Source organism: Lathyrus oleraceus, chromosome 5 (assembly GCF_024323335.1).
Source record: "Lathyrus oleraceus cultivar Zhongwan6 chromosome 5, CAAS_Psat_ZW6_1.0, whole genome shotgun sequence".
NCBI classification, from domain to species: Eukaryota; Viridiplantae; Streptophyta; class Magnoliopsida; order Fabales; family Fabaceae; genus Lathyrus; species Lathyrus oleraceus.
Window position 1 is genome coordinate 74,646,169 of NC_066583.1, and position 72,089 is coordinate 74,718,257.

Below are 72,089 nucleotides of genomic sequence, written 5' to 3' on the forward strand. Positions count from 1 at the left end.
TTGCCAGGGTATGCACCCCACAAGGAAGAATAAGATATAGCTAGAGTCTGAACTCCACATAGCAAGATAGATGGATGCCACAGTCTGAACTAAATACAAAGGCAAGGAACAGATTCCCAGAGTCTAAACTCAATTAGGACAAAGGAACATGATGTCAAAGTCTAAACTTCAAAATAATGTCAAAGGTTGCCAGAGTCCGAACTCCATGGGTAAGATGTATGAACATGCCATAGTTTGAACTATATAAGATAAAGGAAATGATTTGAATGCCAGAGTCTGAACTTAGTGGGGGGAAAAAGAGTGTGATGCCAAAGTCTGAACTGTAAGGCAATGAAAGAGGTAGCCAGAGTCTGAACTCCATGGTCTGGATGAATGAATGCCTAAGTCTGAACTGTAAGCAGGATGCCAAGGTTTGTACCTTCTAAGAAAAATCAAGGTGGCCAAAGTCTAAACACAATAGGACAGGGATACCAAGATCTGTATCTTATAAGCAAGGAACAAAGCTAGAGCCTGTACTCCATAGGCTAAAAGAGGTTGCCAAGGTCTGAACCTCGTGGGCAGGAAACAAAGCCAGAGTCTATACTCCATGGGCTGAATGACAAGGTCTGCACCTTATGGGCAAGGAACAAAGTCATAGTTTGTACTCCATGGGCTGAATGCTAAGGCCTATACCTTATAAGCAGAGGATAAAGATGCCACAGTCTGAACTGTATGGGCATAATCAAGGGTTGCCAAAGTCTGAAATCAACGTGGCAAGAATGCCAGGGTTTGAACCTTATGGGAAAAGAGTAAAGGATACCATAGTCTGAACTGCGTGGTAGAGATGCCAAGGTATATACCTTATAGGCAAAGAATAAATCCAAAGTCTGAACTCCATGTGCTGAAGGAAGTTGCCAAGGTCTTCACCTTATAAGCAAGCAACAAAGTATGCCATAGTTTGAACTGATAGGCAACACATGAAGCAAATGATTGAGAAATGGGTATGAGACCCCAATGTAATGTTTCTAAGAGATGTATGAACATTAAGGATAAGATTATGATACTGAATCCAATATGAGAGTAATGGTGCTTCACTGTTGAAGGATGATTGATGTGCAATGATGCTTCACTATTGAAGTACGATTGATGTGCAATGATGCTTCACTGTTGAAGTGTTAAATGATTGATGCTTTCTTTAATAATACTTGTAAATTGCATGATTCAAATTGCACTAAAGTCTATGAATAAGGACATGTGCTTTGAATAGCCGGGCCTACGCCCCGTACGCAAAGTCACTCTAGACAAGGGTAGGATAAACTCCGTCTCATCATTCCTCATTACTTAAGGTTCATAACGTGTAACCCTCATTATGATTGACAAGTGTTGTTAGAGGCTTCTGATTATTGATCTTGATGATGCCGTGTTATTTGTTATATTGAGAAGACTTGACAATTGTTTGATACGATTTATGCTAAAGCCCATGAATGAGGGTGAATACTTTGAATAGCTAGGGGCTACACGCTGTATGAAAATTCATTCTAGACAAGGGTAGGAGAAACTCCGTCTCATCATTCCTCATTACTTAAGGCCTATGACTTACAATTTGAATCACACTTGTCAAGTTTTGATACCTTTGTTGTGCTTGAGAAGTAGTCCACTTTACTAGCTATGCTTGACTGATGTTGACTTGATGTCTTGATCTTTCATTTGAACCTTGAGGTTTTGAGCTCCTGATATTCAGCATACCCACAACAAATTGAGCACAATGGACTTGCCCTATCAAGTGATTGAGGGTCTTTTGATCAGTTGAATAAACTTGGGGCTTACAACACAATTACAAAGGATTTGGTTGACCAAAGTGACCTTTGCTCAACACTAATCAGAAGATTGAAATGAATAGTTGAACTATGTATAATAATCTATTGAATTAATCAACTAAATCTAATTAAGGCCTTAAACTAAAGGAACATGCAATAATATCAAGATTCTAAACCCTAAGGGCAAAATAGTCATTTCCCAAAATATTGAATGAAATTCTAACAATTAAAATTCTAATCAACCATGGCTAACCTAATTGATTCTATTTACATCTATTAATGTTGAAGCTAGCGAAAATATACCCGAACACATCGCACACTCGAACATACAACAGAGTCGCCATCAAAATTTATTTATTGCCGAAGGAAAGGGAAAGCATCGATAAAACCCGGGGGAAATATATATGTTGGGTAAGGAAGTCGGTTATGTAAGTGGAATGTATTAGTACCCTAAACATCCTTGGAACTCCATGGGAACCGTTTTGATTGTTCTTGCTCGAATGGGTGTGATATCGAAAGATTACTCGCAAAAGAATGAGGGAAAATAAAAAGAATAGATAAAGTGCTCGGTGAAGATTGGGCCCCTCATGCCTATGTATCCTTATAGTGAAATAAGGAATTCAGAGCTCCATAGTTCATAGAACTAATTATGGAAGGTGAAAATAAGTTGTGATCAAAGTATGGTCTAAATCAAATAATAATTTTATTTGAACTCCAACAAGGGGTGAAATATGAACCCAAGAGTAAAACTAGTATGAACCAACAAGTGAGGGGCCTACGACATGGTGTCAATGTATTGGAATAAACGAAAAGAAAGGAATTAAGTGTTTGGTTTTATAACACAAATAACTCTTGGTTCAAAAAGAGATACAAGACGAAGCTCAAAGGGATAATGTATTTGGCTCGAGAATAACTGGTATACCACATGAAATGAATGAAAGTAGAATATGAATGCATCATGGAGATGAACGAAGTGAATGACCAAAGTCACAGAATTGAGTATTTGATAACAAGTGACTGAAGAGGTATAGTTTGGAACCAAAAGCCAGGGTATACATTGGAATCCATAGGAGGAATGAAATTTGTACCATAGAGGGAAACAATCTTATTGGCCGAAAAAGAAGGAATAAAATGTTTGGGTACGAGCCAAACAACTCTAGGTACAAATGCAGATTACCACTATATGGTCTTAAAATGGTGCATATGGAATTCCAAAGAAAATGTATTTAGGTTTCAAGGAAACGATATGTCACTGGGGTGAGTGGTTTATGATTGAAGGTAGATAATGAATCATGAAAGATATGATTGGTGCCCTAAGGCATGAGGAATAAATAAGTTTGCTCGCGGAGGATTCGAACCCTCGTCCCTACATATTCTCACTGTGTAATGAGAATATCATAGCAATCGTAGTTCATCCTACCACGACTAAAACAAAAGGTAACATATTGATTTGCCAGGGTACGCAATCCTTCATGGCTAAAAAAGGAGTGCCAAGGTTCACAACCTTCTAGGCAAGGTATCACTACCGGAGTTTAAAACTGATGATGTCAAGGAACTAAACTACCAAGGTTTATCACCTTTCAAGGAAAAGAGTTTAATTGAATTGCCAAGGTTTACCACCTCTTAGGGCAAAGAAACTGAATTGCCAAGGTTTGCCACCTCTTAGGGCAAAGAAACTGAATTGCCAAGGTTTATCACCTTACAAGGCAAGTGCCAAGGTTTACCACCTTACAAGGCACAAAATTGAATTGCCAAGGTTTACCACCTTATAAGGAAAAGAACAAGTGCCAAGGTTTATCAACTCTCAAGGAAAGGAACAAAGCCAAAGTTTGTACTCCATAGGCTGAAAGAAGTTGCTAAGGTCTGCACCTTGTGGGCAAGAAACAAAGCCAGAGTCTATACTTCATGGGCTGAATGCCAAGGTCTGCACCTTATAGGCAAGGAACAAAGCCAGATTTTGTACTCCATATGCTGAATGCCAAAGTCTGTACCTTATAGGCAGAGGATAAATATGCCACAGTCTGAAAAGTATGTGCATAATCAAGGGTTGCCAGAGTCTGAAGTCAACGTGCTAAGAATGCAAAGGTCTGCACCTTAAGGGCAAAGAATAAAGGATGCCACTGTCTGAACTATGTGGGAGAGATGCCAAGATATGTATCTCATAGGCAAATAATAAAGCCAGAGTCTAAACTCCATGGACTGAAGAAAGTTGTCAAGGTTTGCACCTTGTAGGCAAGAAACAAAGCATGCCATAGTCTGAACTAATAGGTAGTGCATGGAGCAAATGATTGAGAAATGGGTATGTGACCCCAAAATAATGATCCCAAGATATGTATGAACATCAAGGAGGAGATTCTGATACTGAAGGAGAATTTATGTACAATGATGCTTCACTGTTGAAGTGTTGAATGATTGATGCTTCATTGAAGAATACTTGTCAATTGCATGATTCAAATTACATTAAAGTCTATGAACAAGGACAAGTGCTTTGAATAGTTAGGGCCTACTCCCAGTACGCAAAGTCACTCAAGACAAGGGTATGACAAACTCCGTCTCATCATTCCTCATTACTTAAGGCTCATAGCGTTAACCCTTATCATGATTGACAGGTGTTGTTAGGGGCTTCTGATTATTGAGAAGATTCTGATTATTGATCGTGATGATGCCATATTATTTGTTGTATTGCAAAGACTTGACAAGTGTTTGATATAAATTATGCTAAAGTCTATGAATGAGGGAAAATGCTTTGAATAGATAGGCCTACGCCCCGTACACTAAGTCATTCTAGATAAGGGTAGGAGAAACTTCGTCTCATCATTCCTCATTACTAAATGTTTATGGCTTAAAATTTGAATCGCACTTGTCAAGTGTTGATACCTTTGTTGTGCTTTGAGAAGTAGTCAACTTTGTTAGCTATGCTTGAATGATGTTGACCTTGAAGTCTTGATCTTGCATTTGAACCTCGAGGTATTTAGCTCCTGAGATTCAACATATCCACAATAGCTTGAGCACAATAAATTTTCCATATCAAGTGATCAAGGGTCTTTTGATCACTTGAATAGGCTTGGGACTTACAACACAATTACAAAGGATTTGGTTGACCAAAGGATTTGGTCAACACTAATTAAAGGGATTGAAATAATAGGTTGGATTATGTACAAAAATAAACCTATAGGATTAATCAACTAGATAAAATCAGACAAATCTGATCAAGGTCCTAAACCAAGGGAACACGTGTCAAAATCAAGTTTTCTAAATTCTAAGGGCAAAATGGTCATTGTGTATAAATTGATTAAATGGAAACAAAAATCAAGATTATTTATAGTTAATTAAAACTAACACATGGATTCATGAGAAAATTAGGCTAAGTCTAATTAACCTGAAATTCCTAATGATTTCTATTAAATCGATTAATCACAATTATTTCTAATAATCATAATTAACTACTTAAATCCCTATCGACCAATTAAATCACAATTAATTAATCACATAAATTCTCATGATTACAAATAATCACATTAATCACAATAAACAGAAACTGAACTTAAATCCAAAATTAATTAGTATTGATTAAGCTAATTAAATAAAATTAACAAGAATTGATTAAATCATGAAAGGAGAGGGTGCAGGCAAAGGATAAGGGTGTTCAGTAGAACCAAACTCGTTCAGGCCTTAGAAGCTTAAAAGCTGGTGAACATATTTTGTGCTTTAAAACCAGTGAGAGATGTGTGTTAAAGAGTTTAATGATATGATTAAACAAGATGGACAATGATATTCTTGTTGGACATAATGCTTCTGGATTTGACCTGGATGTTCTTCTCTGCAGATCTCAGGCTTGCAAGGCTTCAAGCAGCTTGTGGTCAACTTTGTCGTCTCAACCTTTCCATAGCGCATAAGCTTGATAGAAGAGGCCAAACATTTGGTTTTTGGGGCTGATCCTCTTGAAGAAATAGAAAGGCTTGAAAATCATATTGTGTAGAAATGAGTTTTTATGATGATTTGTGAAATTATAATGCAACCTTTGTGGTTATGAATTTAAAAGAGTTGTAAGTTAAAAAAAACTATTTAGGCATGAATATTTGAAATTGGATTAATATTATATTTGAATTGATTATGGAGAAGTTACGTATCATGTAAAGTATTGGGTTGCAACATGAATGGGATTTAAATAGAATGAAATGAAAATATGAAATGGATTGGAGATTGTAATAAAAATCGGATTTGAAAGTTTGATGAAATTTTGAAATGGAAAGATTTTGAATGAAAATATATAGTTCTGTGGGATGTTAATTTTAAAATGTTTGAATGTAAATTTGTAAATGGATTTGAATGTTTATTGAATGTATTGAAAGTTTTGGCTTAAAAATGTTTTAATGAATGGTTTGAAAAATTAGAAACATATATTGAATTGAATGGGGAGGGATTAATGGTTATGAATTTTGAATTGAATGTTATAAATGGAATTTAAGTGGATTATAATGGAATGTAATAAAATGTGATAAATTGAATAAAAATAGAATATTTGAATGAATTGTTTAGTTTAAAATGCAATGTGGTTTAAACATGAAATGCAATGAGGCTTAAAAACAAAAAATGTCAAATGGTTTTAACAATTAATTAGAAGGTGTTAAAAGTCATATTAAAATTGTTTCTAACATCAACTTGAAATGGTTTTTAGAAAGCTAAAAAGGATTTGAAAGATGATTCCGTTGTTAAGTTTAAAGAGGATGAGGAAAGATGTCACTTGAGAATGACTAAATCATGTTGACTATGGTCAACTGCTGACCAAAAAGTTAGCAGTTGTAAGCATGGCTTTATGAAATACGAAACGAGTTTGCAACATAAATTGATTCTTGAGTGATGAATACGAATGAAATCAAGATCTAGGAATGCAATAGCCAAAGCATCCAACAGATGACTCAAGACATGAATGTACCTTAAACAAAGAAACAACAGACCGAAAACATGAACAATCCTGGATGTAGTAAATCATTAGGTCATAATGACCAATAAGCGGGTGTCTAACAATCAAACCACAATGACCAAAACTGGTCCAATCCATGAGTTAGTGTTCTTCATGGTCAAGCCAAGATCAAGCTGTGAATCAAAAAGATCAGATGTCCAAACTTCTAGAGCTAGGGTTTCACAAGATCAAGGTAAACCAAATGAGCATTGATAACATAATAAGCAACCAGGCTCTATAAGCGAGCTCATTAAATGGCCTATAAAACCAGGGTTCCAAAATCACCCAAAGCAAGCCTCATGTACAAAGAACATCCCAAAGCAAGAAAAAAGGATTGTGCTCAATGAATACCATGACCATCTATGTTGGTATCAAATTAAGACTATTGATATTCTCATTTATTGATAAAGGTATCAAGTTTATGTGGAGACCAAGATCAATTAGTGCATTTCCAACATTTACATCACCTATTGTGATAGGTAATGTAAATTCAACATGATCTTCTTCTTTTTGTGGTATGGTTTGTTGAATTATGGCATGACATCTCTCTTTTTGTTGATTGGTTTTTTATCAATACACTTTTTATTTATCAGGGTATTCTTAACTGAGGTGTTAATTTGTTTCAAGGCTTCATATACCTTAGTGTTTACCTGTAATTTGTTTAAAATGTTTACTAACATTTTTATTTATCGGGGTATTCATAGCTAAGGTGGTAATTTGTTTCAAGGCTTCATATACCTTAGTGTTTACCTGTAATTTGTTTAAAATGTTTACTAACATTGAATGTTCATGTTTCTTGTTGCTTTAAGTTTAAGCTTATAGACAGGATAGATTTTGAATAAGTTGGTATTTCAAATTTTCCTCCTTTGTTTCCTGGTTTTTCGATTAATTTTCTTCATCTAGTTGTCCTTTTGTTTTTTCTTTTTTTATGCTCTTAAGACTAATTTGTTATGGTTCCTCAATGTCATTCACATTTTTGCTTATGGCTGTAATGGCATTGATGTGTTCCTTTGGTTTTGTCTAAGTATTTATCTTGAACCCTTATGACTATTGATATGTTATCTTCTTAGCAATCTAACCATTATGTGTTTCAAGGTTTTTTGTCGAGGCTTCTATATTTTTTTATATTTGTGATGGACATCTGCATGAATTGGTTTAGGGTTTCCTCTAATTTCGACGTCCTATATTGTTGCTGAGGAGCATGGTTGTAACTTTGATATTGTTGTTGTCTGTTTGATGGTTCGACCTCCAGTCTCCACCCTTTGTTATTATTATTTCCCCTATGGAAGTTATTATTTTGACACTACCCTGTTTGTTGTTGATTTCCTATGAAATTCACCACTTCACCTGATGATGGGTAAAATAATGTTAGGTGATCTCCTCTACACAACTGATAGTAAGCAATTTGCCAATGCTTTGATATTATGTGCATATCTTCTAACTTTTGAGGTAGTTTTGACATTTTCTTTTCAAGTGCATCCATAATTTGGATTAGCGTATTGTTTTGATCCAAAATTACATCGACGACATTTGGCTTAATGATCCAAGCTTTTCTTTGTGCATGGTTTATATCGTATTTCCCATGGTGATCACTTAGCGCAATTATTTCTATAATTGAAATTGCATCTTACACTCTTTGATATGAAAGATCCACTAGCAGTTGCATCAAGGAGGAGTTTCAGCTGTTGTTGTAGCCCGTTTCTAAAGATGTGGAATTTGAGTGAGGTCGTCTAAACCATGGTTTGGAAATCTACGTAGAATAGATCATTGGGAGAACACGGTGATGGTAGTCTTTGCTTCCATAAACTTATTATGTGGGATAAACTTGTTAAGAGTTGTTTCCTCTAGTATATTCCAATTGGGCATCATCTGTGTGGGTGATCCAAGTACTTTTCTTTAGATTTTCCAATCAATTAATGGGGGAATAACCGCATGAATACCATTTCCTCTTATTTTTTTAGCATCTCCAAGAGTTCTAAACATTTAATATTATTTTGTGAGATGTGTGCATGGATCATTGTGGTTCAAACCTAAAAAAGGAATAACTTACAAAGTTTATAATAAACCAATATTCAATTCATATACTCTCTCTTTCTCCCTCTAATCTAAATGCAACCTTCACGATGTAGACTTATACGGTGGTGGTGCAACGCCTCTCAGGCCGCTACACCATTCACCTCCTTTGGGTTTGGAGTGATGTAAGCAATTCATGTCAGTGGTCCATTTGGAAACCCCTTTCTGCGTAGGCGATGTCAAGGTTCTTTTACTTGTTCCGTATCACCGACGTTTAGATTTGGAAGAGGGTTGGTCTATTTGGTTCTTAATTGTCTCTTGTTGCAAGAAAAACGGCAATTGGTAGCATCAGATTCGGAGTTGTGGTATTTTTTTCGGCAGGTAACTTCTTCATTTTCTTCGATGGGTCTTTTAAATGACAATGTTTAGCCACTGATGCAAGTTTGTATTTCTTGTGCATGGTTGATATCTTGATATTTTGATTCTCTAATTATCTTCAGATCTATTAAGATCTTCAGATTTTAAGATTTAAGATTTGTCTCCTTTACTTTCGCGCTAACTTTATATTTGTATCAGACATCAGGATTAAGGTCAGACTAATTTGAATGTTCTTATCATTCTATTTGTTTAATGTTGGATAGTTTGGTTCGAAAGAGTCATCTTGCTTGCTAGTATTTAACCTAGAGGTTGTTAGTTCATGAATCAATCTGTGTTGATGATTGATTTATTCGTCGTCTTGAGAAGTGGAGGCTCCAATGGATAGTATCTTCGGTGTGAACTTTTGTTTTAGTTTATTTTAAACCATTTTATCGTATTTAAATAATATATACCTTTTCTGATTAATATTGTGGTTTTAATGAGTTTGGTTTGTAATCTAGTATTCTATATTTCCATTATTTTCATTTTATATATTTTGTTTATAAAAAGATACTAGGATGTTAAGGTATTTTATTTGATAAAAGAATTCTCTATTGTTTTTATTTGAGATTAAAAGGTCACAAATTTATTTATTTTAATTTTATGTTGGTTTTTGATTTCTTCTCTTGAAAAAAATTAATTATTTTTTATTTAATTTATTCCTTCTCTTTAATTAGTTGATATTGAATTTAATAGAATAGATAAAACTTTTGTATATATTTACATATTGATTGAGATATGAGAAGAGTCAATAACTTTTATTTAAAATAATTTAATTGGCTTTGACATTTTCTTGTATATAGATTGTCTTTATTTTCTTTTATTGAACTCATTAGTTCTAGACTGTCAAATTCAAAATTAATTAAATAAAATAGAAACATTGCTTTCTCATAATTGACGGCTCAGATCCACTACCTTGTTGCCAATGATGGAGTTTAAACCGCTGCATCTACAATGAAATATATCCGCCATGTAAATATATATTCTATGTCATGTTATGTATATTTTATATTTTTTTTATCGTGGTAACAAATTCTCAACTCATAGTGAAATGAGAATTGTCACACATTTATTTTTTATAAAACTTTGAGAATGATACGCAAATTTGTTGAATTGTGCATCAAACAAACACATAACATTGAAGTTACTCTGAGAGAAAAAGCAAGAAATGAGAAAGGAATGGATGAGAGAGAAAAATGAGAAGGTTGAGAATGAGAAGCCTTTGCCTCTTTATATTTAATTATTTAATTATGCATTCAACAACACAACCTTTGGATCAATAATGAAACACGTTACCATTCACCACAGATCCTTCATGTTAATTTGTTTCATCATATATTTAATGAGTTATTGTTCTTAGATCATAAGAGAAAGACACTAAATTTTTATTTTAAATTTTAATATCTTAAATATATGAATTATATTCTTCAATATTTATATAATTTAATAAAATGAAAAAAGAATAATATATGATTTTTTTTTAAATAACCATGTTTTTCATTTTATTAAATTTTATCTCTATTCTTTAATTTTTAAAAATATTATATATTAATATATTCAAATTAATATTCAATTATTTTGTGTTTTATTTTATAATGTATTTATATTTTATTAATTTTTTATATATTAAATACTTAAGTATTATTTTATATAACTTAGACATGTATTAATATATTATATTATTTATAAAAAGTAATATAATATTTAAAAATATATTATATTTAAAATAATATAATTTTTCAATTGTATTTATAATAAATATTATGAAGTCTTATTTGAATTTTTGTGTAAAATTAATATAAAAAATAATATATTTAAGGGTGAATAATTCAAAAAATATAAAACAAAATAATATGTTTAAGATTAAAATATAAAACAAAATATTTTACAAAATAGGAATAACATATAATTTAAAATGAAAATAGCAATTTATATTGATTATAAATAAATTATATAAATATTAAAGAATACAATTCATATATTTAAGATATTAAAATTTAAAATAAAAATTTAGTGTCTTTCTCTTATGATCTAAGAACAATGGCTCATTAAATATATGATGAAACAAATTAACATGTAGGGTCTGTGGTGCAATGGTAATGTGTTTCACTATATATCTAAAGATTTTTGTTCGATTCTTGTTGGCTGCAAAATTAAATTTTATTTTCAAAAGAAACACACATAGGCGCCGGGGAACATGGTTATTTTGGAAAAAAAATTAAAAAGTTGGTTATTTTCGTAATTTTTTTGAAAAACATAATTATTTTAAAAAAAAAATCTTGGATAGCTATCTGATTTGGATGATTTTGATATTTATTTGGACCATTGCGAGGGTTCAGATTTATTGCGGTCGCTAAATCATACATTTAAGATATTAAATAATTATGATTTTTTGATTAAAATCATATCTTTATGTTCGACATTTTCAAAATAATAAAAAAGAAATAATTTTTTTTTATTTAAGAATAACTATTTAATATCGGGTTCGTGTATCTTATTTGTTTTGGTATGTATCAATTGATTTTTTTATTTTAAAAAAATTGTAAATAAAATAATGGAGATAGTTCTAACCAGGCATATTTAATTTTAAAAATACATTTTTTATGTTTAAGTATATTTTTGGTCCTCTGTTTTAATATTTTTTTTTAATTTTTAATTCCATTTTAAAATCTATAGATATCACATTGAATACTGCTTCCTTGGTCTCCCTAAATAAGTTTGAATTGGTCCAACATTTGGAGCCAAATCATCTGCTGCTTTGTAAAACAAAATATTTCCAAATATGATATCAACTATTTTATAGATATCACATTCTCTATAGAATTTACTCAAAGAAGGTTTACAACGGCTTGATACAAGCTTGTTCCCTTTTCGTTATTCTAGGTTTGTGATACAAGCTTGTTGTTTGGGACTTTTTATCATAATGTCCCCTTTAGAAACTCGGCGAACGAATGGACGAGTCATTGAAAATGGAATTTTGAATGTATGAACTCGGTCAAGGATAGCCGAGTGGTTAAAGAATTTTTTTTTTAATTTCTTTTATTTATTTTAAAAGTTTTAATTAATTAACATTTATTGTCGTATTATTTACTCTTTACCATCATATCCGTATGCATTAAGACATTAAAATTCATTAAATGCATTTTACTATCCTCATCAAAATTTATATATAACATCAATATTTTTAAATAATAATTAATTAAATTATATATAACATTTATTGATCCTCATAATAATTAATTAAAACTTAAAAAAAAAATTAAAAGTCCTTCAATCATTCGGTCATCCATTGGCCGAGTTCCTACACTCCGAAATTTTCTTTTTATGAACGAGTGTATGTTAAAAATAGGGTATTTTGGAATTTATTTTTTAAATTAGGATAGTTTGAGATTAAAATTTCAAATATGGGGTAGTGTGGTAAAAAAGTTTGTTGTTTGTGCTTGTTGTTGTTCATGGTGGTTTTGGTTTGACAGAATGTTGGTGATACAAAATACTCTAAGCTTTAAATTCCACCCATTGGAACCTACAGCAGCTGAAACATAAGTTCTTTTTAAAGGTTTCAACAATTTTTTCAAATTTTGTACTTTTTTAACTACCTGACACCCTAATATATGAGAAAAATATTTACTCCATCCATTTCTTTTAAGTAAGTGTTATGTTTTGATTTTTTATATGTATAAAAAAAAACTAATCATTATTATAATTTTTTAAACAATTTTTTTAAAACGTTCTTTTTAAAGGTTTTAATACGGTCTTTTTAATAGTTTTTTTTATAATGTATCAATACGTTCTTTTTAAAGGTTCAACAATTTTTTCAAATTTTATACCTTTTTTCACTACCAACACCCTTTATATATTTACTCCATCGGTTTCTTTTTAAGTGTTATGTTTTGACTTTTTATATATATTAAAAAAAATTAATCATTATTGTTATTTTTTAAACAATTTTTTTCAAAACGTTCTTTTTAAAGGTTTCAATACGTTCTTTTTAAACATTCTTTTTATAATGTATCAATACGTTCTTTTTAAAGGTTTCAACAATTTTTTCAAATTTTGTACCTTTTTTCACTACCAGACACCCTTGATATATGAGAACAATATTTACTCCATCCGTTTCTTTTTAAGTGTCATGTTTTGACTTTTTATATATATCAAAAAAAACTAATCATTATTTTTATTTTTTGAATATTTTTTTTCAAAAAAATGACATTTATAAAAGAACGGAGAGAGTTATTATCGAGAGTTATTATCAAATATCATTTATTTAAATCCAATTAAAAAGAACAGTATGAATGATTGTCTTGCTTTATAAATGTTTGGTTTTTGATAATGTATCAATTTGAAATAAGAATTTTTTTTTAAAATAACCGATTATTTCAAAAATAATTCCAAAATAATAAATATTTTTAAAAAAATCAAAATAACCACATTTAAAAGAGGATGCGCCAGAAGAACCGGCGCAACCCTTAAACATGAAGAGGAGGCGCCCAAGACATTGACGCCTGCATTGGGCTCCTCATGAGGAGGCGCCAATGCTCTTGGCGCCAATGCTCTTGGCGCCAATGTCTCTGGCGTCTGCATGGTGCCTTAAATGGAGGCGTCAATGCCTATGGCGCCTGCATGTTGTTCACATGTTGGGCGCCTAGCCTCTTGGCGCATGCATTTTACGCCTTCTCTGTATAAATATCACGCCATGGATGCAATATTTTTCACACAAAATCATCCCCTACTACCATATTTTCTCTAATTCAACTCCACTCTTCTTCAAGTTTTGTGTTTTAACCATGTTTGCATACATTCATAAGCGAAATGCCGATGTAATATTTTCCGTCACTGCGGCTCCGATACAGATTCGTCTTTGGAACACATATACATTTGAACGTCTTAATCGGACGTTGTACAGTTGGTTAGAGGGAGAAATTGGAGATGGTGAAAGGATTAGAAGAATACAATGGTTTGTGTCCACATTCAACCAAAATGGAGAAGTGCGTGAATGGGTGAATATTAAGACTGACCAAGACGCTCATAGGATGATACATTACATGTTCAAAATTGTTTTGATGGTTGTAATCGCATAGTTCTTGTATTCTAGTTGTTTTAATTGTATGTGTTATTGTTTATGTAAAGGTATTTTCGTCACAGACGTCTAATATAAAATAAATTTAGTTTTTCATATATTCCAACAGAGGTACATATGAATCTATCTGGTTGTGCTCGTTCCAACACTTGGACAGTTATTACGATTGTGACCTGGCTGACGGTATGAACTACATAATCTAACCATTTTGTTCGCCGTATCCATTTCGGTTCGAATCTGGGTGTTGTTTAGGCGACCCTTTTTCTTCCTTTGCATAACTTCGTTGTGCCAGATGATGTCCCCTTGATTTTCTGGCCAGTAATCCTCTTTTGCCACTACGAAAAAATTAATTTTATAAACATTTGATAAGCTGGTGACTTTGTAAACTTCAGATAGCAAGTAGGATGGATACCTTTGAACCTTTTAGCATGCCACAATGACATGGGAGCAGGGGGTACGAAAGGCTTGGAATTTTCCGCAGTCGCATCAACCTCTATCTAGTTTGACTCTATACTGTCCCATCGGCATGCCCTCATTGTGATCCATGGATTCGGCAATACTATACCAACCTTTAGTGCGGTCAAAGACTATAACCACATGTGTGTTTGCTTTGGAAACTTCATGTCTAATGAATTTCATTGAAGCATCACTGAACAATTGTTCAGATTGCAACACTAGACTCCATTTGGAGTGTCTGGTTTCAAACAACGCCCCTAGCCTGAAATATGTTGTCTGCACCAAAGCGGTTATATGTAGGTTACAGATGCCTTTGAAGGCAGAGTTCATTGATTCCACAAGATTCGTTGTCATGTGGCCCCAATATGAACCGTTGTTGTATACCCTAGTCCACTTCTCCAATGGAATACTATCGATTCACTGTACTGCATCTTCGTTTGACAATCTTATTTCTTCACGGTAGTGTTTGAAAGAAGGTTCTGATAATGCATAACCTGCATTGACAACCTTCTTCCACAATGTCTTATCTTTGATTTCCCGCATGAAATTCTAAGCAATATGTCTAATACATAAGACATGTGTCTAAGGAGGATTATGCAAGCCATTATCAATGTTATTATATGCACTGATGATTGAAGGGTGTCTGTCGGAGATCAAACATAAGTTAGGCTGAGGTGCAACGTGCAATCGGAGATTTCTTAGGAAAAAACTTCATCCTTCAGCAGTCTCCCCTTCAACTAGGGCAAAGGCGATTGGAAAAATGTTGTTGTTGCCATCTTATGTCACTGCCATCAATAACGTTCCTTTGTATTTCCCGTACAACCATGTACCATCAATTTGTATAATTGGTTTACAAAAAAAAACCTATGATGCATGATTGATACTCCCAGAAGAGACGGTGGAATATTCCATTTCCAACAGCACACGTCCTGTCTGGTGTATATGCGGGCAACGTTTCCAACTTGACAATAGTCCCTGGAGCATATTGTTTTAGAGACAACAGGTATTTTGGAAGTTGTTTGTAAGACTCCTCCCAATTGCCAAACACTTTTTCAACAACCTTTGTCCTAGCTATCCATGCCTTCATATATGATGGAGTGTACTCGTACTCTGCCCTAATATGTGAGATTATTGTACTCACCTTTAACGACGAGTTGTCGTAAATGATAGACAATATTTCATCGCATATTAGCTAAGAGATTAATTTCCGATGATCCTGCATTGGGTTTGTCAGGATGCATGTGTGATCTGGACTCATGGATCCAATCTCCCAAGACTCGCTCCTCTTCCGGTACGAAGTTGACAACCTAAAAAGGCAGTGCTCATTCGTGCAATAAATTTTGTACCTCAATGTGTTAGTTCTATCAACTCCGAAATCAACTGATAGTTGTATGTGAATTTTTTTTAATGGATTTTACACATTCCTCTTTTGTGCGAAATGTGTCTCCTTGTTTCAAAGATCCTTGCATTTACACATAAGGATTGTACCATATATCTGATGAAGGTTCATTGGAACCAAAATTCAACTTTGTCATGTGTTGGGTGGATAGTATACATGACTAGCTGGTATTGATTCCTCTTCCTCATCAGCATTCACCAATGAATCAACCATGATCTCAGATTCTTCTTCTTCGTCATCTGGAACATTCACCTCAACTTGTTCATCATCAGTTTCACAAAACACCCGTGACTGATCAATGAATTGAGACACTTGTTGTTGATGTGGTAATATATACAACTCTATATCGTTGTACCCAGATTGTTCGTGACTGACAAACATATGTTGAACATCGTCATCATCTCGAATCTTATTTTGATAAAATTTCACCTGGTTTTCTGCAAACCAAACCGGATTTTTATAGATGATTTGGCCCACATTACTGCACTGAAATTTCTTTTCTATTCTTTGTTTCAAATGTGAAAAATTTGATCGTCGATTTATTGTAAACCGAGTTACCTCTGTGTTGCGAAAACAAAAACCGAATAATTGATGATCAAATATTTCACCTTTGATATGGTAATTGATCATGTAATATTGTGAGGAAGACATTTTTTTAAAATCTAACTTTCTTTTCTATACTGAAATTGAATGCATTGCTAAGTTATTCATCTGCACATACTTAAATAGCGTAAATGTTGAATGCATTGATCACTCGGTTTGTCTACACATACTTGACCATGCATGCAGTGACAAGAATACACAAGAGAATCTCTGTGGAAAGGAATCTCTATGGTAAGAAATCTAACAAGAAAATCCCTGCCCTAATAGTCCAAAGAGGCTCCCATTCCCTAGGCGCATAAAGCAACCTAGGCGCCAAGGGCTAGGGTGCCCCTTCTCTGCAACTACTCCTAGGCGCCAAGAGGAAGGGCGCCTCTTCCTTACATGTGATTATTCACATTCAAGCTCCAAGAGGAAGGGCACATCTTCCTTGCATTTGAATCTTCACATGCATGCGCCTAAGACTGTGTGGTTACTCTACTTTTGTCATTGCATGCAACCAATCACATGCTTCATAGGTTGCAAACCTAGTAACTCACTCATCTACAAATAGGCTTCAAATCACAATATCAAATCATCTCCAACACTACTCATCTATACTCTTTCTTTACCACACCATTTCTCTGTCACACTCAAGCTCTGCAACATCAAATCATGTCTTTGTTGACTATGGATGATGAACACAGAGGAACACTCGAGAATATCTCGACATTTATATGTTATCACTCTCTTTTTACTTATTCCATTTTTAAGTCGTATACATATGTTATCTATGTTTGTATTATATATTACTTCTTCTTATTGTATTTCTTACTTATGTGTTATTAGAGGATGTGGATTTGGAAATCTCCTTAACATTGTCTCGTACTCGGTGGACTACAAGTTCATTCTTGCTTTGTTTGAGAGGTGGAGACCCGAGACTCACACATTTCACCTTCATATCGGTGAGTGTACCGTCACACTTGAGGACGTATACATGTTGTTGGGTCTCCGTATAGATGGAAAGACCATGAATAGTAGAGTTAACCAAGACAACTCTATCTGCAACGAATTGTTGGGTGCCCCTTTGTGCGACGAACTAACTGAGGGATGTAACACCTCAAAATTTGCCCTCCTCTCTTGGGACTAGCATTAACATATTTGCATATCATTTTAGGACATTAGGCATCTCATATTGCATAGCATGTGGTTACATAGTGCAAGCCATCTTCCCAAGTCTTGATCAGGAGATGAGGAAGTCAGAAAATGCAAGCCTAGGGTTTTATTGACTGATCCTGGCCATCTGAGGATTGGGCTGTGAATTAGGGTTTTGTGATTCTCAAGGGTATTGGTCTTCATATTGTTTGAAATGATACATCATCATCATCATGGTTGGATGTCATTAGGAGATTGAAGAAGATTCCTTGAGATTAGGGTTTTGACCACTGGTCAACCCTAATCAGTTGTATTGGGCCAATCAGGGCTGGATCAGGAGATGGGGTTTATGAAGGAGATGAGGATCATTTTGTGACTATATGGTGCTTATGGAGGCTAGGGTATCACCCTTGAGCCATTTCAGTTGGAAATTGGGGCTCAGATTGATCAATGCATTGCCAAATTCATCTATCAGATGAAAAGTCAACTGTGGTCAACTGTACATGATCTGGTGGATTTGGAGGTGGAAACAAGTTAGACACACTTCATTCATGTTGGAACAAGTGTTGAATGACATTGCAAAGCTTAAGAATGAAGAAAATCAAGTCAGGACAAAAACTGCCAAAAATAGCAGGTGACTGGTAACTGAAGTTTCCAAAAATGGAAAGTTTTTGACCTCAAAAACAGAAGTCCAAGGAAGCTTCAAATGAAAAATTGTTCAACATGACAGATGTAGATCTTGTTCTCACCTTTCCAAAAAGTCCAAGAACTTGAAAATCCAATGTACGGTTTGCAAAATATGGCTCAGTGAATTTCAAAAAAACCGTAATCAGGAGGCCATAACTTCCACATGGTTTGTCCAAATTGCAAGTTCTTTATATGCACAAACTCCATTTGACATGTACTTTGAGGGTGCATCATTGGATTTGTTCAAAAATGGCCAAGGCAAAAAGTCACTTTTCAACTGGACAGCTGAATTGGACCAGGGGCAAAATTGTCCAAATGTCAAAATATTGGGAATTTTTGAATGGGACTTTTTCCAACACCTCAGGAATGGCATTTAGAATGTGTTTGAATTTTCATTTCATGCATAAGGCTTTTAATTTGGATTTTGTCTTGAAAAATGGAAATGACAAAAATGGACCAAATGCATACATATGGTGAATTTGAGAATGGAGCAACCAATGAGCATGAAACAAGTTTCTACAGTTCACATATGATATTTAGAAGGTGTATGTGCTGTCAAAACAGGTGGCGCTAGCTGTCATGGTGAAATTCCAATTTTACCCTTCATTTGGAAAATGACATTTTCACTTACAATGCTAATTTGGTTGATTACACACTTAAGCATGATTAAGGCTACCATATATATTCATAATCTCTTGCTAATCACAACAGAATATCACAATTACCAAGAACAGATCTAGATCTCTCACATTCTCTCCATTTTTGCTCAAGAACACACTAATCTTCAATCTCAAATTTCTTCATCAATCTTGGACCAATCTTCACAATTCTTGTTGCATTCGATCACAAACTTCATCTTCTCCAACTGTTTTGAAAGATTGAAGCCTGAAGAGCCTTGCATCGCAACTGTCCAATACCACATCAACAATGGTGAATTGCAATTTTGAACAATTGGAGCAAAGTTGATCAAGCCGGAACATCACATACTACTTATACGAGCTGGCACTGCTTCTGTTTATGCAAATCGCGCGCCATATCCACCGATTACACCGCTGCCATAGCAGGTTCGTCCAGGATTCGATTCGTTTGTTTCATTGAATTAAGGTGTGCGTGTTGTAGTGCATAGTGTGTAGGTTATCGTGCTGCTTTCGGAATTGAAAATGATTGAGCGTAGTGTGAGAAATCTTGACTCGAAGTTTTGACGTAAAACCCTAACTCATTCGATTCTGAAGATTTAGAAATTGTTAGGTTAATTGGAGTTAGGATTTGTGTTCTACGCGTTCATACGGTTCCAACGGATGTAATTTCGTTAATTTTGATTAAGGTTTGAGTGGAACGTGTTCTTGAGGTTCATCGAATTTTCTGGAATTTTTGCGTGTTGAAGATGATGAGGAAGAGCGTTTGATCTTGTTTCCCATTCAAATATTTGAATTACATGTTTCCCGCCGCGCCAAAAATTACCATAATGCCACTGCAATTTCATTAATTTAAGTTAATTCATTTTAATTATTAAAAAATTCATATGACCTTTAAAAAATCGTAAAAAATAGTAAAAAAATCCAAAAAATATGGAAATTTTTTCTATAGCTTCCTTGGTTTGTGTAGGTTTTTTTTGACCTATTGGTCAAAGTTGTGCTTGGGAAATATTTTATTTGGCATAGGGTTTTCTAATGTATGTCACATTTTGATACATGTTTGTAATTTGATCATGAAATGCTCATAATGTAGAATAAATTCTTGAAAATTTTTGTGGTGGTTCTTGACTCATTGAGGATTATTTATATGTAAATTTCATGAATTTTGGATACCTGGTTAGAGAGCAGCAAATTCTGGAACTTAGGTGTGACAATTTGTGTCACACCTCATTATGTCAACTTGCAGGATTTTTTTGAGTGACCTATACATGTTAGAATTGAACGAAATTTTGCATGATGATTGGTTGGCATGTCGTGATGTTGTATGAATTTTTGTAGAATTTTTCACTGCATTTTCTATTTGATCATGATTTTTCGTTTCTGGAGATCATTTGTGCAAGCTCATATGACATAGGTTGGTAGAATGATTGGGAAATGCTCACATTGTATTGTATGGCCATGAAATTTGATATGCATGAACAAGACACATTTTAGGACCTCCTTGTTTTGGTCTCATCCATTTCTTTTTTGTTTTCAATGAGATATGAATTTTTGAAGTGGATGTATGCATTGATGGTATGAATTGAAGCATGAAATGGTGTCTGTTTTTGTTGATTTTCATTGACATGGTTCCATTTGCCCAATTGAGCTCAAATTTGACATGGTAGACCTTGATTGACCCCTGTTTAGGTGTATTTAATTTGAGAATTTTTGGATGTGTTTTGGTATGGATTTGAATGCAATAATTCTGTTTGTATGTTTGGTGCTTCATTTGAACCAATATGGATTGTTTTGTGCATAACATGAGCTTGGTGGATGATATAAACATGAGACCAATGATGTTTGCTCTTGTTTGATGTTAATTTGATGTTGGATGGTGGATACCTTGCTGTTTTAACTTTTTTCTTGCTTTGGGACCCTAGGCTTGGCCTAGTGGTCTAGTTGCTAATGTTTGCTTGGTTTTTCAGGATCAAAAGCATAATGTACATGGAGAATGATACAAGTTGATTTTAATTGATGTTGTGGATGTTTGTACACTAACATAACATTGTTTTGTAGGTGTTGGAGCTTGGGCTTAAGCCTTGGGCTTGTTTTGTGTTGTATTGTTTAAGCTGTTTAACTGTTTGCTTTACAGTTTGTCTGACTGAGTACTGACTGAGTTTGATTGTTTCCAGGTACTTTAGTTGCTCAGTTCCTTGTGAACTATTGCTTTGCTTTGCTTAAGCAACTTGCATCGAGGTAACTTCTTAAAACTTCATGTAGTCTGGAGACCCGGCTGTTACCGGGCCGGGCAAATTGTCTGAAGTCCTCCTTAAGAGGCAATGCTTGTGTATGTTTATTTTTAAGCCCAAGCAGGAAAAGTCCTTCAAGTAAGGCAATTGGTGGAAGGTAGGGACAAGCAACCTGTCCCCCACTATTCAGTTGAGTCTTCTCCTTGCTCCCATTACATGGTTGTAGCATTGAGATCAAAACCCCAAGATCTGTCGTGTCAGAGTCATCGAGTATAGAAGGGTTCCCCTATTCTGGACCCATGCTCATTTGTCAGCTCTCCCTGGTTAGGGATAAGAGCTGTGAGGTCTGATCCTCACTTCATCCTTTCATCTGCTTCACCTTAGCCTCGTAATGGCAAGGTTAAGAGCAAACACAGCCCGTACAGACGACTTGCTGAGGCAGTCAAACCTATTGTGTGAGCCCCTTGTTTTGGCTATAGTGCGTGCTCTGTGAATCTCTGATTGACATGCTTGTTTGAGATACCTGTTCTCATTTGATGATATATGATTGTATGCTTGTGTGCTAGCTTCTTTCCTGGTTAGGTTAGTTTGCTTATGCAAGTAGGATAGAAAACCGAACTTAGGGTTAACGATGCATGACAACATTAGGCTCGAGTCTCAGCTCCCTAGTTGTGTATCTTTCCCCGGTTTCTGGTTAGCAATTTGTCCCTTTCAGGGGAACTACATCGCCCTGATCCTCGTTCCAGACGAGGTATGTAGGCAGGTGGTCGTGCGAGACCACTCCGGGCGCCTTTTTATTTATTTGTGTGTGTTGTTTGACAAATGCTAGGCTCGAGTCTCCGACTCTTTAGCCAGTTATTGTTTGTTTGTTTGCTTGTTATGTGCTGTTTGTCTTGTTTTGGGTTCGGATGCTGACGTAAGCCCAGAATTGGCTGTCGGGCTCCATGTTTGCCCTTTTGAGTATGTTTTGGGTTCGGATGCTGACGTAAGCCCAGAATTGGCTGTCGGGCTCCATGTTTGCCCTTTTGAGTATGTTTTGGGTTCGGATGCTGACGTAAGCCCAGAATTGGCTGTCGGGCTCCATGTTTGCCCTTTTGAGTGTGTTTTGGTTCGGATGCCGACGTAATTCCATCCAGTGGTTGTCGGGCTCCATGTTTGCCACTCTTGTTTGTTTGTATGTTTTGTGTTGTTTGGCGTGCGTAAGCCGAACTACAGTGGCTCTGATTCTTGTTCCAGACAAGATATGTAGGCATAAGGTGCGATACCTTATCGAGCTCGTTCCTCTTAACCCCACCTGCGTTCCCCGTGTGTGTGTGTGATGTTTAGCAACCTATTCTTTATTCTAGGACGTGGATCCCGTCGAGTACGACGGACGTGAGGGGTGCTAATACCTTCCCCTTGCGTAACCGACTCCCGAACCTTTTCCCTCTGGTCGCGAGACCATGTCTTTCCAGGTTTCTCTGAGCGTTTCCTTTCCCTATCTTGGGATAAATAACGTTCAGTGGCGGCTCTGTGCGTTTTTATTTTTAGGCTCGCCGGTTGATTTTTCGCAGGATGCGACAGCTGGCGACTCTGCTGGGGACTAACAGACATGTTGACCTATGCTGGTCCATCGTCCCTAAGCGAGTCCTTCCTAGCGTTCTAGGATTGGTTTAGGTTGCTTGTATGTGTTGATTATTGCGTTTATTATTCTAACCAGTGTGTATCTATATTTGCATTAATGTCTGCATGCATCATACTATCATGTTGTTGCCGCCCTCTGCAGGTGGTTCTGTTGTTTGGGGTGGGTGTTCTGAGTGGGGCTAAAACCCAGGCCCGAGTATACACCTAGGACTAGTGTGGTCTCACGTTGCCTCTTTCATGTTAAGTCAACATGTGCCTGGCGGCGTGATGTGCCACAAGCCGGACGAGGCTCACTTGATAGTGCTCATCTCTGTGGATATTCCGCTTTGTTTGAGTCACTCCATTTGAGTTGTTGACTCTGGTGACCGATCATTCCCGGATCTTTGGTTTAGACGATTTTAAGGGAGCTACAATGGCACACCCGAAAGGGCAAACCCATTGAGTATCTCCGCCCGATTGTCGAGACCATTATCCGCCTTAGGATGACTTGATTAGAACTTACCTGTGAGGGGAGGGTTGTTCTGTCAGATGTTTGTTCAGATAGCCTCCAGATGGTGACTTTTGATCTGTGATTCAGAGACATAATTATAAGTCGGATTTATGGTCATTTATTGCCGTGACGCCGGAGTGCTGTCCGTGACTTATCAGTGGGGATCCGTTTATTTCGGATTCCCCGGGCCGAGATATTTTATCAGTGGGGATCCGTTTATTTCGGGTTCCCCGGGCCGATTCAGATAGGGGTGATGTGTCTACTCGGATATGGTTTGGTGATGATGATGATGATGATGGTGTATCTGTCTTCCGTTTATTTCGGAACCCTTGAGTTGGATTTGTGGTTACATGTAGTCCTTCAGATGGTTGTGATCAGTCCAGGGATCCGAGCTGTAGTTCAGAGCAACAGATGATCAGATGACTTGGAGGATGGCCCAATGCATTGCATACATCTGCATCATTCTCATTTTGCATTCATCTGCACCAAACTTACGTCTAGCCATATGGGGAGTATTATGGATTGAGAATCTGGTTGAGAGACATCTGAATGTCAGAATGTTATTGGTGAAATATTATCTGTCTCGATGAAACCAGAATCAAAGGACAGAATCTTCCTCGTATGGATAGACGTTGCATTCATGCATACTAACCCATTTGCTATTTTGTAGGTGTCGACCGGTGCGCATAGCTCGTTTGCTCAGATATCCTGCTAGGGGCAACAAATCCAAACTGATGGATCCTCCCAACGCCGACGTTCTCGAGCTGAAAGAGAAGATGGGAGAGTTGATTCATGTCATGCAAGAGTTCGCCTTGGGGCAGAAAGTAATTGCCGAAAAGGTGGGGAGGATTGAAGATTGGCTGAAGATGGGGAACATGCAAGGAAACGCTTCGTCATCTGGACCGAAGAAATCATTTGGTAACGACCAGCGCGAGCACGAGGGTGAATCAAGTGCTGTGTATGCCCAGGGAGGACACGGTAGGGATCGTTACTACCAGCACACTGCTGCAGTAACCATTCCTGCTGGTAATCAGTCAGTCCGGCAGCAACGTCAGCCACCTCAACAGAGAGCCGGGTACCAGATGAGAGGAAAAGGGGTTGATCGCCATTTTGACAAGCCGCCCGTGACATATGCTGTTCTGTTCAAAAAGCTGATGGATCTTGGGTTGGTTCAGCCAAGGGCGATGGTTCCGATGAGATCAGATCAGAGGCCTCCTAACTATGATGAGAACGCCCGGTGTGAATTTCATTCTGGTACACCGGGGCATAACATTGAGGGCTGTAGAGCATTCAAGAATGTTGTCCAGGACCTGGTGGACTCCAAGGCTATCAATTTTGCGCCGTCACCGAATGTTAATGCTAATCCCATGCCAGCACATGGTCAGGCAATGGTGAGTGCAATTGCTGAAGATTCGGATCACGCCTGTGTGATGGGTGAAGAGACTGATGGTAACTGCAAGTTTGATGGTTGGATAAAGCTGTGCATACCAGGGATGGAAGTCCAAAACTCGAAGGCTTAAAGAGATCAGCACTGACACTCATCTGGAAGAGTAATATTTCTTGTTTTCAGTTTATTTGCATGAAAGCCATACGTGTTGCCCGACACGTAATGGTCCATTGTAAGGGCCACCTCATGTTTAAATTTGCATTTTCTGCATCATTAATAAATGGATGTTTTTCAGTCAAAAAGCGGTGTTCCCTGTTTTTCATTTGTTTTTGAAGTTTAAAAACAAATAAAAATGGCAATGTTTGTTTTCTGTTTTTCCTTTTTGATTTGTCTCGTCCCAACTTCAAAAACAATTCTCCGAATCTCATTGATAACAATTTGGTTACGCCCTCATATGACTTCGACAATCCGATCTATCTTGCTGAAGAAGAAGACGAAGAAGATTGTGATCTGTTGGGATTGGCCAGATTGCTGAAAACAAGAGGAGAAGGTGATTCAGCCGCCTGAAGAGCGGATTGAGATTGTTATTCCAAGCACCGCCGAGGTCAGGAAGGAAGTAAAATTAGGGCCGCTTCAGAGGCAAGTCGAGAGCAGAATGGTAGTCTGGTTGAAGGAACACGTGGATACCTTCACCTGGTCGTGTCAGGATACGCCAGGGTCGAACACCGATATCGTTGCTCACAAGCTACCACGGAGAGAAGACTGTCCTCTTGAGAAGCAGGGCGCCGATGCCGCGTATCAGGGTGGCTTTGTTTCATGATATGATTCATCATGGAATCAGATGCTATGACATGATAGCAAAGTCCCAAGCAGAAGGGGGGCATCTGGCAGACCGGGACAAGTCGTGTGACCGGTTGAAACAATTCAAACTGAGGTTGAATTCAAGTCAGTGCACTATCAGAGTGCAATCCGGTAAATCGTTGGGGTTCGTTATAAGAGAGGAATCGAGGTTCATCCTGCAAAAAAATAAAAATAAAAAAAAAAATAAAAATAAAAAATGATGCCTGAACCGAGGAAAAGAAAAAAGAGAGATTCGTGGTTTCTTAGAAAGATTGAACTACCTGTCATGGTTCACATCTCATATAACAGCCACGTGTGAACCTATATTCAAGATGTTGAAAAAAAAAGAGATCAAACGGTCAGGTAAAATAATGATTGCCAAGGGGCATTAAAAGATAAAAGATAAGTTGCAGGAACCTCTGATTCTGATACCTCCTGTGGAAGGAGCAATTGCTGATCGGTACTTGACGGCCTTCGAGGGGTCTACGAGGTGTATTGGGTCAGCATGACGCGTCTTGTCGAAAAGAGCATGCAATTTACCTTAGCAAAAAGTTTATCGACTGTGAAACAGTACATTCACTGTTCGAAAAAAAAAACTTGCTGTACTTTGGCATAGGCTGCTCGCCGACTGAGACAGTGTATGCTGGTTCATACCACTTTGTGGATTTCCGAGATGGATCCGATCGAGTATGGGTTTGAGAATCCAGTATTGACCGGACGGGTTGTGAGAGTGCAAAAGAATATTGACTGATTTGTGATACTCTCAGAAAGCAATCAAGGGGTGTATTGTCTGATTACATCTCTCTGCAACCCGTTGAGGTTATCAACCGATGAAGTTTGAGTTCCCTGATGAGGACATCTCGAGGTGCTCCGATCGAAAGTTTGAGAGTAACCGATCCCGGAGGAGGGGCCTGACCCTGAATCCGAACGGATTCTGATGTCTGATGGGGAGGTTAAGGTGAAGGAGCTTTTGTTGCCCAGATAACATTCGAATGCACCGATGGTGTGATTGAGTAGGGAGCTTGTATCCTGGGTATCGAACGTCGATGCGCCCATCTACTGGGGCAACTCCTTTCTCATTGGTATATGGAATGGAGGCTGTATTACCTGTTGAGGTTCAGATTCCTTCTTTGAGAGTCCTGATGGACGTGAAATTGCAAGAGGCTGAATGGGTAAGGACCTGATATGAAGAGTTGAGCCTGATCGAGGAAAAGAGGCTAGCAGCCATCTGTCATGGGCAGTTGTACCAGCAACGGATGAAGCGTGCTTTTGACAAGAAGGTGAGACCTCGGGTATATCACGTGGGTGATATGGTGCTGAAAAGGATCCTTCCTCCTCAAAACGATCGAAGGGGCAAATGGACGCCGAATTATGAAGGTCCATTCGTGGTCAAGAAGGTTTTCTCTGGCGGAGCCTTGTTGCTAACGACCATGGATGGCGAGGATTTTCCATCCCCTGTGAATGCGGACGCAGTTAAAAAATACTTCGTATAATAGACCCGCTGGACAAAAGGAATAAAATAGTCCAGGCAAAAATGGGCATCCCGGCGAACCAAAAACAGAAAGAAAGGTTCGGGCAAAAATTAGGGATAAAAGAAAATTGTACACCCGGCAAGTCGAAAACCTGAAAAGGCGACTTGAGCAAAAAAGGGTATCCCGGTGGACTGAAAACCCGGAAGGGCGGTCCAGGCAAAAGAGGGATTGAAACGAATAACTGCGTCTGGCATGATCGTTTGCGCTTTGGTTAAAGCATCATGGATAATACCCGGTAGGGATCAGTCAGAAACGTCTTGTTCAGAAGGCAGAAAGCATGGAGAGTCTGAGGACATATGGGGTGTAACTGAGTTGGAACTCGATGAGATCACGGGTTTCACATTGCCATTAGGATAGATTTTTCCTTTTGTGCAATTACCTCTTTTCAGGAATTGCTTCCTTTTGTATTGCTCAATTTGAGCCACACATTTTTTCCAATCAATAAAATGCATATTCAGTCAAATAATTTTGTTTTTGTCTTTCATTACCGCTTTGATTGCAAAAACATCCGATTATTTTGATAAAGAATCTTTGCATTTTAAGACATACAGGTTTCCTTCCAATGCATGTTTATAAGATTGAAAGCTTGAAATCTTATTTGGAAGGCGGAGTGACCCAAGTGTTGAGATCTTGACACGCCTGGGGCACGGTTTTATCTGACGGTCTGTTTTGCAGGTACTGTTAGATATTCTTCACTCACTTGCAGGTTGTGATGTGGAAGCTTTTGACGAAAAGAAATCCCCATGAGAGTCCAGTCAGGGACGAACGTATGAAGAAACGACGAAGCGACGTTGCGACGTATGACGAGCCTTGATGATGATCAAGAAGACTCTTCAAAGTCGGAAGACTGGAAAGTTTGTAATTCCTCGCAGAGTTCGATCAGGGACGAAGGAGGAACGGAGAGACGACGAGAGACGCCCGACGACCATTGAAATTAATCAAGAAGACTCTTCAAAGTCGGAAAATTGAAATTTTTGTATAAATCCCAGGAGTACGTCTCGTCGAGTGCGGAACGACTTGGAATGCAAGATGATGGAGCAGAAAAGGTCCAGACGAGTCTGGGAGTTCTCAAAAGTGGAAAGCTGGTGCGAGATTAGGAGGTGGATACCTTGGTTCGATGAGTCGACAGGTGTTGTGCCAACTTTTCTTATTTCCCCAGCTAGTTCCCCGAGTGGAGCGGGTTTTTTCAATGACATATATCTCCAACAGTGTTCATTCTACCAGTGGATTGAACGAGTTTCCGTAGCAGACGAATATCTGCATCCCCAGCCGAGGGTATCCTACATGTGGATTGATTGGGTCCTCCCCAGCGGAGTAGTTGTCGTTCCCCTAGCAGGGTCTGGATGGTATTCCCCCAGCAGGTTGAAGATTGCTCATTTCCCCAGCGGGAGTATCTGTGAGGGTTCCCAAAGCAGAGTTGGGATCTATATCCCCAGCAAGTCAAAGACTGTGGTATTCCCACAGAGTGCAGTGAAGGATCTGTATCCCCAGCATGTCCTCGAGAGGGTTGGATGCAAAGGATCTGTATCCCCAGCAAGGGTTGTCTATTTCCTAGCAGCAGTGCTATCCCCGGCAGGGTGGAAATCGGAGCAGTGGCGAGTTCCTCAGCAGAGAGTCTCGTTTTCCCCAGAAAATTCCCTTGAGGGGGATATTTTTATGCATTCATCATGTAGAATAAGCATTGCATATTGCATAGAAAAATAAATAATCGCGTAGCATTTCCATAATTATGGAGCATTACGCAGAAGAAATCAAGCATGCATCATTGCAAACGTCAGCTAGTCTCAAGCCGTGGTTACTGTTTGAGAGGTATTTTGCCCAAAAATGAAAGTGTTACTCCGAGTAGTATAGCCTCATGATTGGATCACAGGTATTGTCCCAGTGGTACGACACTGGAGAAGACTCCTTCCGTCGGACGGAGATGGAAAAGGGATGTATTCAACGCAACCCAAACTGTGGTTACCGCTTGAAGATTTGGGGTTCACCAAAGGTGAAGATGTTACTCTGAGGAGATTAGCATCACAACGTCAGATCAGCAATGTTCCCCAGTAGTGCGATATTGGAGGAAATGTTCCCGTCGGACAGAGATGGGGATACAGTCAGAAGACGTTACGCGATCAGCGCGATTCAAGCCGTGATTACCGCTTGAGGTTTGGTTTTGTCTGACAGCGAAGACGATGCTCCGAGGAGTTCAGCATTGTGAGTTTGGAACCACCGTTTCTTCCCAGACACCAGTAAGTGTTTGGTCGATCATTGTTTGATGTCTGTCCGCATCATTGTTTGATGTCTGTCCGCATCATTGTTTGATGTCTGTCCGCATCATTGTTTGATGTCTGTCCGCATCATTGTTTGATGTCTGTCCGCATCATTGCTTGATGTCTGTCCGCATCATTGTTTGATGTCTGTCCGCATCATTGTTTGATGTCTGTCCGCATCATTGTTTGATGTCTGTCCGCATCATTGTTTGATGTCTGTCCGCATCATTGTTTGATGTCTGTCCGCATCATTGTTTGATGTCTGTCCGCATCATTGTTTGATGTCTGTCTGCATCATTGTTTGATGTCTGTCCGCATCATTGTTTGATGTCTGTCCGCATCATTGTTTGATGTCTGTCCGCATCATTGTTTGATGTCTGTCCGCATCATTGTTTGATGTCTGTCCGCATCATTGTTTGATGTCATGTCAACATCATTGTTCAGTGCCTGTAAACATCGAGTTTCCTCCCGGTCATTGGTTAATGTCTGGTCGAGCTTTTTTTTTGTGTCAGTAAACATCATCGTCCGATGTTCAGTAAACGTCGAGTTTCTTCCCAGTCATCAGTCAGTGTCTGGTTGAAGGTGTACCCTCTGACGTGTTGCCCTTAGAGTGGTGATTAGTGAAGTTTCCGACTATCAGGTTGAAGCACTTATGGTATTCAGGCCAGTTTTTCGGAGTTCAGACCGAAGTGGTTTTCGGACCAGGTAGAAGAAGAGAAAATTTTCGGGGTTCAAGAAAAGCAAAAAAAGAATGAGAATCCCGAGTGGATGTGGTGTTCAGACCATGGTTATCCCTGCGTTACCTTTTATTTTGGTATCCAGGTCGACGTTTCAGAGTTTGTTTCTTCGCCGATGCTGACAGGCGTTGTTAATTATTATCTCATCAGAGTGCAAATTGTTCGTCTGTTCTGGGTATTCAATCACTCTTCATCCTGATCATCCGAAATCCGAGGCTATTTCGTATCGACAGGTTCACAGTGGATTGAATAGGGGCAGCTGTAACACCTCAAAATTTGCCCTCCTCTCTTGGGACTAGCATTAACATATTTGCATATCATTTTAGGACATTAGGCATCTCATATTGCATAGCATGTGGTTACATAGTGCAAGCCATCTTCCCAAGTCTTGATCAGGAGATGAGGAAGTCAGAAAATGCAAGCCTAGGGTTTTATTGACTGATCCTGGCCATCTGAGGATTGGGCTGTGAATTAGGGTTTTGTGATTCTCAAGGGTATTGGTCTTCATATTGTTTGAAATGATACATCATCATCATCATGGTTGGATGTCATTAGGAGATTGAAGAAGATTCCTTGAGATTAGGGTTTTGACCACTGGTCAACCCTAATCAGTTGTATTGGGCCAATCAGGGCTGGATCAGGAGATGGGGTTTATGAAGGAGATGAGGATCATTTTGTGACTATATGGTGCTTATGGAGGCTAGGGTATCACCCTTGAGCCATTTCAGTTGGAAATTGGGGCTCAGATTGATCAATGCATTGCCAAATTCATCTATCAGATGAAAAGTCAACTGTGGTCAACTGTACATGATCTGGTGGATTTGGAGGTGGAAACAAGTTAGACACACTTCATTCATGTTGGAACAAGTGTTGAATGACATTGCAAAGCTTAAGAATGAAGAAAATCAAGTCAGGACAAAAACTGCCAAAAATAGCAGGTGACTGGTAACTGAAGTTTCCAAAAATGGAAAGTTTTTGACCTCAAAAACAGAAGTCCAAGGAAGCTTCAAATGAAAAATTGTTCAACATGACAGATGTAGATCTTGTTCTCACCTTTCCAAAAAGTCCAAGAACTTGAAAATCCAATGTACGGTTTGCAAAATATGGCTCAGTGAATTTCAAAAAAACCCGTAATCAGGAGGCCATAACTTCCACATGGTTTGTCCAAATTGCAAGTTCTTTATATGCACAAACTCCATTTGACATGTACTTTGAGGGTGCATCATTGGATTTGTTCAAAAATGGCCAAGGCAAAAAGTCACTTTTCAACTGGACAGCTGAATTGGACCAGGGGCAAAATTGTCCAAATGTCAAAATATTGGGAATTTTTGAATGGGACTTTTTCCAACACCTCAGGAATGGCATTTAGAATGTGTTTGAATTTTCATTTCATGCATAAGGCTTTTAATTTGGATTTTGTCTTGAAAAATGGAAATGACAAAAATGGACCAAATGCATACATATGGTGAATTTGAGAATGGAGCAACCAATGAGCATGAAACAAGTTTCTACAGTTCACATATGATATTTAGAAGGTGTATGTGCTGTCAAAACAGGTGGCGCTAGCTGTCATGGTGAAATTCCAATTTTACCCTTCATTTGGAAAATGACATTTTCACTTACAATGCTAATTTGGTTGATTACACACTTAAGCATGATTAAGGCTACCATATATATTCATAATCTCTTGCTAATCACAACAGAATATCACAATTACCAAGAACAGATCTAGATCTCTCACATTCTCTCCATTTTTGCTCAAGAACACACTAATCTTCAATCTCAAATTTCTTCATCAATCTTGGACCAATCTTCACAATTCTTGTTGCATTCGATCACAAACTTCATCTTCTCCAACTGTTTTGAAAGATTGAAGCCTGAAGAGCCTTGCATCGCAACTGTCCAATACCACATCAACAATGGTGAATTGCAATTTTGAACAATTGGAGCAAAGTTGATCAAGCCGGAACATCACATACTACTTATACGAGCTGGCACTGCTTCTGTTTATGCAAATCGCGCGCCATATCCACCGATTACACCGCTGCCATAGCAGGTTCGTCCAGGATTCGATTCGTTTGTTTCATTGAATTAAGGTGTGCGTGTTGTAGTGCATAGTGTGTAGGTTATCGTGCTGCTTTCGGAATTGAAAATGATTGAGCGTAGTGTGAGAAATCTTGACTCGAAGTTTTGACGTAAAACCCTAACTCATTCGATTCTGAAGATTTAGAAATTGTTAGGTTAATTGGAGTTAGGATTTGTGTTCTACGCGTTCATACGGTTCCAACGGATGTAATTTCGTTAATTTTGGTTAAGGTTTGAGTGGAACGTGTTCTTGAGGTTCATCGAATTTTCTGGAATTTTTGCGTGTTGAAGATGATGAGGAAGAGCGTTTGATCTTGTTTCCCATTCAAATATTTGAATTACATGTTTCCCGCCGCGCCAAAAATTACCATAATGCCACTGCAATTTCATTAATTTAAGTTAATTCATTTTAATTATTAAAAAATTCATATGACCTTTAAAAAATCGTAAAAAATAGTAAAAAAATCCAAAAAATATGGAAATTTTTTCTATAGCTTTCTTGGTTTGTGTAGGTTTTTTTTGACCTATTGGTCAAAGTTGTGCTTGGGAAATATTTTATTTGGCATAGGGTTTTCTAATGTATGTCACATTTTGATACATGTTTGTAATTTGATCATGAAATGCTCATAATGTAGAATAAATTCTTGAAAATTTTTGTGGTGGTTCTTGACTCATTGAGGATTATTTATATGTAAATTTCATGAATTTTGGATACCTGGTTAGAGAGCAGCAAATTCTGGAACTTAGGTGTGACAATTTGTGTCACACCTCATTATGTCAACTTGCAGGATTTTTTTGAGTGACCTATACATGTTAGAATTGAACGAAATTTTGCATGATGATTGGTTGGAATGTCGTGATGTTGTATGAATTTTTGTAGAATTTTTCACTGCATTTTCTATTTGATCATGATTTTTCGTTTCTGGAGATCATTTGTGCAAGCTCATATGACATAGGTTGGTAGAATGATTGGGAAATGCTCACATTGTATTGTATGGCCATGAAATTTGATATGCATGAACAAGACACATTTTAGGACCTCCTTGTTTTGGTCTCATCCATTTCTTTTTTGTTTTCAATGAGATATGAATTTTTGAAGTGGATGTATGCATTGATGGTATGAATTGAAGCATGAAATGGTGTCTGTTTTTGTTGATTTTCATTGACATGGTTCCATTTGCCCAATTGAGCTCAAATTTGACATGGTAGACCTTGATTGACCCCTGTTTAGGTGTATTTAATTTGAGAATTTTTGGATGTGTTTTGGTATGGATTTGAATGCAATAATTCTGTTTGTATGTTTGGTGCTTCATTTGAACCAATATGGATTGTTTTGTGCATAACATGAGCTTGGTGGATGATATAAACATGAGACCAATGATGTTTGCTCTTGTTTGATGTTAATTTGATGTTGGATGGTGGATACCTTGCTGTTTTAACTTTTTTCTTGCTTTGGGACCCTAGGCTTGGCCTAGTGGTCTAGTTGCTAATGTTTGCTTGGTTTTTCAGGATCAAAAGCATAATGTACATGGAGAATGATACAAGTTGATTTTAATTGATGTTGTGGATGTTTGTACACTAACATAACATTGTTTTGTAGGTGTTGGAGCTTGGGCTTAAGCCTTGGGCTTGTTTTGTGTTGTATTGTTTAAGCTGTTTAACTGTTTGCTTTACAGTTTGTCTGACTGAGTACTGACTGAGTTTGATTGTTTCCAGGTACTTTAGTTGCTCAGTTCCTTGTGAACTATTGCTTTGCTTTGCTTAAGCAACTTGCATCGAGGTAACTTCTTAAAACTTCATGTAGTCTGGAGACCCGGCTGTTACCGGGCCGGGCAAATTGTCTGAAGTCCTCCTTAAGAGGCAATGCTTGTGTATGTTTATTTTTAAGCCCAAGCAGGAAAAGTCCTTCAAGTAAGGCAATTGGTGGAAGGTAGGGACAAGCAACCTGTCCCCCACTATTCAGTTGAGTCTTCTCCTTGCTCCCATTACATGGTTGTAGCATTGAGATCAAAACCCCAAGATCTGTCGTGTCAGAGTCATCGAGTATAGAAGGGTTCCCCTATTCTGGACCCATGCTCATTTGTCAGCTCTCCCTGGTTAGGGATAAGAGCTGTGAGGTCTGATCCTCACTTCATCCTTTCATCTGCTTCACCTTAGCCTCGTAATGGCAAGGTTAAGAGCAAACACAGCCCGTACAGACGACTTGCTGAGGCAGTCAAACCTATTGTGTGAGCCCCTTGTTTTGGCTATAGTGCGTGCTCTGTGAATCTCTGATTGACATGCTTGTTTGAGATACCTGTTCTCATTTGATGATATATGATTGTATGCTTGTGTGCTAGCTTCTTTCCTGGTTAGGTTAGTTTGCTTATGCAAGTAGGATAGAAAACCGAACTTAGGGTTAACGATGCATGACAACATTAGGCTCGAGTCTCAGCTCCCTAGTTGTGTATCTTTCCCCGGTTTCTGGTTAGCAATTTAGTCCCTTTCAGGGGAACTACATCGCCCTGATCCTCGTTCCAGACGAGGTATGTAGGCAGGTGGTCGTGCGAGACCACTCCGGGCGCCTTTTTATTTATTTGTGTGTGTTGTTTGACAAATGCTAGGCTCGAGTCTCCGACTCTTTAGCCAGTTATTGTTTGTTTGTTTGCTTGTTATGTGCTGTTTGTCTTGTTTTGGGTTCGGATGCTGACGTAAGCCCAGAATTGGCTGTCGGGCTCCATGTTTGCCCTTTTGAGTATGTTTTGGGTTCGGATGCTGACGTAAGCCCAGAATTGGCTGTCGGGCTCCATGTTTGCCCTTTTGAGTATGTTTTGGGTTCGGATGCTGACGTAAGCCCAGAATTGGCTGTCGGGCTCCATGTTTGCCCTTTTGAGTGTGTTTTGGTTCGGATGCCGACGTAATTCCATCCAGTGGTTGTCGGGCTCCATGTTTGCCACTCTTGTTTGTTTGTATGTTTTGTGTTGTTTGGCGTGCGTAAGCCGAACTACAGTGGCTCTGATTCTTGTTCCAGACAAGATATGTAGGCATAAGGTGCGATACCTTATCGAGCTCGTTCCTCTTAACCCCACCTGCGTTCCCCGTGTGTGTGTGTGATGTTTAGCAACCTATTCTTTATTCTAGGACGTGGATCCCGTCGAGTACGACGGACGTGAGGGGTGCTAATACCTTCCCCTTGCGTAACCGACTCCCGAACCTTTTCCCTCTGGTCGCGAGACCATGTCTTTCCAGGTTTCTCTGAGCGTTTCCTTTCCCTATCTTGGGATAAATAACGTTCAGTGGCGGCTCTGTGCGTTTTTATTTTTAGGCTCGCCGGTTGATTTTTCGCAGGATGCGACAAGGGAGAGTCATCCAGTTAAGCAAGGGGGAAAGGTATAAATTTAAAATACCTTAATCAATATTATGCGAGTATAATATTGTCCAAAGAATCAACCGAGTACGAGAAAATAATTAAATCTCGGTGTTATATTATGATTTTATTTGGTAATTTTTTATTTCTATAAAGTATAGGTAATTCAGTAAATATTATGTATTTACCTTTGTTACGCAACATTAATAAGGTAAACACATATAGTTGGGGTTCAGCTGTGTTGGCCCATCTACATAGTGCAATGTGTAAAACTACAAAAAAGAATACTTGTACGTTTTTTTCATGTGCGTATTTGCTACAAGCATGGGGTTGGTCAAGAATGTTGTCACTCGCCCCGATAAACGAGAACTCATTCATGTTTCCGTTTGCAACAAAGTAAGTCTAACACTTTACCATTTAATTAATTATATTTTATATTACAATTAATTGTAAGTAATATTTTTCATTTTTTTTAATCTAAGGTGGTCAGTAAGGGGGATGAACTACAATAGGTGTCTGAAACACGTTATTGTAGTCTATCGCAATCTATTGGACCATATTGGACCTGACGATGTAATACTTCTACACAACTATATTTTAATTTAAAAATACTTATCAGATTATTTATCATCTAATCATTTCGTATTGTTTTAAAGTTTTTCTGGAGGTCATATATGGGTCTTGATCATGATGTGAACCATGATGATGGTGCAGTTTGGACAACAAAGACACCGATTATTCAGTTCACAACGGTGGAATGCACCAGAGTGACCGGGTCAAACTGCAGTTCGATATGCAACAACAGATTCCAGAACCTCCCACGTGTTTGGGGAATTAGCATCAAAAAAGGGTTGATGCACAATGGGATTATTCAGACTGGAGAGACTTTGCAAAAGAGATGTGTCGTCAATGGAGAAATCGACGATAACATATCTTAAACGAACCAATCATCCATGGTGCAAGACCAACTTAACAATATATGGCATGGTTTAGGTTGGTAACAACTCAGCAATTTGTATCTGAGCCGCAGTATTTGATGGATCCACGCCAACTAGCTTCGGCATCATACGCCCCACAACAATTCTCCACCCAACACCAATGTCAAACCACCCAAACCCAACAACCAACCTCACAATATCAACCTACCACATACACACAATAAACAAACACCAAACCTCGTAACCCGTTCATGCCATCCACCCACAACCAACCACCCAACGTCGCAATCCATTCATGCCACCCACCCAACCACAAAACCAAGAATCAAACCCTACACACCAACAATCATACGTTGCAACCACAACCGTCTATAGCCCAGATGATTCATATGGGTCACTTCATCGTAGCCCCCTACCAATGACCACTCAAACATCTCATCACCAAAACACACAACCATTGTTTAACTATAGTACGCCCCATGAACCATTTTTTCGTTTCCAAAACGATTCAATGTCCCAATTTGGGCAACTATACCGTCCCCAATCCATCCAACCCATCGACCTAACTACGATGACATAGGCATCAAACTCCATTACTGAAGCGTCGTTGGCCAGAGCCCCTCCGAATATTGGGAACAAATGATGACACATATGTCAAATATCGTTGGAACTTCCATCGGACCTTCACACCAACCATCATTCGATCAGGTCAGCACACAAAGACCTCAAACACCTCAAGAAAATCGTGGGAGACCTTGGAGACAAACTAACGCACCTGGATGTGGAACAGGGGGAAGTTTCGGTCGGGTCGGTCATTAAATTTTTGTTAACCCCATGTAACAATTATTACCACATGAATAATTTTTTTTACATTATTCTTTTTTATTTGATAAAAAAAATTAATACAAGGGTGTATGCGCCAGATGAATTGGCGCATACACAACATGCACCATGCAGGCGCCAGAGACATTGACGCCTCCTCATGAGGGTCAATGCATATGCCAAGAGCATTGGCGCCTCCTCATGAGGAGCCCAATGCAGGCGTCAATGCCTTTGGCGTCTCCTCTTCATGTTTAAGGGATGTGCCGATTCATCCAGCGCATCCTCTTTTAAATGTGGTTATTTTGGTATTTTTTTTGAAATAATTGTTATTTTCAAATTATTTTTGAAAAAGTTGGTTATTTTAAAAAAAATCTCGAAATAACAACAGCAGAATAATTTTGAGATATAACAAACTAGTAACTTACCCGTGCTAACACACAGGTCTTGTATGTATTCATATTACACGTCCCTCACTATTATTTTTAAAGATTAGATTTATTCACCAAGTTCGTTATGATATAGTTAATTTAAAATTTACACTCAATTTATGTATTGAGCATAATAATACATTCAAATGATGTATGTAAAATGGCCAAAACAATAAAGAGTTTTTTTAACATTTTGCAAACATAAAAAGATAGTAATAAAAGTTTAATGATGTTTTAAACTTTGAATTACTACATAATAAAAGTTAAGAGAAAGTGTTGCTTAGCATTTCAAAATACGTCTGTCAATCAAGATAATTGTGAGTTCAATAGAGCAACCATAAAATCAAAAGTCATTTATTCGTCCTACAACAACATAAATAAATAAGTTAGAACTCAATTTCTAAAATTAGATTTATAAAAGTAGAAAAAAGACAACAAAATAATTCAAATAAAGTTATAGCATAAGAAAATAGAATAATGGTTTACCATCTAAGATGGTGATTGAAAGACCTCCTTGAACACAATATAGGTAGTACTCAGACACACACAGTGCATTCTCCTTGTCATATATTAGGATCTTTAAATCATTCTTGCTCGCCCGTGACTAAAAACAGGAGTAGGCAAATACAATCCTACACTATCAATGGATTGGCCTTGGGATTTGTTTATTGTCATTGCGTATGAGACAATGATCAGACATAGTCTCATAATCAACTTGAATGGTCATGGTGATTCAGAATGTGACATAGACATCCGTGGAATGTAAATTATGTTTTCAATGTTCTCTCCAAACATAATTTTAGCTTATAGCGCGTGATTTTCCAACCTTGTCACTATCAATCTTGTTCCATTGCATAATCCTTCTGCCTGATCCAAATTTCGCATTAGCATAATGGATGTTCCAACTTTTAGCTTGATCTTGTGATTTAGTAGACATGGCGTTCTTAGAGAACTCATAAATTATGGAGTTAGAACTTCATAAGCTTAATTATAACTTTGTTTTATCGATTGAATCAGAACTTAGGTGTTCCTTTTCTTCTCCTTCAAAATGGAAAAGAAGTGAAACATTAATACATTAGAAACTGATATTAATTAAGAAACATTTATACGCAACAAAAGTAATATTTACCTGGAATTAAGTCTAATACATAATTATTGATTATGTCCACAACTTCAATCGTTAAAGCAAGAATAACTCTACACTGCAAGAAATCTTCATTCTTGTAATCTTATAACAGATTGGGATATGTGCTATCTACTATTACCTTTATAAGATCGTCAAAAACCTTGAAATTAGTCGCTCTTCCAGAACTTCAATATCTACAATACCGTCATTAACTCACAAATTTTCCCATGTCCAACATTTAATATCCATTGTGAGAATTCGGCCAGTTCCTGTGAACTTGGATTTCCTGAACCTTGTTGAAGTCGCATATTTTTTGCCAGAGTAAGTACTTGACAATAGTCACATATATATGAAGAGCTAATTGAAGCATGGACTATATCTGAGTGACCTGCTCTTGGGATAACTTGAATAATTTGTCTAAAATCTCCTCTAAAAACAACAACTTTGCGACAAAACATTGAATTCTTATAATCGTGCTCTGCCATGATGTCTTTAAGTGTTTTATCCAAAGCCTCAAAGCATTTTTTATGGGACATTGACGTTTCATCCCATATTATCAAATCAGTTACTTCCAATAATTTTGAATGTTCCGTTTTTTTCTTAATGTTGCAAGTGGAATTGTCAAGTGTTTGTACATGGACTTTGAACTTTGAGTGTGTTATTCTTCCACCTGACAATAATAAGGAAGCTATACCAGTTGTATATTTTAAAAATCCCTAAGTATTTTAGAGTCTATTTGTTGTGTATTCTTTATACACCTCTGATTGTATATCAAGTGTATTTTCTGAACAATCTTTTATTTGGTAGATAAATTATAATAAGTCTTTTACTAAGTGTTTGAGCAAGAAAGTGTTTGAGCAAATGAAGTCTCTAGCTTGTGTGTTTGAGCAAGGAAGTCTCTTACTTGTGTGTTTGAGAAAATGAAGTCTCTAGCTTGTGTGCTTAAGCAATGAAGTCTCTTACTTATGCGTTTGAGCAGAGGAAGTCTCCTTCTTGTGTGCTTTAGCAAATTGTAATCTTGTGCGATTATAGTGAAAATTTCTAGTAGTACAAAGGGACTAAATTACTCTCGAGTTGTGAGAGGGACCGAGATAACTCTGTGTGTTATTATTCTTTTTTTCTATTATATTTGTTGCCTACCTCTAACTATAATGGATTATATAACCTTGTGTTTTGAATCTAACATAAGAACTTAAAAAGAACGAAAAAGTCGACATAATTCAATCCCCCTACTTGTGTTTTGCTCACCTTTACCATAAACTTATTGTGGGGGATAAACTTGTTAAGAATTGTTTCATCTAGCATATTCCAATTGGTCATCGCCGAGGTCCAAGTACTTTTCTTTAGCTTTTCCAATTAATTAATGGGGAAATAACCGTGCGAATGTCGCTTCCTCTTATTTCTTAGCACTCCAAGAGTTCCAAACAATTTATATCATTTAGTGAGATGTGTGTATGGATCATCATAGTTTAGACCTAAAAAAGGAATAACTTACTATGTCTTCGAGTGTGAGCTTTTGTTTTAATTAATTTTAAACCATTTTTGCTTTATTTAAACCATGTATATAATTTTTCGGGTTAGTTTCATGGTTTGAATGAGTTTAGTTTATGTTCCAATATTTTATATTTTCATTATTTTCTTTTATTATATTTTACTTATAAAAAATGCTAGGATGTTAAGGTCTTGATAAAAAAATTCTCTATAGTTTTCATTTGAGATTAAAAGTTCATAAATTCCATTTTTTAAATTTTATATTGGTTTTTGATTTCTTCTCCTGAAAAAAATTAATTATTTTTTATTTAATTTATTACTTCTCTATAATTATTTGATATTAAATTTAATAGCAAATAGATACAACTTTTATATATATTTATATATTGATTGAGATAGGAAAAGAGCCAATAATTTTTATTTAAAATAATTTAATTGAATTCTACACAAAGAAACTATAATTCAATTGAATTCCGACATTTTTTTGGATTTATATAGATAAATTGTCTTACAAATTCAGAATTATTTAATAAAACAAAAATGTTATTTTCTCATTTTTGATAGGTTAATATCCACAACATTTTCTTGCTGCCGATTGCTCAAAAATTCTGAAAATGATGTCTCCAATATTTTAATAATTTCCCACTTACAAATTGTCTCCAATGTTTTAATAATTTCACACTTATAAATTATCTTTATCTCCTAAAAATATTTGCTCTAAATATGTATTTTATGTTTATGAATTTTATATATGACGAGAAGGTTTGATCGCGTTGTTCCTATCCTATTAGTAACTACAACTAATAGAATATTATTTTAATGAAATAAAACATTAAAATCAAATAGGATAATTATAAAGAAAAGTTGGTTATTGTCAAATTTTGCATTTTACTTTAATTTTCTTTATTGCACAAATTCCCAATCAATACTGAAATGAACCTTTTATAACCGTTAAGATAAGATTACATTTGTATTTTGTTATTATTGTTCAAATAATGATTATTTAATTTGAGTCACAAGATTATCTAATATATTTATAGTATTAGTTAGTATGAAAATTAAATGATTTAATTTATATATATTACTTAAATAAATACCATTAAATAAAGCTTAGGTCAATTGTTTAACAAACTTTCAAGTTAAAAATTATTAATACTATATTTTAATATAGACTTGCAATTCAATGTCCCACATTTAGGAGAAAAAAAAGATGTTATACAAGAATTTAAATTGATTTTCCATTAATCAATAATGATGAGATTAAAAATTTTAAACTACTAATATGATAGATTAAATAATATATTGCTTCACTATTAAACTTATTCAGTATTATTTGTCTACATTATATAATTATAACGGATATTTTGTTATAAAAAATTATATGGGATTAATTATCAAATATAATAGTTAATTTTGTACCTTTGGTTTTTTTTAATATTAATAATTTATTTTTTATTAGTGTTGAAATGCAATTGTGTTATTTTAAGATCCTATTTGTAAATACTACCAATAAAATTACACTCACTAAAGAAGTAACCTCCCTAATTCTTGGCTATTAAATTGTTTTATATTGTTAAAATTTTGAGAATGATACTCAAAATTGTTGAATTGTGCATCAAACAAACACATAGAGCATTGAAGTTATTGTAAGAGAAAAAACAAGAAATGAGAAAGAGATTGATGAGAGAGAAAGATGAGAAGGTTGAGAATGAGAAGCCTTTGTCTCTTTATATTTGCTATGTCTATTGGTTAAAAATGAGGCAGAGTGGTTAGTTTCTTTCTTCTACCTAATCTATGGAGGTAAGTTGCCGTATGTATGCCCATGATGGTTGGAACATTTGCATAGCATGTGAATTAGGGAACTATTCTGTTTTTGATTTTGATGATTTTAATATTTATTTGGACGAGGGTTTAGATTTCCTATTGTTGTTAAAATCACGCATTCAAGAAATTAAATAATTATGATTTTTGATTAAGATTAGACTGTCTTCATTTATGTTCAACATTTTTAAGATAATAAAATAGAAATAAAAATTTGTTTTTTATTAATTAATTAGTTAAAAACAACTGATTAATCAACCAGGTTTTAGGTTTTGGGCTCTGACAATGCGCATGTAGGAGAGAAAATGTATTTTCTCTCCTATATATCTATACATCATTGTCAATTATCCATTAAATTAGCACCTCCTTTTATATTTAAATGTTTTATATAAAAAAAATGGTAGGATTATTCACCAAAGAGTTGCATACATTAAAATCCTATGAACCACTGAGCCATCAACACATATATTTTAAGAACCATTGCTAATATATTTAATTAAAACTTATCAGTCCATTCTATTTTTAAAGAATACATTTTTGAATTATCATTTAAACAATTATGATGAAAAATAATACATTGTTATATGTTGTTTAATCATTACTTTTTTTATTTATATAGATATATATCATTATATTTTATTTTTTAATAATATTTTAAAAATTAATAAGTTTAGTATTATTTTTATTTAAATTATTATGATTAAATAGATAATAAATTAATAATTTAAATTATTCAATTTAAATTTTTTTGAACAACCTATCTTAAATTAGTTTAATATAGCGTATTATTTATGATTTATTTTTATTAATGAAAATATTAAAACTCTTAACATAATATATTAAAATTTTGAGAATGTCATAATCTTTAGAATATTTTTTAAATATAATTTTTTGAATATTCACATTTATTGTCCATATGAATTGACACATAGTTACGTTTGATCTAATGATTTTAAGAACGAGACAAAAAAATATGAGAGATATTCTCATATTTTGCAATTTAATTTTTTAATTGTTGTTTATTAATTAAAATACTTAGTTATTAACGTGTATTAACCGTTTAATGAATTATTTTCCTTTATGAAATGATAATAATTCTTTATCATGGATGAACTTCATATTTAAATAAATTAAATTATATTTGAAATATTTATATAATTTATTGTTTATTTTTTATTATTATTTATAATTTTAATAAAATATGAATTATTATTTTTAATTATTTTTATTATAACCTATTTTTAAAATTAGAATATATTCTCTAATTAGTTTGAGACGATTATGCCAATTAATAGTATTAATTTGATTGAATGGCTGCGGCGAAAAGTTAACAGCAATGAATTTTGTGGATTGGTGAAATATAATATCATGTTTTAGCATGTTTGGTGTTTTGGAATGTCATGTTGATAGTGATATGATGTTTTAGCATGGTCAAATTCTTCTTGGTTGCTGAAGAAAACAGGAAGAAACCTCTAGAAATGAGAACAAGAGAACATGGAAATTCCACCTCTAAAATTTTATGTAAAGAAAATTTTACTATTTATATATGTTAAACAAACTCAGCATTGTGTATATTTGTGGGCGAAGAGATTTTTCAAAAATATGGCTTTCAACTGATAAAATTTGTAAATAGTAAAAATCTTGCAAAAAACTGTATTTAAAATAGGGATTAAAAGTTAAAAAATAAAAAATATATTTATGTTTTTTTTATAAGCAAAAGAATATATTTAAAATAAAAAAATGAATATTCAACCCAATTCAAGAGGAAGAGAGGGGAAAGATGAACAAATGCTAATCTAACTCAAGGATATAAATACACATTAAAGAATTAATGATCCAATATAATAAACTAGAATGAAAAGAGCATTTACATTTAGTCTCAAACCACTCCCGATTTTCACCAATCTAACAATATTTTCCCAACTAAAAAATCCCCTTTAAAAATAGCATTCCTAGCTAACCATAAATTTCACTTAATCAAGGACTATAAAAATATTATGAAATCTTTATTAACTCTCGCTTTCCCTAGTACCTCAAAATTAAGAAAGTGATTAAGAGGCGAATTAGAAACTGGAAACTCATATGAATCTAATCCAAGTCAATCCAATTGAGAAGTCTAAAAAAATATAAAGTGTTTAATAGTATTGTGGTTACTTAAATCCCCAAAAATGAGAATGCCAATTCTATCAAAGATTATAGTCTATTGCTAGATGTACTACCTTCTACAAAATCATTTCAAAAATCTTGACTAATAGATTGGGAAAGGTGCTTAATAGAATAATTCATCATCGTCAAGCAGCTTTTGTCCCAGGTCAGGTCATCCATAACCATATTCTTCTGGCTTTTGAGTTGATGAAATGGTATACTAGGAAGGGAGGTACCCCTAGGGTTATGATGCAACTTAATTTGTAGAAAGCGTGAGACATTGTGGATTGGTAAGCTATGGAATGTGTGTTATAGGAAGTTGGTCTGCCTAGACAGTTCATAGCTTGGATAATGAATGACACCTCCACTGTCTCCTATAGATTTAACATTAATGTTTTTTTTCCTAATGTTTTACATGCTAGAAGAGGCATCAGGCAAGGGGATCCCTTATCCCCTATGCTTTTCATCATAATGATGGAATATATGAATAAATCCTTGACTAAGATGCAGAAGGATCATAACTTCAATTACCATGCCAAGTGTGAGAAATTGTCTCTCACAAATCTCACTTTTGCTGATGATGTGTTGCTCTTCAGTATAGGGGACCAGAAGTCAGTGGAGATGTTGCTTGATGCTTTCAATATGTTCTTTGAGTCTACTGGCCTTATTGTCAAGTCTACTGGCCTTAATGTTGCTAGAAGGACTCAACTTGTCAAAATATATCTCATGTCATATCTCAGTATTGGATGCAATGCTTCCCAATACCTATGATGGTTATCCAGAAGATTGATTTCATTTGCAGATCTTTCATTTAGACTGGTCAGTCTGAGATCAGTAGGAAGTGTCATATAGCTTGGAAGAAGACTTGTAACCCCATCAACCAAGTTGGTTTTAATGTGATTAATCTTGAGATTTAGAATGTTGTGTCCCTGTTGAAGTGCCTATGGAATTTATGCAGGAAAGCTGGTAATTTGTGGGTCAAGTGGATCCATATCTATTATCTCAAAGGAAAGGATGTGATGACTGGTGATATTAGTAGCATCAATTCTTAGATTGTGAAGCACATCATGCAAAAGAGGGATTGTGTTAACCAGATGCAACAACTATGGAATGACATGATAAACAATCGTAGATTCTCCATGAAGAAAGTGTATTGCGAGTTGATTGATGATAATACCAGAGTTAGTTGCAACCATTTACTGAGATCAAATCATGCGCGCCCTAGAGTTGTGTTGGTGCTTTGACTTTCCTATCATAGAAAATTGGCAACTAAAGATAGATTAATCAGATTTGGGATTATACAAGATAGTAGATGTAGTTTATGTTGTAATGTCGATGAATCCATATATCACCTTCTGTTTGAGTGCAGGAACACATTTGAGATTTGGGATGGTATCCTCCATTGGATGGAGGTTCAACACAGGGCACAAGACTGGATGGAGGAAATCAAGTGGATTGAAAGATACACCAAAGGAAAAAGCTGGAAAGTTGCCATCATGAAGATTGTCATTGATGAGACCATTTATGGAATTCGACAATATAGGAATGATACTTGTTTTGATAGAAATATAGATCACACAAATATAGTTAGCAAATTATAGAAAATATTGTGTAAAGGGATGGATGCGGCCTAAGCTTAGAAGTCATATTGCCAATATGATGATGTAGCTTAGGGTGTGTTTCTTTGGTTGTCTTTTATCTGTTTAGTGGGCTGGATTCTCGTGATTGCCTTGTTTCTTTAGTTTTTTGAATTTATATATTCTTTGATTTGATTAAAAAAATTGATTCAATCAATGACATTTAATATATTTTTTTGTTTTAGTTATTTTTCTTCGTAAGATCAGTAAAACATTTCCCCCCATAATATCGTAAAAAAATTTTTATCAGTTTATAACTTACATAAACTATTATTGCATTTAAATTAATGATGCATTTTCTCATATATATATATATATATATATATATATATATATATATATATATATATATATATATATATATATATATATATATATATATGTGTGTGTGTGTGTGTGTGTGTGTGTGTGTGTGTGTTATTAACCCTTCAAAATAATATTGAATGATTTTACCAACTTGCCTTTCCATTCATTTTAATTTACACTAGTAATTGGATATTTCAGTAATTAACAAATGTCAAAATTAAAACTCTATCAAACCTCTCCTTTCTTGACAAGTGACGCACACCCATTAACTCACAATTTAAAATTTCCTTTCCAACCAAAACACAAATACATAATTCCCTCATTGTTTATACTTCTTTCTCTTTCTTCATTTCCCACACTTCTCTCTCTCTCTCTCTCTCTCTCTCTCTGAAACCCTAAACAGGGACTGCCTCCCCTTTCTCCCTCGTATGAAGACCATTGTTATCGACAAGGTGAGGACGGGAACATATCGTCAGCTTTTCCACCCATAGCAGCTCATTAGTGGGAAACAAGATGTCGCCAATAACTTTGACAATGGTCATTATAAGAGTATGTGTTAACCTTGAGTCTCTAACTTTGATTTTGCACCATGCATTTTGTTTTGTTTAACTACGATAATGATTGAAATTTTTTTGTTTGTGATATTGTGGCTTTGTGGGTTTTACTTGGTTGGTGTTGGATTTTGGGTTTCTGTGTGAAATATGCAGGTTTACTACTTTAGTCATGTTTGGTCTTTTATTGAATCAGATCTATTTTTGTTATGAATTCTTTGTGAGGATTTTGGGTTTCTGTTTTGCTGTAATAAAGCTTGAATTTTGATGGGTTTTGAGTTGGGATCTATTGGTGGAAGTTAGTGGGATTTCTTGAACATTTTTGTGCATATGGGTTTTTACTTGATATTCCATGGTTTATTTACAAACCTTCTTTTGCATATATAATTTCATACAAGTTCAAAGAGTTATACTTACTCATATATTGGAATAAATTTTATCAACTTGAATAATGGTAAAACAAGTCGTGAAAAAGTTATCTCCTTCAGAGCAAGACCTTCAGTAGGTATACATGTGATTTAAAGTTGAATACCTTCAAGTAACACTGAGTATTTTTATTCAATACTACTAAATTGTTAGTAAAGGATTGGAGACCATTTCCATATGATAATATGTTTTTGGAATCTATGTTGTTCTTAAATTATCATTTTTCTCTTTTTATAATATTTACTACTATCCATACTTACATAAAACCAATTTTATGGTTCTTTTCAGTCTGAGGATTTTCTGAGCTTGTTGTACCCCAAAATTTACCCTCCCTTTTCGCTTATCATCTGACTTATGGCTTGAGAGTCATTCATATTTCATTCATGTGCATCATTCATTCATGATTAACACTTGCTAACAAGCATCATAGATTCAAGGTTTCTGGTTGGTAAAAACAAGGGCTTTGCTCGAGGATTGTGGTATTGCACACCTTATGGGCTGAAACCCTAATTCTTGACTTTTCTCCTATGGGATCTTGTGTTTGACCTTCTGTGTAATTAACCTGACTTCTGAACCCTAATTATGGATCCATGGTTTGAGGTGTTGCATGTGGAGCTTTGGGCTTTGTTTGAAACCCTAATCATGGATAGTTGGTATTCAGGTGCTTTACTGGTTTGGCTTTTTGATCTACGGTTCATCAAAACCCTAGTCCTTGGCTTTGAGGTTTTTCAACCCTATGGTTTGCATTGAGGTAGTGGAAACCCTGGTTGTGGTTCATGGCATTGATGCGCCACTTGAGTTAACTTCTCACCTGGCTTGAAATTCTTGATTTGATACACAACTTTGAACTTTGACCTAGTAAACCCTAATTCATGGTGTTATGTGATTGGTTCAAGGCATGTTTGCATTCATGTTTCAGTGACCTCATGGAGAATCAAAACCCCAAGGTTTGGTGGTTTGATTCTCCTCCATCTCCATTTAATTTCAGATTTTGTGCTTAGGGTTCTTGACTTTAATGGCTCAATTTCTAGAATTAATTAACTTCTAGCTATAATAGATAAGAGATTAGGATAAAATAGGTTGAGAGGAGTAGGAAGGTGGTGCCTTTTCTTGATTCCGATCAAATTTGCCGCCTCCGGCACGGTGGCCGGAGCTCCGGTGGTGGTTCCTTTTTTACATGAAAATTGGAATTTGATGTGTAGAGAAGACAAAGTGAGTTTGCTGATTTTTACACTTCCCTTTGCAAATTATGTTAGGCTTAGCCATTAAGCCCAATATTTTGCTTTTCACACCCTTGTTTCACTAGGTGCTAGCCTTTTTGGATCCAACAACACTTTTTTGTATTTGGGCTTATTTTGTTGGGCCCAAAGCCCCTACTGCTGAATTCTGCACTCTATGTTCAGATTCTGCACCTTTTTCCTTGGGTTTGTTCATTGATCTTAGGATTATTATATTAAGATTATTATAAATTTTGAGTTTGGATTAGTAATATAATTTTCATAAATGTTGATAACTAGTTTTAATTAGATTTTTAGGAAATTATAACTAATTAGATTTAGTTGATTTTCATTAGAATTGCATGATTGAGATTTAATTCAATATCTATATTATTGTGATACGACCATTTTCCCTCTTAAGGGTTTATTTTGTTATTTTTACCATAACAATTGCATGTTCCCTTAAGATTAATTTTGGCGTAGGATTTTAATTAGTTTTAAATCAAGTTTTGATTAACAATTTCATGCTCCCTTAGTGTAAGACCCCAATTTTGACCCTAAGATCCCTCATGATATCTCATCATATGCCTTAATTTTGGGATCACACCTTGGCATCCTCCTTACCCCTCATTCATTGGGTTTGCATTGGAAGAGGTCACAAAGCACATTTTATTGTATCATACTTTGTTTTTCTTTGTTTACTAACCTAAATACCAAAAATATGCCTATGTATAACTTTACTTCTTTTGTAGGTAGTGTATGCATCCATCCATGCTCCATCAAGCTCATATTTAGGGTTTGAGACCCTCAATGCAAGGAGACTAATCAAGAGATGGGTCACATTTACTCTAGACATCATATATGGATCCCCATGATCTTCATTTATCATTTTGATCAAGAATTCATCAAGAGTTGGAAGCTTGTTTGCCTTGAAAGTCCAAATTCATCTGGGTATCTGATACGTCTCGTGACTGTATATAGAATATAGTCCATCGGGTACTTGACTGCAAGTGCACAGTCCAGTCATTTTAGTTTTAAAACATATCGAACCCACAAGGACCGATGGTCAAACTAATGATATCATCGTTACTATGTTTAGCTAAGGGAATGATTTTTAGAAGTTTGATTGAAGAAAATTAAATCTAAGGGGAGTTAAGTTTTAAGAAAATATTAATAGAAGGATATCAGTATGCAACGCATTAATCGTCAGGGATTCGATAAGTCACTGGTATATAATTTAAGTACCAAATATCTTTCAGTAGAAAATACTCATTTAAAAGGCTTTATCTCACACTCTCGTGATTATTGATTTGGATTATACCTTTAAGTCAGAATGTACGCTCTCGCTGTCCCATTTGAAGTTAAAAATACTTTTTCAAATAAATAAGTTTTAATTGCTTTTAAAGTGATCTCGCTATTTTTAAAATCAGTGCCTAGTTTTTACTATCCAGTTCGACCATCACCCTCTCGCGATTGTCGGTTCTCACCTTAGTTAATTTCACACCCTTGTGGCAAAATCGTATTAAATAGTATCTCACTCTTGTGACAAAGTTAATTAAATTTAAATTAAAAACCACAACAAAAAAGATTGTTTGAGGAAAGAAGTTTTACACCGATTATTATTAAATCCCGTCTAATTAAATTGTTACATACCGATACCGGTAGTTTAACCAGACATGTTAAACAACGCAAACACAGACAAACATAAACAGATCAACAATAAAGCAAACATGATTAAGATAATAATAAAGCAATAACAAATGAATAAAAACCTGGAAATTGGATTAATAGAATACGCCGAATCTTGAAGTACTTGAGCAGTCCTCCACAGGTCAGTAGGATTCTACCTCTTCGAAATAATAGCTTAAACTAAATTAAATAAATTGTAGTAGTTTCCCAGTGTAGGAAACTACTACTTTGGCTAAATGAAAAGCGGAAAGGAAAAAGGGAAAATCAAAGCTCTGAACGGTAAAAGAAAATAATGTTGCTGAAGAAAAATAAAATACAAAATAGAATTGCTGTGAAAAAATGCAGAGAAAAAAGGTCTTTAAAACTGGCTTCCGAGAGAGAAAAATTAAGCGTCCCCGTAGGTTTCCAACTTCCATCCTTTTATATCCCCCATTAGGTCATGGCAGTTGAGAGAAACAAGGATGACCTGGTTGAGCGAGGAATCCATGGGAAAGTGGTTGAGGAACGAGAATTAAGGGCCTGTTGGATCACTTCTGTTGACAGTTTCAAAGCGCAGATTTTGGCTGCGTGACGTTCGTGATGGGCCTGTGACGGTCGTGAGAGGCTGGGCGTGACGGTCGTGACATGCTTTGTGACTATCGTCACATTCACAAAGTTTATGTTCTCTGTTTTTCTGTTTTTCTGCTACTTTCTCTTCTGTTTCTTCTTCTTTTCCTTCCTTTTCTATACTTTGCTCATTTAAGCTTGGGGATTGAAATACCTGCAAAAATAACTCGAACACTTGCGGAATAATCAGAATATAAATGAAAGTGGTATGATTTTTTGAGTGTAAATCAAGGCAAATATACGATGTATTTTCGCATGATCAAACTCCTCTAAAATTGAATCTTTGCTTGTCCTCAAGCAAATAAAATTTGAAAACACTAGTTAAATACGAATACATAACACATTTCCAATTCGTACATGGTTGCTAGGTACTTCGTTAAGATGACAGATACTCAAGTAAAACACTAAAGATACAGTGACGACACAAGCGTAGATCTCTCCTGTGCACAAACCAGTTCGAATCATGCTATTATAGCTCAACCTAGTGCTTCTCGTTCCTATTTCACCCGGTTTCATTCTAGCGCAGTCACATTAAGCCATTTGCCCTCACACGCACTTAGTGAAGTAGCCGGTTAGAAACCTTGATCCTTATTTAGCACGGGGTTTGGTACACTAGTTTGGTACCCCTTTATATATCCCATTTGAAGGTTGTGGGGGATTAAACCGTAGTTCTCCCTGCCGAGTCCAGTACCAGGTACCTCTGAACCAACCAGCCAGGTTTTTCTATTCCTTCCTTTTGTATATCTTGCAACCGTTTGTATGGTGCATTTTTCAATTTCTCTGGCAGAAGTATGAAGGATTTTTTTAATTCGTAGGCATCAGTCACTTATATTCATCGGCTCTTCACATGGTTTGTGCTTAAGACGGTGTTGACTGCTAGTATAAACTACTAGGGGTTAATCTAGAATTGAGACTTTAGGTATTGGTATAATGGGTATTCAAACTGATCTCGTAAAAGTGAGAGATCTAAGGTGTCAGGACGATATCAATCTTGTTAGAATTTTCTCAGTTTCCTAACAGAACCTCTGTAAGGCAACCTATATACTCGTAGGGTATGCATTTAACTTAAAAACAAAAATTTTGTCATGGCAAATTAGATATAAATGAATGAACGATTAGATAAAGACAAAAAAAATTTGTTATGGCTAAAAATAGAAACAAGTAAAGGAAAGATAAGGATTTCCTCCCACATTTAAATAAAGCATTATCCTCAATGCGACCATATAAAGAAAAAGGGAAGAAACACGAAGATCACTACTCGTCGTCACAATGCTGGCCTCTGCGCGCTCTGGATCTTGCTCGTGCACGCTCGCTTCTTCCATGCTGGGTAGGATCCAACCCCACATGCTAAGTGTACTCCTAGATGGCATCAACGCGATGTGTCAGGGCACTCATCTTTTTGGAAAGCTCTGTCATCCCCTGGTCGTGCCAGTTTGCATAGTCGTGTAGATCCCTCTGTATCTGCTGGATCGTTTGCATCATTTTTGTCTGGCGCTCCTTCATCCTCTGGTTGTGTCGCAACATCTCAGTGTAGATGTCTTCCATGGTGGCGGGTCGTTGCTCATTTCTTTGCTGGCCTCAGGAAGATGTCTCTGCAACGTACACAAGAGGTGGTTGTGGCATTTCTCGTTCAAGTTCCTCTTCGACTTCATCTGCTCCATTATTAGGATCTCCTTCGTTTGGCTCAGGGGCGTTCAGATCAAAAATCCAATTCGCCATATTCTGCGGATCTGTACGGTTCCTGTTGGGCATGATGATGCTTCGAACTATCTTGTTCCTAACCACGAGATGGTACTTCCCGTCGTCTCTGGCCTTGATGAGGTGTAAGGAACAACAATAGTCGATGTTGAGGAACTCGGCTGGCAAGGCGGGTAAGTCGGCGAGCCTATCCCCCAAATTCAGGCCTAATGCTAATGAAGGTGATGATTCCTCCAAAATAGAACGCCTGACTTCCTCTCATGCATGCAGCCTGTATGTTGGCCAATAGGAATGGGGTGGCATTGAACGCCACCGGGGTGAACACACAGTGAAGAAAGAAGAGCTCCTTAGAGTTTACCTTGTGATTGTTGACTCTTCCAAAAACCGTGTGCCCTAAGACTCGGTGGAAATATCTTACAGCTGGGTTGTGGATGTAAGTTGCGTTGAGCGCGTCCCAGCTTGTGACGTTCATGTTGGTAAGGTCACGCCACACTCCAAATGCTATTTCTGACCATCCGTCAGGGATACAGCAGTGAAATCCCTCTCCATGTCGGAAGCCAAGCATTCGCACTATTTGAGTTTGGTTCAGGGAATACTCTGTACCGAACATTCTAAATGTGGCAACTCCGGTGAGAAACTGAGTTGCACCAGGAGGGGTAATGTAGGAGAATGAACTCAGGAATTCCAAGGTCAGCGCCTCATAAGTTGGTTGCAGGTTGGTGCAAAGCTGCACCAAACTGGAGTTGTTCAGCATCCATTCCACGCCATATGAAAGTCCCAGCTCCGTCAGACATTCGTTATCAACATACCTCGTAGCTTGGACTGAATGTTGATAGAACCTGAGGTAGTTGTCTCTCTGTCGCTCACCGGCTTCTCCATTTCTGAATACGATATTTGAGAGGTCGGGAGCAACTCTATCTTGACGGGCCATTTAGTGTGCGTTTATGAAAATATAGGTTTTGGTGGGAGAGATGGATTTCGTGATTTATAAGGTACTCACACGTTTCTCGCTTAAAAGGATGTGAAGAAAGGGTTAATGGAGAAAAGAATGGTGTGAGTGGGATGGTTAAGGAAAGTAGGATTATTAGATGAGGAAGAAGAGAGGAAGTTCGCCTGTTTTTATAGACGCGCCCTTTGGATCCGTGATGATCGTCACAGGGAGGTTACGGTCGTCACACGTAACGGTTGCGTAACGGTCATCTGTGTGTAACGGTCATCTGCTTAATGTGTGACGGGCGTGGTGTATCCGTGACGGGCGTCACACTACATGTGACGGTCGTCACATGCAACGTTCACAATTTTTTTGGAAAACATGCCAATAAGTATATGAATTGTAACAACAGTAACTCAGTAGTAATGATAGCATTAACACAGTATGGCAGCAGTATAAAAGTAGTATGGAATTAACAACAGTAAAAATAAAATGACTAGTAAATTGAATTTATTATAGAAGCAAAAAGAAATAACAATGTTATTTAAATTAAATTAAAATATTAAAGTTAAATGTAACATTAAAAGAAATAATAACAATAAAAGTGCTAAATAATAGCAATATAAGTGCTCCCTCCCCACACTAAAACATAGCAGTGTCCTCATTGCTTTAATGTGAGTAGGAGAGGTCAACGGTCGATGTAATCAGCCACGGTTCTGTCCCAAAACAGCTACAGCCTGGTTCAAGTGATCAAACTGTTCGACGGTGACATCCATTAAGCCTAAGACATCAAGGCACATGCTCTTTATTTCTTCTTTCACATTGGTAATGTCAGTGTGGAAACCATCCAGACGGGTAAGGATTATGGCAAGATTTTCTGCATAGGATGGAAGTTCTGGTTCATCTATGTTATAGTAGTATGGAGGGGTTTCAGGGTCAGATTCATCAACAGGGTTAGGGTCATCTAAATACTCATATATAGGCGGTGTCTCAGGAGGTGATGGTGGAGCAATGTGGTGTTCATCTAAATCATAAAGCCAATTATTTTGGTTATGAACACTTATTCTCTCATGGTTTGGTAAGGTAAACAAATGGACAACTTTGTTATTAATTAGGTAATCGGAAGTGTTCGGCCCAAGGTTTCCTGTGATTCTATGTCCATGGGTCGGATGTGTCCAAACGGTGTATGCTCGTAAAGTGGGTGTCTAAGTCCAATGGCATCAGCTCATGGTTACTAGGTCGCCTATTATGATTGGGGTGCGATTGTTCTTTGCAAGGTGAATGAATCTTTCCATCATAAATGTCACAACATTGACATGTCGACCTTGGTCGACACAGAGTAAGATGAAAAGTTCATCTCGTGACACTATGGTGTTGTTCGCTTCTTTTCCAAACAGGGTGTGGGCTAGTGTTTTATGGAAGTAACAGATAGCAGGATTGTGTATCGTTTGGGAGTGCATCTCGTTTGGGTTAGGATGGTAGTCTCCAGTTAAACTACCCCAAAAGTAATCTAGGTCGATGTCATCGATTAATTCCTCCTGGCGGGTAGTGAAAACAAATTGGCCACTAGGAAATCCTAGGAGGTCAGCAAGGTCTCTACGGTTATAAATGAAGTCCATACTAAATAGCCTAAAGGAAATCAACCCTTTGTTGAGTCCGTAACCATGCTCGGGGTTGTAAACTAGGGAGCTAAGGAATTCTAAGGTGAGTTCATGGTATGTGACAAACCTTCTCTTAATAGCATCATTCTTCCATCCTAGCTGGTTAAACATAAACAAGATGTTATCTCAGATACCTAACCTATCAATGGTAGGTCCATCATAATATATGGATAAAGCCATATCCTTCTGAGCTAAATAATCATAGCGCCTTCTCTGAACTCTACCTCTGAAAACTGTATCTACTGGTTGTATGATGAAAGTTAGTGACTAACTAGTTATAAATTCGCCTGTTAATCAGTATCCAATGTTTCTAAGTTAGTAACTATAAGCAACAAGTATTACTTCATAGAATCAAGGAAAGGGAGCAAAAGTACAGGTTAAAGTCAAAGAAGGGAAATACTTAAAAACAAAGATAACAAATTAAATAAAAGGCGGGTTGTCTCCCACTAAGCACTTTGTTTAATGTCGTAAGTTCGACAGTAACGTTGCGACGTACTAGTTTTGGGTTTGAGCAGGCAGCTCTATAAGTCTTAGACTATTTGAATAGTCTTTGTTGTCAATATTATGATAATGTTTCAATCGCTTCCCATTTACCATAAATGGTCCACTATTTCGACCTTTGATTTCTACCGCACCGCTTTTAAATACTTTTGTGATTTCGAAAGGGCCTGACCACCTAGATTTAAGTTTTCCCAAAAAAAGTTTAAGTCTCGAATTAAATAGTAGTACTATGTCGCCAACATTAAACTCTTTCCTAGATATACGTTTATCGTGCCATTTTTTGGTTCGTTCTTTGTATATCCTGGCATTCTCATAGGCGTCTAGTCGAAGTTGTTCCAATCCGTGAATGTCCAAAATTCGCTTCTCGCCTGCGGAAGTATAATTTATATTTAGAGTCTTAATTGCCCAGTAAGCTTTGTGTTCTAATTCCATAGGGAGATGACATGATTTACCGTAGACTAATTTAAAGGGTGTAGTCCCTGTTAGGGTTTTGTAAGTTGTCCTATAGGCCTACAGAGCTTCGTTTAGTTTAGATGACCAGTCTTTTCTAGATATTCCGACAGTCTTTTCTAGAATTTGTTTGATTTCTCTATTCTAAACCTCGACTTGCCCACTGGTTTGTGGGTGATAAGATGTTGCTACACGGTATCGGACTCCATACTTCAGAAGAAGTTTTCCAAAGATATTCGATATGAAATAGGAGCCACCGTCACTAACGACTAGTTTTGGCACACCGAATCTAGGAAAGATTATGTTCTTGGACAACTTAACCACTACTCGTGTGTCATTTGTCGAAGAAGCTACGACCTTGATCCATTTTGAAACATAATCGACAGCTACGAGTATGTACTTATTACCAAAAGAAGGTGGGAATGGTCCCATGAAGTCAATCCCCCACCCATCAAAGACTTCCACTTCTAAGATTCCTGTTTGTGGCATTTCATCGCGTCTTGAAATGTTACCAGTGCGTTGGCACCGGTCGCAATTTTTAACCGTATTATGGACATCTTTCCATAGAGTAGGCCAAAAGAGGCCCGATTGTAAGATCTTAGCACAAGTTTTTGATGTGCTTGCGTGCCCACCATAGGGGGAGGAATGGAAATGAGAGATTATGTCGTCTATTTCATCCTCAGGAACACATCGACGGAAAATACCGTCGGTACCTCTTTTGAAAAGCAGAGGTTCATCCCAGTAGTATTGTTTTAGATCATGAAAGAATTTCTTCTTTTGTTGGTAAGATAGGTCCAGTGGAAGTACTCTAACAGCTAGGTAGTTGACAAAATCAACATACCATGGCAGAGTTGCATTCATATGAATTTCTTCCACGGATTCTTCTATTTCGGTATCATTTATGGTTAGTTTAGACATGTCGCTTTCCATTTGGGCTATAAGTTGTTCGTAAGGGAAATCATCATTGATTGGAATTTGTTCAGGTTTATTCCCTTCGATTCGTGATAAGTGGTCTGCTACTATGTTTTCAGTACCCTTCTTATCTTTTATCTCTAAGTCAAATTCTTGTAAGAGTAGGATCCATCTTAAGAGTCTTGATTTGGCATCCTTCTTACTTAGCAGATATCTAATAGCGGCGTGGTCAGTATAGGTAATGATTTTCGCTCCTACTAAGTAGGAACGGAATTTGTCTAAAGCGAACACAACGGCTATAAGCTCCTTTTCAGTGGTGGCGTTGTTCATTTGGGTTGGATCTAATGTTCTACTTGCGTAGTAGATAGCATGAAGTTTTTTATCCTTTCTTTGTCCTAGTATTGCGCCTACGACATAATCACTCGCATCACACATGATTTCGAAAGGTAATCTCCAGTCAGGTGGTTGCATGATAGGTGCGGTGATTAAAGATGTTTTTAATTGCTCAAACACTGTTAAACATTTCTCATCAAAGAGAAAGTCAGCGTCTTTCATTAATAAACCCGTAAGTGGTTTGGTAATTTCCGAGAAATCTTTCATAAAGCGTCGGTAGAAACCGGCGTGTCCTAAAAAGCTTCGTATTTCTCGTACGGTTTTCAGAGGTTGAAGATTCTCTATGATTTCGATCTTATCTTTGTCTACTTCAATTCCTTTATCGGATACTACGTGTCCTAACACGATTCCTTGTTGGACCATGAAATGGCATTTCTCCCAGTTCAAGACAAGATTTACCTTTACGCATCTTTCAAGTACCATTTCAAGGTTTGATAGACATCCTTCGAAGCTCTGCCCACAAATAGAAAAGTCGACCATAAAGACTTCCATCTTTGGAATGTTGCGGGAGCGTTGCATAATCCAAATGGCATTCATCGGTAAGCGAATGTACCATAAGGGCATGTGAAGGTTGTCTTCTCTTGGTCGTCAGGATGGATTGGAATTTGAAAGAATCCTGAATAACCGTCTAGATAGCAGAAGCGGGAATGCTTAGCCAATCGTTCAAGCATTTGGTCAATGAAAGGCAAAGGAAAATGATCCTTCTGAGTGGCTTTGTTTAGTTTTCTATAATCGATGCACATTCTACTTCCGGTCACAACTCTTTGTGCTATAGATTCGCCCTTCTCATTCTTAACAACTGTAACACCCCCTTTCTTGGGTACGATATGAACGGGACTAACCCATTGACTATCGGAGATCGGGTATATGATTCCAGCATCTAGTAACTTCTTTACTTCATCCTTGACTACAGTAATTAATATTGGGTTGATCCTTCTCTGGTGTTCTCTAGAGGTTTTACAATCTTCCTCTAGCATAATGCGATGCATATAGATATAAGGACTTATTCCTTTTAAGTCGGCGATGTTGTAGCCTAACGCAATTGGATATTTTCTTAAGACATCTAGTAACTTTTTAGTTTCCATCTGTCCCAAGTCAGCGTTGACTATTACTGGTTGTAACACCTCAAAATTTGCCCTCCTCTTTTGGGACTAGCATAATATATTTGCATTGCATTTTTAGGTCATTAGGCATTGCATATTGCATATCATGTGGTTACATTGTGCAAGCCATTCTCTCAAGTCTTGATCAGAAGGTAGGAGGTCATGTGCAAGTTAGGGTTTCATTGGACTGATCATTAATCATCTGAGGATGTGGAGGTCCAAATTAGGGTTTTGTGATTCTCTAGGAGATTGGTCTTCATCTTGATTGAAGTGATACATCATCATCATCATGGTCTTGATATCATCAAGTGTTGAAGCATATTTCTTGAGATTAGGGTTTTGACCACTGGTCAACCCTAATCAGGTGCATTGGGCCAATCAGGGCATGGTTAGGAGATGAGGTCTATGATGGATATGGGGATCATCATGTGATTATTTTGAGCTTATTGAGGCTAGGGTTTCACCCTTGGGCCATTTCATCAGAAGATTGGGGTTCAGATTGATCAGTGCATTGCCAAATTCATCTATCAGTTGAAAAAGTCAATTGTGGTCAACTGTGCTTGATTTTATGGATTTGGAGGTAGGAGAGAGTTGGATACACTTCATTCATGTTGGAACAAGTGTTATTTGACATGTCAAAGCTCAAGAATGGAGAAAATAAAGTCAGAACAAAAATTGCCAAAAATAGAAAGTGACTTGTAATGGAAGTTTCCAAAAATGGAAAGTTTTTGACCTCAAAATTACATGTCCAAGGAAGCTTCAAATGAAAATTTGTTCAACATGAAAGTTGTAGATCTTGGTCTCACCTTTCCAAAAAGTCCAAGAACTTGAAATTCCCATGTATGGTTGGCAAGTTATGGTCCATTCATTTTCCAAAAAGACCTATAATCAAGGTGGCATAACTTTCACATGGAGTGTCCAAATTTAGTGATCTTTTTATGAGCAAACTCCATTTGACATGTACTTTCATGGTGCATAATTGAAATTCATCAAAAATGGTCAATGCAAAAGGTCAATTTTCAAGTGTACAATTAAAAATCCAAGGGCAAAATGGTCCAAATGGAGAAATAATTGGAATTTTGGAATGGGAGTTTTTGCAACACATCACATATGCCAATTAGAAATGGTTTGAATTATCATGAGTGTTCAAAGTGCAATATTTGGCTAGGTCATTTTTGAACTATCACTTAAAGTACAAAATTTGGCATGACATATGGAAAATGAATTGTAAAAGGCCAATCAACATGGGATCAAAGCCAACACATCACAAATGATAATTGGAAGATGTCTGAGCTGTCATACAGCTGTCATGAGGCCTAGGGTGAAATGTCATTTTTGCCCTTTCACTCAAATTGCACATTATGCTAATTGTTTCATTTTGGTTAATTTGAGGTTAACAAAGTGATTAAGCATGAGTATTTAAACTTAATTGTAACTGAATTTGGGAAAGAATCATAATTCACAAGAATTTCTAACTGTTTTTCCCTCCAAAAAGTGCAAATTCATCAAGAACCTTCATCAACCAAATTCATCAAAACTCCACGAATTCTTCATCATTTGGCTTGGTTTTTGTTGCTTCATCTTCTATAGATCATAATCTTCAACTATTTTGAGGAATTGGAAGAAGACAACATCAAAATCGCAACTGTTCAAAGTGTGCTCAACCATGGCATTTGGAGATTTCTCACAATTGGAGCGACCTTGAGCTAATCTAACTTCTCCAATCATCTTCCTCATCCTTGAGGTGCATCTGTTTTGGCAAAATACATGCAAAAGCTTCAAGATCCGTGGCTGTTATCAACTTAAGGTGAAAAATTGAATCTCATCATTTCTTTAATTGAGATATGAGTTTTGTAGTGTGTTCAATGTAGATGAATGTGATGCTTGTGGTTTGCAAAATGATTGAGTGAGGTGAGAGAAATTTGGATTTGAAACTTTGATGCACAAACTTCATTCAATCGATTCGTGTTGTGTATAAACTTCTGGACATTTTCGTTTGTATATTCATGTTGTACGTACTTAGACCTTTCCATCCATATATCATTTGTGAATTTTGGTTGAGGTTTGGGCATAACCGATTCTGGTGTTGATGAACGAACATGAGTGACGAAGAACACATTCAAATCTGGAAAAATAGCGCTCTTGATCCACTGCCATGCGTTTCCATTCAAAAATCTTGTTTACCGCCTATTCCGTCCATTAGCGCGCTGAAACTGCATTAAAATAAAACTGTGTCGTTTTGCCTTGGCTTGGGAATATTACAAAACTGCCACTGTTAATTAATTAAATCATTTTCATCTTAAATAATTATTCCATAATATTAACAAATCTTTGAAAAATCATAGAAAATTCAATATTAATCCAAAATTAGTGAGGCTTTTCTTGTTGGATTCATAATTTTGTCTAGAATTTTATAGGCATGATACCACAAGTTGTGCTTGGAGAAATTTTGACTTGGCCTATTGATCTTTGACTTGTGTGCATATTTTGTATATTTTGCCATTTTTAACATGAAATGCTCATACTTGTAAAGAAATGAATGAAAATTTTTGTGCTTATTCTGGACATGTTGATGGTGATTTTCATGCAGAGTTTGTGATTTTTGGATACTTGGTGATGGAGATATGATTTTTTGAATAGAGGTGTGACAATTTGTGTCACACCAAGCTAGGTCAACTTCATGATTTTATTTGCCTAGCTTAGGAATGTTGAATTGCTCCAATTTTTTGCATGAATGATCATTGATGTGTCAAGATAACATGTGAATTTTTTTGGAATTTTTGATGGAGTTTTCTAATTGATTGATAATTTTCTTCTCTGTGTGCTCATTTGGTAACTTTGTATGACACATGTTGGCATTTCTTTTGTGAAATTCTCATATGGTATTGGATGAAGATGAAATTTGACATGAGCATAGTAGACACATTGTAGGACATCATGCTTTTGGTCTCATTCATTTCTAATATGTTGTCACTGTTTTATGAATTATTGAAGTGGATGCTTGTGTTGATGCTATGAATTGGCTTGTATAATTCTGTCTGGACTTCTTGATTTTCATTGACCTACTTTATTTTGTCCAATTGAGCTGAAAATTGACATGCTATACATTGAATATGTCCTGTTTAGGTGTGAATTATTTGAGGATTTTTGGAATTGTTTTGGTATGCTTTTGATTGAAGTCATTCTGTTTGGTCATTTGGTGTTGCATTTGACCTAGTTTGTGATGTTTTGGTCATGAAATGATAATGGTGAATGGTATAAGCATGGGACCAATTGCATTTGCTTTTGATTTGCTTGAATTTGATTTTGTTTGGTTTACACTTGCTGTTTAGAATTTTTATCCCTTTTGGACCCTAGGCTTGGCCTAGTGGTCTTGTTTCTCACATTTGGTGTGGATTTTCAGGATGAAATGCACAATGCTTAAGGAGATTGCTTCAAGGCAATTTGAATTGAGTTTGGTTGATGTTTATGAACTAACTTGACTTTGTGTTGTAGGGATTAAAGCTTGAGCTTGGGATCATAGCTTGCATTTGTGTGCATTAACCTGTGTTGTTTGTACGGATTAACTGATTAACATTTGCTGTTTATTGTTGGTTTGTCTGAGTACTGATGATACTTGATTGATTTCAGGTACATATAGTCGCTTACAGTTCTTTTTGAACTTGCTTGCTGGTGCTTGGTTATTTAACCAATAGAGGTAGACTTTCTTGACTCCATGTAGTCTGGAAGACCTGGCCTGTTACTTGGCCAGGCAACTGTCTGAAGTCCCCCTTTCGAGGCGATGTTTGTGATTGTTTACATTTGTGCCCAAGCAGGTAAAGTCCTTGATTAAGGCAATTGGCGGAAGCCAAGGGATATGCAATCTATCCCCCGCTATTCTGTTGAGTCGTCCCTCTGCTCACACGGCTGTGTGTTGATGCATTGGGACATAAACCCAAGATCTTGTGCTGTTGCACAATCGAGTCAGAGTCTTGAGCGTAGAAGGGTCCCTCCATTCTGGACCCACGCTCCTTTGTCTGAAGCTCTCCCTGGTCAGGGATAAGAGCTATGAAGTCTAATCTTCACTCACCTTTCATCTGCTTCACCTTAGCCCCGCAATGGCAAGGTTAAGAGCGAATACTACCCATGTACAGATGACTTGCTTCGGCAGTCAAACCCATTGTTTGAGCCTCACTTGACTGGATATAGTGTGTGGTATGTGAATATTTGTTTGAAATGCTGGTTTTGTTTTGTGGATGCTTGTGCTTGCTTTCTTCCTGGATAGGATTAGCTTGCTGTTGTGCAAGTAGGTAGAAACCATAACATAGGGCAATGATGCATGATAACACTAGGCTCGAGTACAGCTCCCTGGTAGTGTGTCTTCCCTTGGTTTCTGGCTAGTCTTCCTCCCCCTTTGGGGGGAACTACGTCGCCCTGATCCTCATACTAGATGAGGTACGTAGGCAGGAGACCGTGCGAGGTCTCTCCGGGCACCCTTTTCTGTTTTGCGTGTGTTCTGTTTGGCAGCTATCAGGCTCGAGTTCCCGACTCCCTGTTAGTTTGCATGTTCATCCTCCCCCTTTGGGGGGAACTACATCGCCCTGATCCTTGTTCCAGACGAGGTATGTAGGCAGGAGACCGTGCGAGGTCTCTCCGGGCACTTTTTTTCCTTTTTGTGTGTGTTTGCCTGTTAAAGCTTATGTGTCAGGATATGGATGTAAGCCCAGTGATTGGCTGTCCGTATCCTGATTGTGTTTGTTTGCTTGTTGTGTGCTTGGAAGCCGGTGTAAGTCCATCAAGTGGCATCTGGGTTCCAGTGTGCGTGTGTTTTGGTTCGGATGCTGATGTAAGCCCAGTGATTGGCATTCAGGCTCCATGTTTGCCTGTTTGGGTGCGTGTGTTGTTTGGCGTGCGTGAGCCGAACTACAGTAGCTCTGATTCTCGTTCCAGACGAGATATGTAGGCATAGGACGCGATGTCCTAGCGAGCCCTTTTCCTCTTAACCCCACCTGCGTTGTCTTTAGTGTGTGTGTGTGTGTGATGTTTTAGCAACCTTTTCTTTCTTTTAGGACGTGGATCCCGTCGAGTACGACGGACGTGAGGGGTGCTAATACCTTCCCCTTGCGTAACCGACTCCCTTACCCTTTCTCTTTGGTCGCGAGACCATGCTTTTTCCAGGTTTCTCTGAGCGTTTCCTTTCCCTATTTTGGGATAAATAACGCGCAGTGGCGGCTCTGTTTGTTTTTGTTTTAGCCCGCCGGTTGTTTTTTCGCGGATGCGACAGCTGGCGACTCTGCTGGGGATTGCAACTTGATGTTGACCTGTGCTGGTCCATCTTCCCTAAGCGAGTCTTTCCTAGCGTTCTAGGATAGTTTAGGTTGCTTGTTGTGCTGTTATTTATTGCATTTATTATTCTAACAGTGTATATATTTGCATAAATACTTGCATACATCATACTATCATGTTGCCGTCCTCTGTGCAGGTGGTTCCTCTGTTTGGGGTGGGTGTTCTGAGTGGGGCTAAAACCCAGGCCCGAGTATACACCTAGGATTAGTGTGGTCTCACGTTCCTCATTTGCTAAATCAGCATATTGTTGCAACGTGACATGCCACAAGCCAGACGAGGTTCATTTGATAGTGCTTTCCTCTGTGGGGTACCCCACTTTGGTTGAGTTACTTCATTTGAGCTGTTGACTCTGGTGACCGATCATTTCCCGGATCTTTGGTTTAGACAATCTCAGGAGAGCTACAATGGCACACCCGAAAGGGCAAACCCATTGAGTATCTTTGCCCGATTGTCGAGACTATTATCCGCCTTAGGATGACCTGATTAGAATTTACCTGTGAGGGGAGGGTGTTTCTTTCAGATGCATGTTCAGATGGTAACTCAGATGGTGACTTTTTGTTCCGGGGATCAGAGTCCTATTTATAAGTCGGATTTATGGCCGTTTATTGCCGTGACGCCGGAGTGCTGTCCGTGGTATTTATCGGTGGGGATCCATTTATTTCAGGATTCCCTGGGCCGATTTTATCAGTGGGGATCCGTTTATTTCAGGATTCCCTGGGCCGATTCTGAGATCATTGTGGGTATCTGCTCAGAGATTATATGATGATGATGATGTATCTGTCAGTTCCGTTTATTTCGGAATCCCTTGAGTTGGATTTGTGGTTACATGTTCTTCAGATGATTGTGATCAATCCAGAGATCCGAGCCGTGATTCAGAGCAACGGATGATCAGAGGACTTGGAGGATGGCACAGTGCATTGCATTCATACATTTGCATCATTCCCATTTTGCATTCATCTGCACCTAAACTACGTCTAGCCATGTGGGGAGTATTATGGATTGAGAATCTGGTTGAGAGACATCCGGATGTCAGAATATTATTGATGAATTTTTATCTGTCTCGATGAAACCAGAATCAAAGGACAGAATCTTCCTCATATGGATAGACGTTGCATTCATGCATATTAACCTGTTTGCTGTTTTGCAGGAATCATTGCTCGTGCTCGCAGAGCTGTACCTTTGCACTCAACCCGTCCTCACAGATACTTCACCAGACGCAATACTCCCAGACTGATGGATCTCCCAAACACAGATGTTCTCGAGCTGAAAGAGAAGATGAACGAGCTGATCAACATTATGCAAGGTTTTGCAGTTGGTCAGAAGGCTCTAGCAGATAAGGTCGAGAAGCTCGAGCGGGCTTCAGCGGCGAACAATGGGGTTAACTTGGATGGTGTCTCCAACCAGGGGCTTGGTGGATCCAGAGACGGTGGAAAAAGAGCAACTGTGGGTATGGTAAATGATAATGCTGGTGGTTTTGGTGCTACTGGTGGTGGGCCCGGTCTGGGGCATAATCTGAAGGATAGTCTGTTCCCGCCTTTCTTTGGGGTGGATGATGACAGAGAGGAGGACAGAGAAGCTGATCAGTTCTCGATGCACAATGAACCATCTGGTCCATACGGTGCCCAACCACAGAATAAGGAGATTTAGCTGCTGGCTGACAAGATCAGGGCTCTGGAAAGCCATGCCATTCCTGGGGTGGTCAACATGTCAAATATGGGGCTCGTCGAGGGGGTTGTGATCCCACAGAAGTTCAAAGCGCCCGCATTCGACAAATATAATGGAAGTTCCTGCCCGGAGACTCACCTTCAAGCCTTTGTCCGCAAGATCTCTGCATACACTAAAGATCAAAAGCTTTGGATGTACTTCTTCCAGAACAGTCTGTCTGGAGGATCCCTGGAATGGTATACCAAGCTGAAATCTTCTGATATCAAGAGCTGGCAAGATCTTGGCGACGCTTTCTTTAAACAGTATCAGTTCAATGCTGATATGGCTCCGAGTCGTACCCAGCTGCAGGGCATGTCTTAGAAGAATAACGAGGGGTTTAAAGAATATGCTCAGAGGTGGAGGGAGTTGGCTGCCAGAGTGCAACCTCCACTGGTGGACAGAGAGATGTCTGATCTCTTCATGGGTACCCTGCAGGGGGTTTTTGCTGAAAGAATGGTGGGTTGCCCGGTTACTAACTTTGCTGACATTGTGGTGGCCGGAGAAAGGATATAGAGCTGGCTGAAGCTCGGGAAAATACAAGGTAATGCTTCGTCATCAGGATTGAAGAAGCCATTCGGGAACGGTCAGCGCAAGAATGAGGGTGAATCGAGTGCTGTGTATGCCCAGAGAGGACACGGTAGGGATCGTTACTACCAGCACACTGCTGCGGTAACCATCCCTGCTGGTAATCAGTCAGCACGACAGCAACGTCAGCCCCCTCAACAGAGAGCTGGGTACCAGGTGAGGGGAAAAGGGGTTGATCGCCATTTTGACAAGCCGCCTGTGACATACGCTGTTCTGTTCAAAAAGCTGATGGATCTTGGGTTGGTGCAGCCGAGGGCGATGGTTCCGATGAGATTTGATCAGAGGCCTCCTAACTATGATGAGAACGCCCAGTGTGAATTTCATTCTGGAACACCGGGGCATAACATTGAGGGCTGTAGAGCGTTCAAGAATGTTGTCCAGGATCTGGTAGACTCCAAGGCTATCAATTTTGCACCACCTCCGAATGTTAATGCCAATCCCATGTCGGTACATGGTCAGGCGATGGTGAGTGCAATTGCTGAAGATTCGGATCACGCCTATGCGGAAGGTGAAGAAACTGATAGTGACCGCGAGTTTGATGGTTGGATAAAGCCGTGCGTACCAGGAAGCTGGAAGGCCTAACAGATCAGCACGGTCACTCTACTTGAAGAGTAATATTTCTTGTTTTTCAGTTTTATTTGCATGAAAGCCATACGTGTTGCCCGACACATAATGGTTCATTGTAAGGGCCACCTCATGTTAATTTGCAACATTTCTGCATCATTAATAAATGGATGTTTTTCAGTCAAAAAACGGTGTTCCCTGTTTTTCATTTATTTTTGCAGTTTAAAAACAAATAAAAATGGCAATGTTTATTTTCATTTTTTCTCTTTTTTTGATTTGTCTCGTTCCGAATGCAAAAAATAATTCTCCGGATCTCGTTGATAACAATTTGGTTACACCTCATATGACTTCGACAAACCGATCTATCATGCCGAAGAAGAAGGCGAAGAAGATTGTGATCTGCTGGAATTAGCCAGGTTGTCAAAACAAGAGGAGAAGGTGATTCAGCCGTACGAGGAGCGGGTTGATGTTGTTATTCCAAGCACCGCCGAGGTCAGGAAGGAAAAAAAGTTGGAGCCGCTTCGGAGGCAAGTCGAAAGCAGAATGGTAGCCCTGTTAAAAGAGCATGTGGATACCTTCACCTGGTCATGTCAGGATATGCCAAGGTCGAATACCAATGTCGTTGTGCACAAGCTACCATGGAGAGAAGATTGTCCTCTAGAGAGGCAGAATGCCAGTGCCATGTATCATGGTGACTTTGTTTCATGATATGATTCATCGTGGAATCCAATGCTATGTTGATGACATGATAGCGAAGTCCCAAACCAGAAGAGGGGCATCTGGCGGATCTGGCCAAGCTGAGTGGACCAGTTGAGACAATTCAAACTGAGGTTGAATTCAAACAGTGCACTACCAGAGTGCGGGCCGGTAAGCCGTTGGGGGTTCATCATAAGAGAGGAATCGAGGTTGATCCTGCTAAAAAAAAAAAAAAAAAAAAAAAAAAAAAAACAAGAAACGCCTGAACCGGAACAGAAAGAGAGGTTCGTAGTCTATTAGATAGATTGAACTACCTGTCATGGTTCGCATCTCATCTAACAGCTACGTGGGAACCCATTCAAGGAAAAAATCAAGCGGTCAGGCGAAATAATGATTGCCAAGGGGCATTGAAAAATAAAAGAATAAGTTGCAGGAGCCTCTGATTCTGTTACCTCCTGTGAAAGGAGCAATTGTTAATCTGGTACTTGACGGCCTTCGAGGGGTCTACGAGGTGTATTGAGTCAGCATGACGAGTCTGGTCGAAAAGAGCATGCAATTTACCTTAGCAAAAAGTTTACCGACTGTGAAACAATACATTCACTGTTCGAGAAAACTTGATGTACTTTGGCATAGGCTGCTCGCCGACTGAGACAGTATATGTTGGTTCATACCACTTTGTGGATTTCAAGATGGATCTGATCAGGTAGATTTTTGAAAGAGCCAGCAATGACCGGACGGGTTGCGAAAGGGCCAATGATTTTGATTGAATACGATGTTCGATATACCTCTCAGAAAGCAATCAAGGGGAGTGTATTGTTTGATTACATCGCTCAGCAACCCGTGGAGGATTATCAACCGATGAAGTTTGAGTTCCCTGATGAGGACATCTCGAGGTTCTCAAATCAAAGGATTGTGAGGAACCGATCCCGGAGGAGGGGCCTGACCCTGAATCCGAACGGATTCTGATGTCTGATGGGGAGGTTAAGGTGAATGAGCTTTTGTTGCCCGGATAACGTTTGAATGCACTGACGGTGATTGTGCAGAAAATGGTGGTAACCTAAAGACTGGCATGAGATGTTGCCGTTTGCATTGCATGAGTGTCGAACGTCGGTGCGCGCATCTACTGGGGCAACGCCTTTCTCATTGGTATATGGAATGGAAGCGGTGCTACCAGTTGAGGTTCAGATTCCCTCTTTGAGAGTCCTGATGGATGTCAAGTTGCAAGAGGCTGAATGGGTAAGGACCCGGTATGAGGAGCTAAGCCTGATAGAGGAAAAGAGGCTAGCAGCCATCTGTCATGGGCAGTTATACCAGCAGAGAATGAAGCGTGCTTTTGACAGAAAGGTACGACCTCGGGTATATCACGTCGGTGATATGGTGCTGAAAAGGATCCTTCCTCCTCAAAACGATCGTAGGGGCAAATGGACACCTAATTATGAAGGTCCATTCGTGGTCAAGAAGGTTTTCTCTGGTGGAGCCTTGTTGTTGACGACCATGGATGGTGAGGATTTTCTATCCCCTATGAATGCGGACGCAGTTAAAAAATACTTCGTATAAAGAGACCCGCTGGACGAAAAGAATAAAATAGTCTAGGCAAAAATGGGCATCCCGGCGAACCAAAAACAGAAAGAAAGGTTCGGGCAAAAATTAGGGATAAAATGAAAAACTGTACACCCGGCAAGTCGAAAACCTGAAAAGGCGACTTGGGCAAAAAAGGGTATCCCGGTGGACTGAAAACCCGAAAGGGAGGTCCAGGCAAAAGAGGGATTGAAATGAACAACTGCGTCCGGCATGATCATTTGCGCTTTGGTTAAGGCATCATGGATAGTACCCGGTAGGGATCAATCAGAATCGTCTTGTTCAGAAGGCAGAAAGCAAGGGGAGTCTGAGGACATATGGGGTGTAACCGAGTTGGAACTCGATGAGATCACGGGTTTCACATTGCCATTAGGATAGATTTTTCCTTTTGTGCGCAATTACCTCTTTTCAGGAATTGCTTCCTTTGTATTGCTCAGTCTGAGCCACACACTTTTCCAATCAATAAAATGCATATTCAGTCAAATAATTTTTGTTTTTGTCTTTCATTACCGCTTTGATTGCAAAAACATCCGATTATTTTGATAAAGAATCTTGCATTTTAAGACATACAGGTCCCTTCCGATGCATGTTTATAAGATTGAAACCTGAAATCTTATTCGGAAGGTTGAGTGACCCAAGTGTTGAAATCTTGACACGCCTAGGGCACGGTTTTATCTAACGATCTGTTTTGCAGGAATTGTTAGGTATTTTCACTCACTTGCAGGTTGTGATGCGGAAGCTTTTGACAAAAGCAAATCCCTGTGGAGTCCGATCAGGGACGAATGAATAGAAGAACGATGAGAAGACGTCGAGACGTACGACGACCTTTGGGATTAATCAAGAAGACTCTTCAAAATCGGAAGATTGGAAAGTCTGTAGAAATTCCCCGCAGGGTCCAATCAGGGACGAACGAATGAAGAGAACGATGAGAAGACGTCGAGACGTACGACGACCTTTGGAATTAATCAAGAAGACTCTTCAAAGTCAGAAGATTGAAAAGTTTGTATAGTCCCCAGGAGTTCGCTCTTCGTCGAGCGCGTAGCGATTGAGAATACAAGATGATGGAGTAGAAAAGGTCCAGACGGGTCTGGGAGTTCTCAAAAGTGGAAAGCTGATATGAGATTGGGAGGCGGATACCGTGGTTCGACGAGTTGATGGGTGTTCTGTACCAACTTCTCTCATTTCCCCAGCTAAGTCCCCAAGCAGAGTTGTGAGGACTAAATCCCCAGCAGATCCAAGGTCTGTGGATCCCTCAGCTGAGTCAGGATGGTTATCCCTGGCAGGTTTAAAACGGTGTTTCCTCAGCAGCCAGGCTTGAAGGTTGCTATTCCCCGAGTGGAGCGGGTTTCAATGAAATATATCTCCAGTAGTGTTCATCCTACCAGTGGATGAGATGAGTTTCCATAGCAGACTGATATCTGCATCCCTAGCTGAGTTAATTCTACTTATGGATTGCATGGGTTGTCCCCAACGGAGTGGCATTCGCTTCCCTAGCAGGGTCAGGATGGTTATCCCCAGCAGGTGTCAGATTGATGCTTCCCCAGTCGACAGTCCTGGAGGTTGCTGTTTCCCAGCAGAGCTATCTGTAAGCATTTCCCCAGTAAAGTCGACAGGTATCTGTGAGGGTTTCTCCAAGCAAAGACGGGATTGATATCCCCAGCAAGTCGAAGACTGTTGTATCCCCACAGAGTGTTGGTGGTTGTTATCCCCAGCAGTTTCTTGAGAGGATTGGGTGCAAAGGAGGTTCTTCCTCAGCAAGGGTTGCATTTTCCCAGCAGCAGTGCTTATTCCCCAGCATGGTGGAGATCGGAGACTGACGAGTTCCTCAGCGGAGTGTCTTGTGCTCCTCAGCAGAGTCCCTTGAGGGGGATACCTTTTTATACATTCATCATGAAAAATAGCATAGCATATTGCATAGAAAAATAAATCGCGTAGCATTTCCATAATTATGGAGCATTACGCAGAAAAAGTCATGCATCATTGCAAGCATAGGCTAGTCTCAAGCCGTGGTTACCGTTTGAGAAGTGGTTTTTGCCAGACAGTGAAGGTGTTACTCCGAGGAGTTCAGAATTTTGATCTAATCAGAGATATGCCCCAGTAGTGCGATATTGGAGGAAATGTTTTCGTCGGACAGAGATGGAAATAAAATCAGAGGACGTTACGCGATCAGCGCGATTCAAGCCGTGGTTACCGCTTGAGGATTGGTTTTTTTCCTGGACAGTGAAGACGATACTCCGAGGAGTTCAGCAGCGGGATTTTGGAGCAGCAGTATTTCCCAGTCATTGTTTAGTGTCTGGTCGAGTTTTCTTTGGTGTCGGTAAACATCATCATTCGATGTCCAGTCAACGTCAAGTTATTTCCCAGTCATTGTTTAATGTATGGTCGATCATTGTTTGATGCCTGTCAACATCATTGTTTGATGTCCTGTCAACATCCTATTCGATGTCCTGTCAACATCATTGTTTGATGTCCTGTCAACATCCTTGTTCGATGTCCTATCAACATCATTGTTTGATGCCTGTCAACATCATTGTTTGATGCCTGTCAACATCATTGTTTGATGCCTGTAAACATCATTGTTTGATGCCTGTAAACATCATTGCGTGATGCCTGTAAACATCATTGTTCGATGTCCTGTCAACATCCTTGTTCGATGTCCCGTCAACATCATTGTCCGATGTCCAGTAAACATCGAGTTTTCTCCCAGTCATTGTTTAATGTTTGGTCGAGTTTTCTTTGGTGTCCTGTAAAACATCATCGTTCGATGTCCAGTAAACGTCGAGTTTCTTCCCAGTCACCAGTCCGTGTCTGGTTGAAGGTGTACCCTCTGACATGTCGCCATCAGAGTGGTGTTTGGTGTTATTTCCGACGTTGCCAGCGGGATTATCACAAGGAAACAGGAGAGCGGGGTTCGAATGCAGAGATCCGAGGATCATTTGTGCAGAAAAATTTCGGGGTTCAAGAAAAGTATAAAAAAGAAAGGAATAATAATCCCCAGCGGATGTGGTGTTCAGGCCATGGTTATCCCTGCGTTACCATTTATTTTGGTGTCCAGGTCGATATTTCTGTTTCGGTGATCAGG

General features: G+C 37.8%; 1 protein-coding gene across 1 annotated transcript; it reads left to right on the forward strand.

Annotated features, from left to right (window-relative positions):
• The first annotated feature begins 21,369 nt into the window (after positions 1–21,369).
• Positions 21,370–45,245, forward strand: LOC127078819 (uncharacterized). The gene is made up of 3 exons (XM_051019244.1): positions 21,370–21,415; positions 24,192–24,998; positions 44,897–45,245. Exons 2-3 carry the CDS (start codon positions 24,256–24,258, stop codon positions 45,243–45,245), a joined length of 1,092 nt encoding a protein of 363 aa, XP_050875201.1. The 5' UTR covers positions 21,370–21,415; positions 24,192–24,255.
• The last annotated feature ends 26,844 nt before the right edge of the window (positions 45,246–72,089 follow it).

What these genes read in the sequence shown, in the direction of transcription:
- LOC127078819 (XM_051019244.1), top strand. Translation starts at nt 24,256, where the DNA reads ATGGATCCTCCCAACGCCGACGTTCTCGAGCTGAAAGAGAAGATGGGA. An exon ending in AAGTTTGATGGTTGGATAAA is followed by an intron (nt 24,999 to 44,896) that starts GCTGTGCATACC and finishes TTTACATGCTAG; the next exon opens with AAGAGGCATCAGGCAAGGGG.